The 62,388-nt window shown below is 33.2% G+C and overlaps 6 protein-coding genes across 6 annotated transcripts; all 6 read left to right on the top strand.

Annotated features, from left to right (window-relative positions):
* The first annotated feature begins 11,086 nt into the window (after positions 1–11,086).
* On the top strand, positions 11,087–14,660 carry LOC131594572 (large ribosomal subunit protein eL20z-like). Its single transcript, XM_058866742.1, has 4 exons — positions 11,087–11,380; positions 11,534–11,609; positions 14,115–14,229; positions 14,396–14,660. Exons 1-4 carry the CDS (start codon positions 11,179–11,181, stop codon positions 14,453–14,455), a joined length of 453 nt encoding a protein of 150 aa, XP_058722725.1. The 5' UTR covers positions 11,087–11,178; the 3' UTR covers positions 14,456–14,660.
* A 139-nt stretch (positions 14,661–14,799) lies between these two features.
* On the top strand, positions 14,800–17,549 carry LOC131594571 (cytochrome P450 716A67-like). The gene is made up of 5 exons (XM_058866741.1): positions 14,800–15,701; positions 15,779–15,993; positions 16,167–16,411; positions 16,499–16,883; positions 16,967–17,549. The coding sequence occupies exons 1-5, from the start codon at positions 15,431–15,433 to the stop codon at positions 17,396–17,398; spliced, it is 1,548 nt and encodes a 515-aa protein (XP_058722724.1). The 5' UTR covers positions 14,800–15,430; the 3' UTR covers positions 17,399–17,549.
* Positions 17,550–21,750: 4,201 nt separating this feature from the next.
* On the top strand, positions 21,751–24,728 carry LOC131598879 (microtubule-destabilizing protein 60-like). Its single transcript, XM_058871452.1, has 8 exons — positions 21,751–22,682; positions 22,784–22,829; positions 22,925–23,020; positions 23,098–23,217; positions 23,587–23,685; positions 23,769–23,828; positions 24,022–24,116; positions 24,449–24,728. The coding sequence occupies exons 1-8, from the start codon at positions 21,928–21,930 to the stop codon at positions 24,561–24,563; spliced, it is 1,386 nt and encodes a 461-aa protein (XP_058727435.1). The 5' UTR covers positions 21,751–21,927; the 3' UTR covers positions 24,564–24,728.
* Positions 24,729–31,498: 6,770 nt separating this feature from the next.
* Positions 31,499–36,259, top strand: LOC131594570 (probable galacturonosyltransferase 14). Its single transcript, XM_058866740.1, has 6 exons — positions 31,499–32,294; positions 33,243–33,298; positions 33,412–33,567; positions 33,837–34,427; positions 34,518–34,820; positions 35,016–36,259. The coding sequence occupies exons 1-6, from the start codon at positions 32,084–32,086 to the stop codon at positions 35,298–35,300; spliced, it is 1,602 nt and encodes a 533-aa protein (XP_058722723.1). The 5' UTR covers positions 31,499–32,083; the 3' UTR covers positions 35,301–36,259.
* Positions 36,260–39,503: 3,244 nt separating this feature from the next.
* Positions 39,504–41,467, top strand: LOC131596812 (uncharacterized). The gene is made up of 3 exons (XM_058869550.1): positions 39,504–39,653; positions 39,736–41,181; positions 41,267–41,467. Exons 1-3 carry the CDS (start codon positions 39,504–39,506, stop codon positions 41,465–41,467), a joined length of 1,797 nt encoding a protein of 598 aa, XP_058725533.1.
* Positions 41,468–51,696: 10,229 nt separating this feature from the next.
* Positions 51,697–52,452, top strand: LOC131596811 (secreted RxLR effector protein 161-like). The gene has a single exon (XM_058869549.1). The coding sequence runs from the start codon at positions 51,697–51,699 to the stop codon at positions 52,450–52,452; it is 756 nt and encodes a 251-aa protein (XP_058725532.1).
* Positions 52,453–62,388: the final 9,936 nt, after the last annotated feature.

The following is a 62,388-nucleotide window of genomic DNA, read 5'->3' as shown; positions in this document are numbered from 1 at the left end:
AGATCCAAGCGAAATTTTATTTTATAACTTTGACCATTGCATTGTTTGATCATTTTACAACCTTTCAAAGGGTATGATACTCATATAAATATCATACATATCAAATTTCATTTCCTCACCTCTTTCAATACAATTTACCACATTTATCTCACATATTTTCATACAAGTGTTTGATAATTGAATTTTCATTGAAACATTTTTGCACATTGTTCCATACAATTTCAGAAAAGTTTCTAATTCATTCATAAACACTTGAGCATTATTATATCTTTGTAAATTGTTTTGGTTGAAAGAGAAGAACAATCCTAGTGATTGATATATGTTCACCAACTTATTTACTTAAAATTATCTCCATATTTGGTTTGTTTTACCTTGCTGTCAAGGTTTGTTGGAAGCAAGAGAAATTATTTTTTAGAGGATTGTTCTCATATCAATTTGGTTGATCACGAGAAGATTGTTCTTGTTGATCTTGTTAGTCTTGTACAAGTCGTAACAATAGTGAAATCTTTTTTTTTGTTGAAAGCGGATTGGAGTACTCTTGGATTGTGAGGGAAACCAGAATATATCCTTGCGTTCTTTATTTTTCTGCACTTCCTACTTTGATAAACATCACCATAAACCAGAAAAATAATCACCTTCATTACACAAAAACCAAAAATATTTTAAAGTACATAATTTACCCCCCTCTTAGGCACAATCTGAACTTACAATTGGCATCAGAGCAAGTTAGAGGTAACCTGTTCCTAAAGATCTATAAAGACTTCCGCAAATGCAAATCCAGTCTTTAAAGATGATGGTAGTAATAACAAGCCTCCATTGTCCTGTGGTTAATATTTTGATTTATGGGAAATACGCATGAAGGCGCATTTAGAGTCTCGAGGAAAAGAAGTTTGGAAAGCAGTTGTAGAAGGTTATTTCTTTCCAAGAATTATTGTTAATGGTGTTGCCTCCATAAATTACGAAGCATCATGAGATGAAGATGATGAGAAAAAGGTCCTCTAAGACAAGAAGAATATAAATTTTCTTCAAGGTGCACTCAGCATGGATAATTTTTTTTCGTATTTCGACATGCACAATGGCGAAGGAAATATGAGATACTTTAGTAGAAACTCATGAAGGAACCGCTAAAGTTAAAAGATCTTGATTAAACACGTTGACTCAAGAATACGAGTTATTCAGAATGCAGCCCAGAGAATCAATCCTCGACTTGCAGAAAAGATTTGTGCACTTGACAAGTCATTTAACAGCACTTGGTAAGACTCTTACTAATGATGAACTTAATCTTAAAGTATCAACAATATTCACATACAATTATCGCATACAAGGGAACAAACATCGTCATATAACCTGTCCGAATAGGCTGACCTACTCTGATACCACAAATGTAACACCCTAAATCCCCTCACTTAATATTGTAAAATAAAGCATATAGGAAGCACATATTCACATTTAGGATGTTACTCATCATCAAAAACACATGTTTGGTGACACATATTCAATTAAATAAAATATTCACCTACACCTGTCATTGCATGCTCACCTTCACTCAGTGTTTCATTGCTGCGGAATTTCATCATTAAGCATGCATCACATTAATATAAGTCTCGTAAATTTACTTTACTTAAATTAAAACAGCTATGGCACAAGCCTCCATGATCAACAAAACTCAAAACATTAAGAGTATATTATCCAACTCTCCATTAACAAATAACAATGATAAAATAAACAATGCTTCAACTCTAAAGCATCTACTCATCTACCTGCTTATCTGTACTCCGAAGAGGAGCACAGACCATAACAACAATAACAAAGGGGTAAGAATTCACATCAATAAGATAAACATCATAAGCTATGAAGTCAAGACTCTCCATGTAACACCCTTCTAAACCCCCGCGAAAATTAATAATTAAATTAGAGTAACATGCAAACAAGGGCGTCACAATTAAAATAAATCAATTATCATCCGTCACTGTCATGCATTCACTAAGGAACATTTCATTATAACTCATAATTCATAATATATCATGTTGACACAGCGGAATAAATCATCAAAATTAACATCACATCATCGATGCCATAATCCTCAAAATTAATTAAAATAAAATAAAGTTATTCAATTAAACTCGAAACATTTTGTTCCCCAGTGTTACAATATCAGAGCATGACACCTGACGCTAAACTAAACGATGACTTATGAGCTAATCCTCACCAAGCCGAAAAGCCGCTATCCTCAATCTGAAAAATATAGTGTAAGGGTGAGTCTCATTCGCAATTAACAAATATTATTGCGTTATAAATAACAACACATCAATAGTTATATTATTCACTCAATTCATCGATATTCAGATAGTCCATCATCACACATAACACATATTACCAATCATAACAATTAGGGGTGTGCATGGACCAATAACCAAACCAAATTGAACCATATATATGGTTTGGTTTGGATCTTAAAACCATTTTATTAAAACCAGTTTATTTTTTTAAAACCGGTTTACATATGGTTTGGTTCGGTTCTAAACCGGTTTTTTATAAAAACCAGTTTTAACAAAAAAAAACGGTTTTAAACCGGTTCTCTCAAAACCAGTTTTTTTTCTTTTAAAAAACCAGTTTTAAAACCAGTTTTTTTAAAAAAAGCAATTTAAAACCAATTTTTAGAAAAACCACTTTTAAAATCAGTCTGTTTTTAAAACCAGTTTTATATCAAAAAAATAGTTTTATTTTTTTTAACCATCCTTTTTTAATTAGTTCTAAAATTAGTTTGTTTCTAAAAAAATTATTAAAAAATAAATAAATTGGTTTAAATTTGACTCTTATAATCTTCATTAACAATATCTTGATTAAAAACACTTCCTTTAGAAAGTGAAAAAGAAATAGTCTCTAAAATAAGTACTTTACTAATTCAAACAAATACAGTTTAGACGAATACAACTTCAATACATAACCAAAATAATGCAGGAAAAACAAAAGCACGGACTAATTTGCAAAAGTAAAAAAACTAGATACTAATAACACTCGAAACAGAATTATCGACCAACATCCAATACACCGTAATTAGGAGTCAACCTTACATAAGCCTTCTTGGTGTCGTCAAGCCTGCAACATATTCACAATTCAAATGTAAATTAGTATCACAGTCATTTAACACAAGGTATAACTTAGTATATTGATGAATCTCAACATAAGTGAAAAGGAATCAAACTATTAAAGTAATTCTATATATAACAAAATTAGATAGGTGAATGTTACCATTAAAGTAATTCTATATATAAAAAAATTAACCTGTGATTAACATCAATGATATTAAAATAGAAGAGAATCTTAGGGATATAGTTTTAGGTTCTAATACATCTGTTTGAGGACAAAAGCAAAACTCCTATAGTTAGGAAAAATAATGGCATATCCATCTTCACCACACTTGCTGCTACCACTAAATGGCTCAGTTCTACACATATACCACCTTCTTTGACTTTGAATAAACAGAGGGAATCAATCTCCATTCGTTATCATACACATTTTAAACTACTAAAAGAACCACTCACATGGCCCATTTTCATGAGTATATATAATATATTAACTTTGATGAGTATATATAAAATTGTAGAGTAGTTAGTGCATGATGATAACCACCACATTAAAAAAATGTACTTAATATAGTTGGTAATGGACAAATTAATACAGACAGTAGGATGCATATAAATCAAATAGGACTAACTAAATGTGAACTCAATATCAATTAATAGAGTAGATATTCAATATAAAAGCTTTACCAAATGTAGTCCAGAGGTTGAGTCAGGGACACATACAGAAACGAACTTTAGAATTATTCATACATGATCTATTCATACTGCATTTACAAATAACAAAAAACATGCTATTGATTGAGGCCAAAATATACATTTAGTAGTAGCAATAAATAATAGAAGATTAACACAGGCCTATGCAAAATAATTGTACTAATGAATAATGATACATACATTCAGACAAAACCCTATGCCTATTTTAGCAAAAAATAATTAGCTTATCATGTTATTTTCCTTGATCTACAAGATAGTTATTTTCCTTGATCTACAAGACAGTGAGCAATAATGCTAAATACATGATGGGACATAAGACTAAGAACAAAACTGGACCATAAAGAAAGACTTGTCTACTAAAGCTTCTCAATCTTAGACAACAAATTCTAGATTAGATACATATTTCAAGCCATTGTTTGAATCTTGTTCAGATTTAAAGGATTTGTTCGAAACATAGTAAGTTTCAGTCTGAGGGGGAGTAGAATATCTAGCAGATGTCTCATAAAATCACAACAATATTGTTGAATATTGAGCATCATGTTCATAGAGAATTTGTTCAAAGCATTTTCCTAAACATAATCTGTTCAAAACAAACCTGAAAATTCAATTTCAAAAAGGCAATAAACAACACTAAGACACCAAATATATTAAATTTCAGTATCACAAATATTTCAACAACTTAGCTAACTTAGAAAAAATTTCAGAAACTTGGTTACCTCTAACACCGACTGCGAAGAGCGTAATGAAAATATGATCAGTCTTCATTTATTTTACAATTATGACAGACCCTTTAGTTTTAATATCATTGAGATGTTGGAAAAAAACATGAATGCATTTTTCTGTTCTTTAGGTAACATTGGAAGTGGTTTCATTTAAAGCTATTTGATTCACATTAAAACATACTTTTCTGATACATTAATCCAACAACCATCATCACCAAGCATATATCACTCTTGTAACGCATAAAAACAAAAACAACATTAAGAATGTTACTTTCGAATAATTTCAAAAGGGGTTTCAAATAATCTTCAAAAGGCGTTTTGAATAATCTTCAAAAAATCCAGTGTAACTTTCGAAATACCTAAAGTAGAGAAGTAATAGAGAGAAGTTAGAGTTTTGCATACCTTCAAGAGTTTCCGACACGAAGGTTCAATCGTGAGACTGGGATCGAAGATTGGGTGGAATGAGAGAGAAACGGTAAAGAGAATCGGAGATGGAGAAGGTGAAGGAGAATTAGGGTTTAGCAATTGGAAGGTGGTGTTGCCAATTTGAGAATTGGGGTTTAGCAATTGAAGATTGTGACAGCAGCAAGCGAAAGAGAGAGTTGGGAGTCTCAAATTTGGAAACCGATAAGCTGATCCAAATTGATAAATGGTTTCCGTTTTTTTTTGGTTTTGAAGAAATGGGCCACCGGTTTTAAAATTTTATTTTGGGATGGACTTTTAAATATGGACTAATTTGGATATAGATTTGGTTTATGGTTATTGTTTTTTTTGCACACCCCTAATAACAATGAAGTACATTCAGTCATGTTATCAAATTCATGCATATGAATGCAACTAACTCTATGCATGTGGTACCAAACATCATCAATGGGAATAACCCACCGACCGATCCAACATCGTCAAGATACGGCCCTGCCAGCACAAATTCCACACAATAGGAATTATGCCCTTCACTGAATCCCCTCATCATTAGGATTCATCCCTCATCAAATGACTATGAAATGAATGCAACATACACAACATACTTATACCATCATTATCATCATCATCATCATCATCAAAAGTATGTATATGTATCAGCATCATTCTTCACAAATCAATCATCATCACCATCATTACAGAACATACATGTATTACACTAATCATCATCATCATCATCAATAATAAGAATATACATGTATTCACATCATTCAACACATCTCATATTGTCACATCTCATCATATATGTCAACAATATATCATCCATCAAACAAACAAAGTATTCACATCATACTCATATCATCACATGAAATATCTCATAAGCTCCATCACACAATCAAATAAATCATCATACGAATCATGTTTAAAACATAGCATGTATTGTCACATCTCATCACATATATGTACAATACATCATTCATCAAGCAATAAATTCATGATTCAAAATTAATTGAAAGCTACACCTCATTTAATCATTTAAACACATAGGTTATCTCATAAGATTCATCATACTCGAAACGACACTAAAAACGGACATACGGTTTGAAAGTTACGCATCATTGAACTTTTCAAAAAAATCACAAAAACAAAAAATTTAACACACAGCAGCCATACGCGTATGATACCTCCCGTACGCTTATCACCAATACTCATACGCATATCAGTCAACCCATACGCGTATCAACAGAACTGATTTCCCACTAAGATTTCCCATACGCGTATCAACACACTCATACGCGTATGGCCTCATCCCATACGCAAAACACCAGTGTTCTCCCAAAAATCTGCAAATTCTCACCAGTCCGTTTTCCACTCGTTTTCACTCATAACAAGCTGCGATTTGGGTCCCAACACAACACTTAAACATGTTTTAACTTATAGAATTCATTCAACTTCATTAATCTATTACCCTATATTAGTTTTACACATCCAAGACCCAATTTCTCATCAATCAATTAGAACTCATATGTTCAGATTTGGTTTTCTAGGAAGAACAATCACAACACAGCAATTGATACAATACCCACAACATAAATATCAATTAACATACAATTCTATATAGAATTCACAGAGGTATTCATCAATTATTCAACTTCTATTAAAATTATCCCAAAACCTAACTCTGACATATGATCAAATTGACCTTAACAATATCCCTAATCATGCCCTATCATTCATAACACGATAAGAGATGGTAATTGGAAGAGTCCCCCCTTACCTTAGCCAAGTTCTTGATTTGGTCATCTTCCTCTTTGGTTCCTCTTTCACGTTCTTCAGTTCTCTCCTTCAGCTTCTCTTTTCACGTTCTAACTCCTTTTTCCTTATTTTCCTTTATTTTATGAAAACATAAAATAAATTAGTAATGAGCTTAACCACTTAACACCCCCTCTTTACTAATATCAACACTTGGCCCAACTGCCTATAACCCGTAATTTTACTGATAAATCCCTTAAAAGGCTAAATTCTTAATTTAAAATTAAATTAAATTAATAAATAAGAAAATGCGGGTGTTACACTCCATCCAATGTGTTTTGATGAAGACAAAGTGAAAGTCAAATAATCATATAAAAAAGGTATGGAAAAAGCTTCAAGAACAATGTATCAATTCAAGTGTCCAAGTCTTATCATGAGCAAACGCTAGCACCAAATTATTCAAGATTAAAGTTAAAGACTAAACATGGATCTTGATTGATAGAGGTACAAGCATGCAATTATATTGATAATTTTAGTGCTCAAATTATTCTCCAAAAAATCACTTGCATGCATTGGTCATTTGTGTTCAAAATCACTTTCAAATATAATATTTTAATCATATTTGAACCATGTTAAATCACTTTTAAATATAATTTTTTATCATGTTTGAACCATGTTAAATCACTTTCAAATAATATATATTGACTTGAATAAATTAATAGATGTTGCATTAGGTTGGTTCAAATAATTAGACAAATTTTCAATTTTTTTCAAACATGCAGTTTTTGGTAAATTGTGACATTTTGACCTGCCGTAATAACATAAAAACCGTCACAATTTACAACGTTCTGAAACAGTATTTTTAAATTTGAAATTTGAAAAATGCTGCGAACTTGTTAAGTCAAGTGACCGCGTACAAAATTTTAAATTATGTTTTTTTTTTCATGAACCATTGCTATTCTAAATTATTACAAACTTTCATGAAAATGTCTCAAAATTTTACCATGTTTCATAAAGGTGTTATGCAATTATAAATATATAAAATTTCAAATTAAAAATCACATCTTCCATTGCAATTTAATATCATATCTTTCACTCAAATTTTCAAAGAAGTGTTTTTGTTCTTAATATTTCATAAAGAATTTTCTACATGTATGTTCATAACATTCCAGAAAATTCATATCATTCTCATAAACACTTGAGCACTATATTGTCATCATAAATTGCTTGTTTGGAAGAGAAGATCAATCCTAGTGATTGATATATGTTCATCAACTTTACTACTCAAATATTTTCCAAAAGTGTTTTGTAATTGCTTGTTATCCAGGATTGTTGGAAGCAAGAAAGTCACTTGGAGAGGATTGTTCTCTTAGTGGACTTAGTGTAAAATCCAAAAAGATTGTTCTTGGTGTTTGTGTGGGTCTTGTACAAGTCACAAACAATAGTAAAGTCTCTTTCATGTTGAAAGGGGACTGGAGTACTCTCGGATTGTGAGGGGAACCTGGATATATCCTTGTGTCATTTATTTTTCTGCACTTTACATCTTTCATAACATCACCATAAATCAGGAAAATATTACCATCATCACAAAAAACCGATAAAAGTTTAAATTATCTTATTCACCCCCTCTTAGGCACAATTTGAACTTACATAAGCTGCAAGGTAGAATCACAAATATCTACATGCATATTCCATCAAACACACCAACACATTCTCACACCTAACTCACCATCATACACATTATAATTAGATATAACTCACCATCATACACTTCATAATCACACATCAACCATTTAAACTTATGCAATAAGACTCACAACATCAACTAAGCTCATATGCACGTGGTACCATATAATTAACAATTGGTTCACTAAGGAACCGGGTTCACCCTACTCGAACCCCGAATCCACCCTGCTGAAATTTGGGACAAGTCACTAGTCCACCATGCTCGAATTACACTTTGCCTCTTTCATCAACGAAAACGACATCATGAATTCATATCAAAACACGTCAATGCAACAACAACATAATGTTTAAAGTCCCTTCTCGACAATAAACAAAATATGCATTGACTCAATGATAATAGCCCTTACTCGAACTATTACTCATCAACATAACAACAACATCAATATTGTACAATAACCTCAACATAACATCACCATCATAACAACATCATCCACATCAACATCCTCAACATAAGAACATCACATATTCCATAATTCAACATATAATTAATTTTACACATAGTTATATTCAACATCACTTAATTCATCAACATAACTCATGATCATACAACATCACATCAATATCACAATTTACAACATTCAATACAACATCAACATCAATTATTCATAATATAACATAATCAGTAGGATTAGTACTCAATATTATAGAACAACACAATTGATTTATGGTTATTTCCTCTTCATAATAACATGAAAACACATCACACGCATTTCTACGATTTCCTCTTCATTCATCATACATACATAATTAAATTCTCAAACCATCACCATGGTATAGTGCTCCGCGCTAACTTTCTAATACTTGAAATGGCACGCCATTTGGACCTATGAAACTAAAGTTACGACATAATTTATCAGAAAATAAAACATAATTCAATTTCAGAATTGACATAGGATGTCAATAGATTGACACCACACGCCCTTGCCTCTGTTTCCAAATTTTCAAGAATTAATCGATCGTATGGCTGAGTCAATTGATTGACATTGTTATTTTTTTTCTTCAAATTTTACACTGATGCAATTGATTAACACATGATGTCAATCGATTTACATAATTTAATTTTCTAAAAATTTCAGTTTCCATATATCACTCACATTCTGCATATTCTACCCCTCATCCCTCAAACCAATTCCAATTATAACCACTCGAACTCCCTAAAATCACAATCTAACGTGATTATAACATCATTTAATCTCAGAACATAAAAAAAGTATGTTTCTATTATGAATTGATCCATTATAATTAGACCTTAAAACACCGAAATTCACTCACATTCATCAATGAATCAATTAGTTCATGAACACAAAATACCATAGCAGGAAAACATTATTGCACACCAACTCATGACATATAAAAACATAATTGCATCATTATTTAATAGATTATCATCAATCCATAAGAATAAGGAAAACCCTACTGGAGGTTAAGGACTTCTCATTCCACCCCTCCTGCATATGCCCATTATTGAATCAATTCTCCTCTTACCTGGTTATCCTAACAGCGATTGAAAAGTTGTTGCTTGATGTTATTCTCTCCCAACCTCTTTGTCTTCTCTTTCTCAATCCCCTGTTCTAGCTTTTTTCTCTCTATTTTTCACGCACGGATAGAAAAACTCTCCCTGACCTCTCGACTTCCTTTTTAAAATAACAAAACCCTTAAATTGGATTTCTCCCTTCTACCCTCGCTTATTCATAAATTTCCAGTGTCCTTTCTCTTCAAATTCTATTTAGTCTTATTATTTTAATCATAATAATAAAATATAGTAATAATAATATACTTAGGGTAATTCTATTAATAATTATAATTATTACCCAATTTTAATCCGCTCTTACTCCTTCCTCCCCTCTACTTCTCACAATCCTACTTTTGACCCAACTTCTCTATTTTTCATATTAAATTAAATAAATTACTAAATAATATTATTTTATCTATTAAATAATTCTAAAAGAATTCCAATCAAAGTTTTAATAACCTCTACTCACTCTTTACACTCCATCTCGTGAACATACACCTTCACACCCAAATTAAATGAATCAAAACCACATCTAATTAAATAAAATACGAATAATTTACAAATAACTCGAATAAATAGAATATTCTAAATTGAAGTGTTACAACTCTCTCCACTTAAAAGAATTTCGCCCTAAAAAATTAGGGTAAGCGAATAGATTCATATACGATTCCCTCCTTTAGCTCTCAAGCTTCCAAATTAATAATAGCAATCAAGATAATACTATTAATGAAACACATAACTCGAATCAATCAATTCTTGCTAGCAGTCTCTCAACTAGACAAAACAAAAACCTTCCCTTCAGACTTAGCCTTCTTAAGTTTTTAACAATTAGTACTTATATGACCTTACTCTTCGCAGTTTTAGCAAGTCAAGACATTACCCTTACAATTAGCAATGAAATGTCTTATCTTTCCACATTTATAACACTCTTCTAAGCACTTGAACATTATAGACAAAATATTAATGTTATGAAAACCAACATAAAGTCAAACCTATCTAGCAAAAACTTAATCTCGAAGCAATGCAAACTTAATAATTTAAAATCAAAGAAAATATTTTTGCTTTCAAATTAGAAATGAGTGGGTCCACATAACAATAATAATAAATTTCCCCATCAATTTATTCATAATAACATCACATTCATAATTTCATACTCTCATAACTAAAAAAAACTTCTCCCTCTTAACATCCGCCCTAACCCCCAACTCCCACCAAACAGAAAATGACCGAACTAGACAAACCTAAATCCTCCGGCCACCCTCCTCCGCCGCAATCCCAACCCTTGCCACCTCCTCAGTACGGTACTTTCCAAGGTGTCTCTAACTTCCCTGCCGTCGGCTTCCCTCAACCCGTCCCTCCTCCCGGCTCCGATCCCTCCGCCCCTCCCTATTACCCTCACGCTCACGGCTACCAAGCTTATCCAGGTCTCCTTTTTCTTTCCTAGGGTTTTTATTTAGGGCTTATTTTATTACTTATTCATCGGTTTGATTTTGAACTTGGAAATGAAAATTTGATTATTGGATCATCTCTGTGATGGTTAGATTCTGATATTGTTTTTCTGTGTGATGTTGATTTAGGTTATGTAGTTGCTGAAGGAAGACCTGTGAGAGAAAGGCGACTAGGGTGTTGCGGTATTGGTTGTGGCTGGTGCCTGTAAGTTAATAATTAGTTAATTTCCTATCTAATTGCAGATTAGATCACCCTAACAACTTGTAGAATTAGATAACTATGGGCCTGATTGATAAACAGCTTATTTGCAGCTTATAGCACAAGTGCTTATCAAACAAAATAAGCGCTTATGAATAATCTTGCATAAGCTACTTTTTATAACAAAAGATAAAATAAATTTAAGTTATTCTTTTATTATAGCTATATCTTGTTTTGATAATCTCTCCCAAATAGTGTCACAAAAATTATGTCAATAGATAAGCTCAAATAAGCCAATCCAAACAGGCCCTATGTATGAAGTTGACTTTCTTTTTCATTACAGGACATTCAAAACTATTTTACATTATGCTTCTAGCTCATTTCAAGTTTTCAACCCATATCTCCTAGCCTGTTCTTTTGATTAGAAAATGTTGAATCCATGTAATTGGATGAAATGGAACTCTTATTTTCTATTTGGTTGTATGCCATTTGTGGTCTTTCATTTTGGTTGGCTATGACTATTCTGGAAGTTATGTATATCTGCACACATATTTCACCGTGGTTGTCAGCTTTCAATGCTTTGAACCATTATATATATGTTGATGGCTTCTAAATTTTGGCTTATTTCCTCATCATATGCTAACCTCAATTTTATGTGTGGGGAAAAGCTTAATGCATAGAAAAATTTGTCTATTGTGCATGAGGGAAATACTCTTTGATTTATAATGTTAACTTATTTTTTTCCTTGATCTTTTTGGGCGGGGGTATGCAAGAGAATATTGAAATGTTAAATGCATTCTTATTTTAAATTTTGATGGTGTCTCTTCCTAATGTTGTTTTAAGCTGAGAAATTGGTCATCATAGTCAGCGACAGTATTGTCAAGTAGCTGCGCTTTTGCATATAAAAGTTTGAACAAATTGCTATTGTTCTATGATATGCGATTTAATACAAAGTTTTGCCAAATAGCAGCACAACAACTTTGAGCTAGTTGCTATTTTCTATGATGCACGATTGACAACACTTATCATAGTATAAAAGAGAGAGATCCGTCTCAAACATCAACTTGTTTCTTACTTATCATAGTCTATGAAGAATATTTCAATTTGAGAGGGAGAGAAGAGGGAAATGGGATAAGATTTGCCATTTCCTGAGACCCATCTCAAACATCAACTCACAGTTTTGTGAAAAAGCCACCTTCCAGCAATCTGCTTTAAACTTTCAGCAGTTTGTGTCAACTGGTGTCTACATCTATTTTTATATTTTATCTTATTAAAATCCCCTTCCCACCTTTTCTGACTTTACCGTTCAAAAGAAAATGGTTAGACATATAGCCATGATTTTGAATATTTTATACGCGGGTATGATGAGTTGAAGAAATTGGCCATCATATTATTAAATTTATGATAGCAGATTTCTTTACTAGGCGTAAAATATCACAGTTTCGTCATCATGCTTCTCTTTAAAGATCTGTCCTGTGAAGAATATTACAATTTGAGAGGGAGGGATAAGGAAAATGGCTTAAGATTTGCCATTTCATCAGACCCATCTCAAACATCAACTGACTCTTGTGAAGAAGGTCACCTTCTGGCAATCTGCATTGAATTTTCAACTGTTTGCGCCGATTGGTGTCTACGCCTTTTTATATATAGATATTTTTTATCAAACCCTTTCCAGTCTCTTCTGACTATATTGTTCAAAGGAAAATTGTAAGACTTGTAACCATTATGTTTTGACCACTGTATCCTGAGTTGAGCTGTGGTTTTTTTTCTTCTTTAACGTTTAAAGTTTAACTCAACTTTTTTCTATTGACTCATCTTTGTATATTAAAGTTGACATACAGTGATGGAAGCTATATAGGACCAGGTTATCCTTTTATATCAAAAACATGAAGTTGACAAATATTATTGAATTATTCTGTTAAATGTGAAACATGTAAATGAATTTTTTGGACATGATTGACCATACCTAGTTTATATTTATTGTATTTCTCTTTTCATTGGTTAAGAAAGTTTGGTAGAAAATATTATTTCCTGCTTTGGTTGTGAATTTGTCTTTTTCATAGTACCAGGTAACTTGAACCAGGTGGGTCAATTCAATCTTTACCTAATTATAGAGGCATGATGGGTATATGGATCATACATGCTTCCCTTATGAAAAAATGTTCTATTTTAATTTGTGTGTTTATGTGTTTCAAATTGACACTTTCCATTTCTCTCATAATTTTTTAAATAAGATTTGTAACGAATATTATGTCACATGTCGTAACTTCAGTAAGAATAGTTCATGCTAAAGGAGTACTTCGGAGTTTTTAATCCATTTCACCTTCTAACATTTTTAGTATCACCTTGTTTACATGCGGCAATCATTTACCATTGTTTCTGTATGTCTTGTCCACTTTGCATTCAAACTCTTACATTTGTCATGTTTTATCATTCTTTTTCATTGTGTCGGCATTAGCCACTTACCTTGACATTGATTGCTGATTTCTAATATTTCTTCGTCTTGTGCAGGTTTATATTGGGTTTCTTCCTCGGTGCTATCCCGTGGTATGTTGGGGCGATAATTATGCTCTGTTCCAGGGTAGACTCTCGAGAGAAGCCTGGATACATTGCCTGTATAGTTGGTGTAAGTGGATTCTATCCTCACTATTTCACTTGAAGCCTGTTTCAGTTCTTTTCTTTTGTATAATCCTTAACATCGGTATATCATTGTTTTTGATCCACAATGTATAAGAATGATATTTTTTGTTTTGTCATGTAATAACACTAGCTATATGACACTGGTTTTGCAGGCTGTTGTGGCTACAGTTGCTATCGTCCTTGGAGCAACAGATTTAGCAGATGTATGGTAATCCTCATATCAAGAGTTGTAAATGTTTTTGCTAGACTCTGTAACTAAGCTGTACTAAAACTTGTGTCTCAGATACCAACCATATATACATGTTCATTGAAAGATGATATCTTACGTGTATCTTGTAATTTGTATTGTTTGATTTTGTACAAACTTGTCCTGATTCATACCAAACTGAAACATAAAGCAAAACTTCTTTGCTCTAATCATATATAATCTATATGTATATCTCCACTATAATCAAACTCTTCGTTTTATTTTAAATTTTAATTTTGTAGTACTTGATAGTGAGTGAGCAACATATGAGAAATGCTTTTATACATGCATTGTCAAATACTCACATTTGTTCATCGGTTCGAAGCCGGGACAAGTTCTCATATGAAGCATTGAGGCTCATGCCCTCACTCCCTTGTAGTTTTAAAGATGAGGCGATAGAGTAATAGCAGATCCCATAAAAAGCAATTATCCATAATGGTCTCAAGTGAACCAGAACTATTTTCATGATATAATTTTTGTGTTCAATCTTACATATCATATATTTCACATTTCACTACTTCCTTTAATATATATAAAATCATAGAAACATAAATTTTATAGTCACAAACATGAAAATCACTAAAGTTGAATTAAGAAGATAAATATCTAATCCTAGCTTAGAATTCATCTTAAAATAATGACACATCAGATTGCTTTTAAAAATTTGGATTTTATAACACTCAATTAGAACATATAAAAATAATATTAAATTGCATTAAAACATTACTATTACATAAAGATTCTCATTTCTCAGTCATTTTTATAATACAGTGACACACTGACATGGGATTTAATAAAAAAGAAAGCATCTTTCATATTCCTTTGTTCAAGGCAAAAGGATAACATAAACAACAAAAAGTTATCCTTAGAAGTCTTTTAATAAGTAAACACTCTCACTTTCCTTTCATTTCATTCTCTATCTTCTTTGCATCACATAGAAATGGAATGGATTTCATGCACAATTTTCATCTTTTTGACACTTGGTTTGGTATGTGCTTGGAGGGTGTTGAATTGGTTGTGGCTTAGGCCAAAGAAGCTAGAGAAGTTGTTAAGAGAACAAGGTCTTCGTGGGAATTCATATAGGATCTTGGTTGGGGATGTTAAGGATCTTTTTAAGATGGAAAAGGAATCTAAATCCAAATCCATGAATCTCTCCGATGATATTGTTCCACGTGTCAGTCCCTACATCCAACAGTGTGTTAAAATTCATGGTATGTTTGTTCTTAATCTAAGGTTTCTAGTCATGTTATTCTTGAAAGATTTTTTTATGCTAATATTTTGTATGTAGGGAAGAATTCTTTTATTTGGTTTGGAACAAAGCCAAGGGTGATTCTCACAGAACCTGAGCAAATAAAAGATGTATTGAACAAGATCTCGGAATTTCCAAAGAGAAATAATAAAATTTTCAAGTCACTAGCTAGTGGTCTTGCTAGCCATCAAGGAGAAAAGTGGAGCAAGCATAGAAGGCTAATCAACCCAGCTTTCCAATTAGAAAAATTAAAGGTTAGTTTCAATTAAACATATAAAAATTTATAGATTAGTTTTTGGTTTATTTATTTATTGAAAGAATAGTTTATTGCTTTGTTTGATATAACCTAAAAATTTAACTTTTTAAGCTACAATTTTTTATGCACTATAGTTTTCCATATTACATTGTTTTTATTATTACACTGCAGATTATGACACCATCTTTTTTGACGAGTTGCAATGATTTGATTGGTAAATGGAAGGAAATGTTGTCTTCGGATGAATTGTGTGAAATAGATATATGGCCTTCTCTTCAAAATTTGACTAGTGATGCTATTTCTCGAACAGCATTTGGAAGTAGTTATGAAGAAGGAAAAAGAATATTTGAACTTCAAAGAGAGCTAGCTGGACTTATAATGAAAGATTTAGTGAAATCTTTCATCCCTTTGTGGAGGTATAGAGAAATCTTTCCATATCATACACTTATTTACTTTGTCTTGTTATTTTTTTCTTAGCTTTATTTTAACATTTTTGTCATTAGGTCTGTACCTACTACTGTCCATAGAAAAATGGATGAAATTGATAGAGATATACAGTCTTCTCTTAAAGATATCATAATTAATAAGAGGGAGAAAGCACTTGGTGAATCTACTACAAATGATTTATTGAGTATTCTTCTTGAGTCAAATCACAAGGAAATAGGAGAAAATACAAACAACAAGAATGTAGGAATGACTCTTGATGATGTAGTGGGGGAATGCAAATTATTCTACTTTGCTGGACAAGAGACTACTTCAGTTTTGCTTGTTTGGACAATGATATTGTTGAGTAGGTACCCTGATTGGCAACACCGTGCAAGGGAGGAGGTGTTACAAATCTTTGGAAATAAAAAACCAGACTTTGATGGCTTAAATAATTTGAAGATTGTAAGTATTTATTATTATTATTATTATCTTTAATGCACTTTAAATATCTTAGTAATTTTTTATCTTTAATATTTTTGTGGCAGGTCACTATGATTTTGTACGAGGTTCTTAGGTTATATCCTCCTGTAATTGGGCTTGTTCGACAAATTGAGAAGGATGTTAAACTTGGAAACCTAATATTACCTGGAGGAGTGGAAGTTTTCTTACCAATTATTCTACTTCACCATGACTGCGAGCTTTGGGGTGATGATGCTAAGATGTTCAATCCTAAAAGATTTTCTGAAGGTGTTTTAAAAGCAACAAATGGGAGATATTCATTTTTTCCATTTGGAGGGGGTCCTAGAATTTGCATTGGACAAAATTTTTCCATGATGGAAGCAAAGATGGCAATCACAACAATTTTACAACATTTCTCATTTGAACTTTCACCAACCTATACTCATGCTCCATCAACTATGATTACTCTTCAACCACAATATGGTGCTCAAATTATTATACGCAAAGTGGATACATAAAAACTGAATCGTAGTACAGTGATGAACTGTGAATTCTACAATCTAGTAACGATGTTCAGAAATGTCATATTGTAATTTTAAATTACGAAATTTTAAATATGAATCTTAGGAGCCATCATGTTTTCTTCGCATAAATATAAATTGAAACTTTTCTAGATTATATTTCATAAATATATTATTACCTCTCAAAGAAAGTTGGGTGGGAAAGATGTCTAATCTTAGAGGGAGGTTATCAAGTACTTTCTCTAATAAGTTTACGAAATTCTTTTTGATAGTCCCACTCTAGATGGGTTTGGGCTTCCATCTACCTCTTTCAAAGATAACCTTGCATTTTCATCTCAATTTATTTTAACTAAGATATATTTGGTGGTGGATTTGTGTATTTGAAATAAAAGCTTGAACTCATATGGATTCAATTTATGCTTCTTTAAAAAGTTATGGCATCTTCTCACGACTGATGTGGGGATCATCATTGTTCTATTTTTTCTTGACATATTTCCCTTCCGTTGCAACGTCACCTCTTATATTGTTGTCCTTATTTTGAATTCAAACTTCTTTACCCACCTAGGAGACTTCCAACCTATCTCTTTGTTTGGGTCCTGGTAAAAATCAACAGCGAGGGACTTTGTGGCTACATTGTCTTTGATTTCGGGTAAACTTATCTCTTTGAACCAACCAACCTTCATCAAAGGACGATATTTAACTTATGAGGGTCGTTACGGTGAATGAACCAATTGATCTTATTTGTTTTCAAATCCTTAAATGCTACCATGATAATATGTTACTAAGTACCTCTTATGTCAGGATTAGATGTGACTAATTATAAGCTTATATATTCCTTTTGGAAACGAGGTTTTATATATTTTAGTTAGTCATGAATATTGATTTTATTCTTGCTCTTTGTTTCTATATGAACCAAGGTAAAGGTGAAATTGATCCATCAACCTAACTATCCATGAAACAAGATCACAATTGGTTGAAATCAGACGCAACCCCACAAGAAAGAAACCATGTAAGCCTAAAAGATAAAGATATTTGTCTTAAGGATGACGTGAGACCAAATACGTCATGAATATGTCATCAAACAAAATGTTTTAGGATCTGAGAGCATACACGAACCTGTTTTAAGAAACACCGGATTCAAGCATAAAATGAAGGTTAGACTATTGAGTTGCAGAATGATTCAAATCTTGACACATCTGACAAAGTGAACAACCTCGATTAACACTATGGAATGAAAGATTGCAAAAAACTATAACGATGTTCCTATAAAAGGGAGGATAAATGCAAAAACTAGGTACACACCTTTGAAAACCTAAAATATTATGCCTCTAGCCTTACTGAAATAATGAATTGTTTATTTGAATGTTTTTCAAGTACCACCCTATTTGATGCATCACCAAACAGGGAAAGTACAAGCTATATTGAAGATACATCAACATAGTCATTTTATCATGTTTCTAATCTAATGTTGGGACATTTTGGTCTGGAAAAATAAATGGTATCGTTTGTAGAAATCTCTATATACAACATTCTCTTTTCATTTGAAATAAGATGACATTTTTTTGACAATATGGAGTGATCCAAATGGAGAAAGAGTGTGATTCCCTGAAGTATCTAACGTTCATTGGACAATCAATTGATAGTAATACATGTCAACCATAGAAGAATATGATGGATTATCCTTCTTCGCCAAGAAGGAGACGTCGAGCATCAAAGCGAATAACTGCCTTCAGTGTGAAGTCATCAATAACTGTCATATCTGGCCTTTTGTGTGGTGGAGAATGGAGATGTTAATACCCTTTCAATTAGCATATGGAAAACTCGAGTTTTTAATTATGGTCGTCGATTACTTCACGAAATGGACTGAAGCATAATCATTGGCGAAAATCTTTGGCCACAACAAATTGCATACCTTCAAAAGAAATGTAGTTATTGAGTTTAGGGTTCCACATGATGTAGTGATTGACAACAAGACACAATGCAGGAACATAATTGATGGACTAAGTTTAGTCTGTAGCCTCGAGAAGTCATTGATAGTTTGTCTTTGAGTTTGTAAGTTGTTTGGTTAAATTCCTTTAGGGAATAAATTTAGCTTGTAGCCTCGAGAAGTCATTGATAATTAGTATTTGAGTTTGTAATTTGATTGATTAGTGGATTAAGTCCTTGTGAGAAGGCAAAACCACAATGACGAATATACTGGATTGACTTAGTTAACAGTGAACCATTAAAGAAATCATTTTGTATTTTTATCATTGTTGTTCTTGTTTTTGTTCTGCAAAAAGTTGTCATATTTGAAACCCAATTCAACTCCCATCCTTTCTTGTGTTTCTTGAACCTTCAATGTTCTGTTGAACATCAATTCAAAGAGAGGATAAATCTCTCCAGAGAGGCTAGTCTTGCTACTTCGAGATTGTGTCATCCACGAGATTTTGACTTCGCCCAAAATTACAATAAGGACTTAACACCACATATTCGTAGAATGGGACACTAAGTTCCACATAAATTTTAGAAGACAAACATCACTCATCGTCTATGGTTTTTTATATCCAAGCCTTTAATCTTCTAAAGTAAACAATAAATCTCTCAATTAGGTATGACAAAAAAATCTGTATCCGCGAGTAAAATCCGTCAAGGGCACGGGTTTGATAGTTTAATGAGTATCCAATGATAAAATAAATAGATATTTAGTTACTCATTTTCTTACGGACACAGATTCAAACTTGATGATACTGTACCCGTTGGACATCCATATTCGATAATAATTAACAAAATAACTTAAATATTAATTTATTTAATCTAAAATTATTATTATTATTATTATTATTATGTTAAATTTGAAATTATTATTATTATTATTATTATTATTTTGTTGTGTCTAGTATAATTATTTGATAAAGGATTAAATTAAGTAAATGTGATTTATTATTGTTATTATTATTATGTTTAAAATTTGAAACTATTTTTTTGTGTTTAAAAGATATAAAATAATTTAATTAATTAATTTTATATATATATATATATATATATATATTCGTGAATATCTCAAGATTCATCTATAATGTCTGACACATATTTACATAATTATGAGAGAATACGAATATCATATTTACTAAATAGGCAAATAGCGGAGAACTCACGTCCCTGTCTATACTTAAGTAACTAAAAGAGTTTTTATTTTTATTTTTTTATTAACACGTTATCCCAATTTGAAGCCTCCCAACAAAACTAAGACATTGTTGTTTCCAACCATATAGTCTCCCAAGTTCTTTTTCATGTGGGGCTTCTTTAAAGGCAATATATTGTAAAGTATCATTCTTAAGATGTTGATTTGCTTTAGTGGAGAAGATAATATGAGTTGTATCAGAATTAATCTTCGGGCAAATGGCCTCACAAAAAGTCTCAAGCAGAACATAATGCAGAATATATTGTTTGGATCATAGAGTGCCAAAAACAATGATTACGTGCAAAATGCAAGATTACAAAAAGTAATGTAAATATTATGAGTAATGTTATATAGGAAGAATGATTTAAGTAAGAAATGCAATAATGAATATTTGTTATTGTTTTAGAGGATAATTTTAAATTAATATTAAATTTAATTTCTTTTTTAATAGAGATTATGAGATAGTAATAATAATAAATGATTGAGATTTAATTTTTGTCTTTCTTACTTTCTTACTAATAAGCATTTTTCAAAAATTATTACGTGCAAGCTGCAAGATTAATCAACATTGAATAATAATAAAAACTTTCGAGATTACCCTCACTAAATAACATTGAAAATTTTGTAACTAAACAATAATTTAAAAAATATATATTTTAAATAATCGAGTGGAAAATAAAAAAACTCTAACAATAATAAAAATTAATATCAAAACTATTAATCTCATTTTTTTTTTTACATTTTTTATTTTTATCACATAGACTGAGAATATACTCTTATAGTATAAAAATAATAATTCATAAAAAAGAATACAAATTCTAGAACGAAAATACTCATTCCTCTTTATAAAAAGTTTTTCTAAATCCACTTAATTAAATTTCAATTTCTTTCTATTTTTCCCATAAAGTAAATGATTGAATTAAAATTCCTTAAAATATAAATATTCAACCTACCATCAACATTATTTGTATTTTTATTATTACTATTTTTTTATTTTTTATAAATAAACCAAAAATAGAGCCTAATATAAACCTAGCTAACCTATATAATATATAACGGTCCAAATCAAAAAAAGGAAACAATTTAATTATTATTTACTATTATTTATTTTGACTATTATAAAAAAATAAAATAAAAAAAAAACTAAAATTTAATCCAAAAGTAGCCGTTACGATAATATAGCGCTTCTTTCTCTCTCATCATAAACAAAAAAAAAGTTCGCATTTTTTTTTTCATTCAATTTCGTTTAATTTGTTTTACTCTCACACGCACACTCAATTTTCAATTTTTCTCAAATTTCTGAATACCCTTTGAAATTCCGATCAAATCGGTGTATTTTTCGGAGTCAAAATCGAAGCTTGCAATGAGTCCAGAGAAACCCTCGCACAGTGAGAATCTGAACCCCAACATGTGTAATCGTGACAATTGTGTTAACGTTGTTTTGCATCAGAATAGAATTGGTCGGAGAAAGTTTGTCGTGGCGAAGAAGAAGAAGAAGAGTCAGTGTTTTGAGAAGATTAGGGTTTTGTGCAAGTGTAAGGAGAATAGTGATGGAGGGAAGTGTGTTTGTGAAGCTTATGAGAATCTAAGGGCTTCTCAAGAAGGGTTTTTCGAGAAAGAGAAGATTTTTGATGAGGGTGAAGTGAAAGAGGAAGAAAAAGTTGAGAATGTTCTAGAAGAGGTTATTGAGGCAAATTTGATTATTCATGATGTTGGTAATGAGGAAAGGAAATTGGATGATGGAGAGGATGATGAAGATGGAAAGGGTTGTTGTCATACGGCTATGGTGAAGCGGAGGAGGGAGAGAGTATTGGAAGAGGCGAGGAACAGTGTTCCGGAGAACGGGAAGGTTATGCATTTGGTGAAGGCATTTGAGAGGCTTTTGAGTATAAATAGTTGTAAGGAGAAAGAGGAGAATGAGGATGAGGATGAGAAGAAGAAGAGAGTGATGAAATGGGCATTACCGGGATTGCAATTTCAACGAGAGGTTAATGAATGTGAAACGGAACAGGTTGATGGTTGTAGTGATGAAATGTTTAACTGTGTTTTGACTTCTGAGCAGCTTGGATTGGATCAGAGAAGTTCGGTTTCGTCTTCTTGGGATTGCGGCAATGGAAGGTTTTTGTTTTTTTTACTTCTTTTACTTTGAACCTTTTGATTCATTTGGCTTGAAATTGTTGACTTGTGTCAATTGTTGCTTGTGCTTTTTCATGGTGCAGTGTGTGTGGCAGGAATTCTTCTGGTGGTAGAAGAAGTAGAAGAAGTGTAAGCTTGTTATTGCTATTGTATTTTAAGCAATACTAAATATTAACAAGATTAGTTTTTGAATTTTATTGAATTTGGTGTGTATTTTATGTTAGAGCTTGGAATCATCTAGTGTTGTTGGAGGAAGGAGGTGGAAGAAGAAGCAGAAGCTAAAAATAACTAGTCAGAAGCCTTTTAAGCTAAGAACTGAGGTAAAAATTTCGTTAAAAATTTCTTCGAATTTTCGCTTGATTACGTAAGTGATGTATTGAAAATAATCCTATTGCAGCAAAGGGGAAAGATGAAAGAGGAACAGCTTATGAAGAAGGTAAAAGATATTTTGACAGAAGAAGAGAAATTGAGGATACCGATTGCTCAAGGTCTTCCATGGACCATAGATGAGCCTGAGGTAATACCATTTTCATATGTAATTCCTTACTTTGTAGTGTATATGCTTAGTAACAACTTGTTGCGTGTGTATATGCTCATTCTCTTCGATTAGTAAGAGCATTCTAAGTGTATTTGCTTGTAGTTGCGATAATTGGACTCGTCAGGATAGTAGTATTTTTAGTTACAAGTTGTAGGCAAAATTGTGTTACGCTTGAAATTAGAGAAAGGAAACGATGCCTTCTTTATGGTTGGAGTCGTTGGAAAAATCGGTCTAACTTCGTTACCAATGATCTATGATAATTCTCTCGGTAGCCTCTGCATGTCTATATTAGTCTAAGCAAAATACGAGGATGAAATGTAATTGCTTAATAGCATTCTTTTGTTATAGTGCTTGATAAAACCTCCGGTAAAAGAAAGCACAAAGCCTATTGATGTAAAGCTTCATAGTGACATGAGGGCAATCGATCGCGCCGAGTTTGATCAACAGGTGCATCTTTCAATCTATTCCTTCCTTCCCCTTTCGTTTTACACATCGTGAAATGTGAAATTGATGGTTGTTTGATTGTGTAGGTGGCTGAGAAATTGAGTCTCATAGAACAACAGAAAATGGAAATGGAAAGACAGCAAAAGGTGCAATATCTACAATCTTTCACGTCTCGTATATACATTGTACAATGTTTTAGGCCAGCAAATCACAATTAATCATATACGTGACTTTATGACCCGATGATTATGATTGATTGTACGTGTATAAAATGAAACCGTGTAAAATTTATGTTGATCGTGTTTATGAACTAAATCTATATATTATATTCCTTTACAGCTGGCTGAAGAGGAAGAGATTCGTAGATTGAGGAAGGAACTCATTCCTAAAGCCCAACCAATGCCTTACTTCGACCGACCTTTTATTCCAAGAAGGTATCATATATTTTTAACAAACTTTTTAGCATTTCCTTTTAGAATTCAGATTCCACGCCGTTGGTTACTCAGCATGACACAGTTGTTGATCTTGATCTTGGTCATTCGATTTGAAAACATTGTATTGGTCGAACAATATCTCAATGAACAATCATATCTTTTTAACAAACTTTTTGGCATTTTATTTTAGAATTCAGATTCTATACCGTTACTCGGCATGACACAGTCAAATTGATCTCAAATCGATGACTGAGATAAATCAAGTGCGTTGAACTCGAATCCGTTATTTTTGGTTTTTGTCTCATTATTATATTTTGATTTGATTTATAAAGGTCAATGAAGCATCCAACAATACCAAGAGAACCAAAATTTCACATACCACACCATAAGAAGATCAAGTGTTTGTCATTGAATGAAATGAAATCATACTCTTCATACTTCAACTGAGATGTCATGAATCTTTTGCTGATGAGAAGATCAAGTGTCTGTCATGGCATGAACAATATTCATTTGTATAGCAATATTAATTTGCAAATTTTGGTTTTGCTTTTGATCAATTTTAGTGCAATAATTCTTTGTACTTGGAGACAAAAAGTGTCTTGTTGAAATGAAATGAACTCTTATTTTTTTTGGAATTTGAATTCATTCTTAATTCAGTCTCATCTATTTTATATAGTAATAAGTTAATAACAACAAGTCTTCATTCACAATGTGATAATCTGATAGATAGAGTAAGAATTATGATTAATTAGAGGTAGAATTTATATTATTGTTATTTAATTTGTAATGCTTTTTAGAATGTTTTTAGGATCTTAAAATATTATTGAGATAAACTTTAATTAGTTATTAAGCCTTTAGTTACTATCCACTACTACTATATATTACTCATTAAGAGATGGCAAAATTATCAAATGAATGAAAATGTTATCTTTATTTTACTTCTCTTAGATAGTTTTTTGTATTGTTTTTCCCCTTTTCTATTATAAACCCTAGTTCATAGCTTTGATAGGAAAATCTTCATATCAATTGGTGCTCTCATCCATGCACTCAAATCCTCCTATGGATTATCCTTATCATCCACCTTCATATCATCCATAGAGCATTCCTCTTACCTATTCCACAAACCCCTTTTTTACATCTCCAATTACTTCCTCATTTCCATGGGAAAATTTCTCATTTTATTCCATAAATCCACATGTTACAATCCCATATTTGTATTTTAATCATGGGTATACACCACCTCCACTTAACCCATATTCATCATCTCATTATTCATACTACTATAATAATCATCATCAACCAAACACCTCCTCTTCAATTAGTCATAAATATCACAATCACTACAATACTAGAAAAGATTTTGAGAAACATTTTCGAGTGGTTCATCCCTATTTCAAGAAATCATAAAAAAAAAATCCCAAAACCGCCAGATTCCGAAGTGAGAACTAATAAATGAATCGAAGGTGCACACAAAGAGACAGGATAGTAGATATGAGTTAGTTTGGATCCCAGTTGTGGACCGAACATCTGAATCGACAGACCAAAAGCAAATTCAATTTGAGAGTCTGAGAGATAGTATGCCATGATACTCATTGTATGATCCTTCCTCGATAAGCAAGGCAGTTGTTTGGTTCAGTCAGAGTGAATGGACATATAAAAATAAGCCAATTATTGTGGTTTTGGATACTCAAGGTAGAGTTCCAAGTAATATCATGTATGTTGTTGGCCAGTATCCCCATTTTTTAAGAGCTCGTTGAAAGTTTCTTAAAACTGTTGTTAATAAGTTGTTCAAGTTTATGCATGAGACACATCCTAGAGTTCAGGATATGGCCTGCAACACTTTTTTGAAAATAGTTCAGAAGTGCAAGAGAAAGTTTGTGATCATCCAGGTTGGCGAAAATGAGCCCTTTGTATCGGAACTTCTATTAGGCATTTCAATCACTATTACAGATCTTGAACCCCATCAGATACACTTTTTCTATGAATCTATTGCTCATATGATTCAATCATGTGTGCATTTCGGCATACAGAAAGGAATATTCTTGAAACTGGTCTGCTAGTTGATTTTGAATCATTTTTTACTCACACATTTAGCCACGAATGTTGCCATGGAATTAGACCTCATACAATCACACTTCCACCAGTGTCTCAACATAAATTTCCTGTTATGATTGTTTAGTTTAAGCAATGGGATCCAGGAGTAATTTTAGAACCTTGAAGACAAGATTCAAGTGAACTCTGCGACAATGATAGAGTAAGGATTATGATTAATTAGAGGTAAAATTTATATTATTGTTATTTAATTTGTAATGCTTTTTAGAATGTTCTTAGGACCTTAAAATATTATTGAGGTGGGCTTTAATTAGTTATTGGGCCTTTAGTTACTATCTACCACTACTACTACTATATATATACTCATTAAGAGATGGCAAAATTATCAAATGAATGAAAATTTTATATTTATTTTATGTCTCTTAGATGGTTTTTTGTATTGTTCTTCCCCTTTTCTATTACAAACTCTAGTTCATAGCTTTGATAGGAAAATCTTCCTATCATAATCTATGCATTCTTCTTATTCTTAAAAGAAGGATAACTTTCATACATGTATTATCTAACATATGCAAAAATTTCAAGTTCCAATCAAAATAATATCAAATTACAACAAGAAGAACCATGTCATATCTCACGAAATTGGATCGACTACATTGATTAAATTCTGCCATATTGTTTTATTCAAAATCATGTTTCTCTTCAATTTGTTAATCTCAAAATTCTTTTAATAGTTTTTCTTATATTTTTTAGGTCTCCGTCTACATGCTCAAATCACTTGTGCCTATTTTTTACAATATTTTCTACTATAGGTGTTACTCCAACATTGTCTCGAATATTTTTATTTCTAATATTATATTGTCTAGTCTTACTATACATCCAATGCAACATCCTCATCTATGCTACATTTATTTTATTCTCGTGTTGAGAATTAACCCCTCACTATTTTGTCTTATAAAACATCAAAGGTATTACTACTGCCCGATAATTTTTTTCCTTCAGCTTGACAGGTACTTTTGTGCCACAAAAAACCCATGAAGCCCTTCTCCATTTCAGCCATCCAACTTGAATTCGATGATTTACATTCCCTTCTATTTCTTCATCCATTTGTATACATACCCAAAATATTTAAACTGTGTGACTTGTAGGATGATATGGTCTCTAACTTTCACATATGTTTTAAAATACTTATTCTTTTGTTGAAATTACATTTTATATACTCTGTCTTAATTCTACTTAGGCGAAAGCCATCTATTTCTAAGGCTCGTCTCCATGTTTCCTCCTGCAAGGGTAGGGATAATGAAACACTCTAGTAGTTATATTACATGTTTGATGCTGAGGGCTAGCTCACAACGGCGAGTATCACTGTATGATGGTTTTTGAGGTTGTTTAAGAGATAACCTCACGTGAGATCAAAGACCTTGCTAGTGGTCGTGCTGCTAGGTTGCAGGCAAGTAGTTAAAGTGATATTGTTAAGGTTACTCTGAGCGAAATGCTTTCTGAGATGTGTTTGAATGCGTGTAAGTATGTGTTGCTTGATAGTCCATCCTTTTCTCCTTCTAGGGGAGAGGTATTTATAGAGGCCTTTTGGGCTTGCGCAAGAGATCCAGTTAGTGGTTTACCCTAGTTTATAGGAGGACTTGGCCTCCTTGGATTGTGGGAAGAGTGGTTCTTCCTTTGACTGACCCTTAGTCAGTTAGTCATTGTGGGTCCATGCCATCACCCACGTTCATTGTGCGAGTGGATAGTGGGAACTTACCTCGGGCAACCTCACGACTCCTTTCGGGCGGCTTCCCGGCTCTATTCGGGCAGCAGGTGGCTTCGCCCGTTTCCCCCTTGTTTGTCTTCCTTGCTTTTATCTAAGTTACCCCTTACTAGGGCCCGATAAAAATATAACACTACAAATATGTTTGGTCTTAGCATGATACACCTATTTGTTTGCCAAATAGATAACACTCTGACTATCACAATGCAACTAAAATCCATCTTGCTCAACACCAACTCTATCACTAACCCTGTAAGCCATAATGCTTCCTTGGCAGCTTCAATTACTATAATATATTTTGCCTTAGTCGTAGACATAGCTACTATGGATTGAACTCATGATAGACGTGTGTCAAAAAATTTGACTGAAAATCTCATTATCACCAATCCCCTTCTGTTGTGAATACCCCTTTGCAACTAGGCATGCCTTGAACTTTCCCCCTTCTTTTTTTGTTACTGCTTGCTTTTTCTTGTATATCCACTTGTAACTAATAACTATCTTTCCCCGTGGCAGCTGAACAAGATCCCATGTCTCATTATTTTTCAAGGACTTTATCTCCTCCACCATAGCACTCATCTACTTATCTTTCTGTAGGCTAGACATAACCTCTCAAAAAGTAGAAGGGTCTCCTGAATTGGTAAGAAGAGCATATGCTGCTAAGTCTTCAAACCCATATCTCACTGGAGGTGTAATACGACGAGTCCCATATCACACACAAATGTATAATATGGTACTCCATCAAAATATTGCATTCCACCTAAATATGAGCCTGGTTCATCCTGCTGTTGGGCTACAATCTACCTTAGACTCACTGGTGGTTTCTCAATGTCCACCTGAATCTTGTCCTGATTGGAATTTTCTACCTCAGTATTTGGAACAGCTGTCACATCTGGCTGTTTCAACATTGACTGCTCATCAAATACAATATTTTAACTAACAACTACCTTCCTCTTAACTGGATCCCACAACTTGCACCCTTTCACACCTATATTGTAGCCAATAAAGATGCACTATTTTGACTTGGGCTGAAGTTTAGACTGATCGTCACTAGAAATATGCACATATTCTAGACACTAAAAAATCCTCAAATTACTCAGATTAATTGGATTACCTATCCACACCTCCTCTGCAACTTTGCCATCCAATGAAGCCCGTGGTGATCTGTTGACTAGATAACATGCCATATTGAGTGTTGCTGCCCATAAACCTTTTGAAAGACCATCATTTAACTGAAGACACCTTGCATTCTCCTTCAGAGTCTTATTCATCCTCTCTGCAACACCATCATATTGTGATGTATTTCTCATAGAAAAGTGCTTATGGATTCCATTCTCCTCACATAAATGCATGAACTTCTTATCAATGTATTCATTCCATTATCAGACCACAAATACATTATTTTTCTTCCAGTCTGGTTCTCAACCTCTGCCTTCCACAGTTTGAACTTTACAAAGACCTCAAATTTATATTTCATAAAATAAACCCAGACCTTATGAGAAAAATCATCAGTGAATGTCACAAAGTACCTGAAACCTCCAATAGATGACTCTGTTGTGGGCCCTAGACAGCATAATGGACATAGTCTAAGATTCTCTTGGTCTTGTGTTGCTCAGTCTTGAAACAAACTCCACATTGTTTCCCAAGAACACAATACTTGCACAGTCCAAAGCGAGCATCCTTCAACAAATTCCTCTTATGTAGTTCCAACACCCCACGTTCACTGAGATGACTCAAGTGCATGTGGCACAGTTTGGTTGAATCATTATTAGTTTCAACATATGCTACATCCCCCCATAATTGTGTCCCCTAACAACTTATAAATGTTTAGTAGTCCTCCTTGTCATCATCAATGTCATTTCACCTTTGCTAACCCTCACGATGTCTTTATCTCCATTCACTTAAAGAGTACTCAAAGAAATCAAATTCTTCCTCAATTTTGGAACATAATGCACGTCACTAAATATGCACATACCACCATAATCCAAATCAATTTTAATTCGCCCTTTTCCAAAGTATTGTCATCACCTAAATAGACAAAACCAAATCACTTGATTTAAAATAGCCGAATCACTCTTGGTGCGGCGTAATATGGTAGGAGTACCAAAAATCAAGGACCCATGCATCAATGCACTTGGTAAATGAAACGCAAAGCAAATCTTCTTCACTGCAGGAACCATCAGACTAAACTACATTATTTGAACTATTGTTGCTTGACTTGTTTGGACATTCCATCTTCCAATTGCCAATTTTCTTGCAACCATAACATTTTGTTTTTTTTTGTTGTCCTTGGGTCTTTTTTCTTTATAGAATCCACTGTCTTACCCTTGCCTCTGCCACAATCTCGACCTTCATTCACAAACAAACCTTCACTTGAACTTCCTCCACCTTCCTCTACACTTTGGCGACGTTGTATGTGTTGCAAAATAGTAGAAGAAATAGAATCCAATGTGATTGTTTCCTTCCCATATGTGAGAGTGGTCACCAAGTGATCACAAAAGCTTGGTAAAGAGCACGTCAAAATAATGGATTTATACTCATCGTTTACCTTCACACCAAGTCGTGTCAAATTAGCAAAGATGTTGTTGAAAGCGTTAACATGAGCCTGCAAATCGCCTCCTTCTCACATCTTCAGACTATAGAGACGTTGCTTCGCGAACAATTTGTTCATGAGCGGCTTGGACATGTATTGATTTTCCAATTTATCCCAAACATCCTTCGAAGTTGTCAGCTCCATGATATGATTCATCACGTCATCAGAAACACAAAGTCTTGTTCCAATCATTTAACCTCAAACTTGCGATGTCCTTCATCTTGTTCCAATCAGTGATTGCGATGTCTTCCGTTTTCTCATCAAAAAGCCCCTTCTGTAAACCTTACTGAGCCAACAAATTCTTAACCCTCATTTGCCATAAATCAAAATTGTCCGTTCTGTCGAACCGAGTCACTTCGAATTTTGCATCTCCAAAATTAAGCGTTATCTGATACCAAACAACCTTGTAGGGGAGATTGTTGGAATTCAAGTGTGAGTCACCTACATCACTAGCCTTGATCTACACTAGGATCCACTTCCGCTCTCTTACCGAGCCAACCAAAACTCTGATACCACTTGTTAGGGGAGTCCGGGGAGCGAGGTTCGGAAGTGTTAATGGGCCAAACGTTGGGGATCCAAGAGACATGAACACCACATATCCACTTAAAACCTTAAGACTATGGGGTATGTGTCACATCTCTTATAAATCTAATATTTTCTCTATTTCTAATCGATGTGGAAATTTATCAACAGTTGAAACCTAATAACAAAAATTAAATTTGTTGATTATTAATAAAAAAAATTATAGTGTGAATATTAGTAACGTGAAAGACAAATTTGATAATTATTAATCATATAATTGTAATGGTTACATACTTGACACAACAACAACAAGACTTTAATATTTTAAATCTCAAACATTATACATCATTTTCCCACGTCCTAATCTCAATTTCACTCCTCTCTAAGTATACTAATACAAAGTTAAACAAGATTAATTAACTAACTAAAATTAACCACCATTCTCATAATGCTATCCACACATAATCCTTAAAGAATTGTCCATAAACATAGGACACCCCCTTAAATTAAGGTCAAACATTCACCCCACGTTTCTCTCACCTCTCTCTCTCTCTCTCTCTAACCCAACACAATTTTGACTCACAATAGTTTTTCATAATTTTTTTTCTTTCTTTTTTTCATTTTTCATATTTTCCGGAAATAGAAAAATAGTTTACCTCTCCCTCTCTCTCTCTATCACTTTCTCTCTCTTCTTTGATCCATGGAGGTGGAAGAAGAACTCCATCCAAACCCAGAAGAAAGTTGATTCCTTTCACCTAGATTCGACAACCCATTTGGCTAAAAACTTCAATGCGGTCTTCGAAAAGACCAAATAAAAATTCAGATTCAAAGGGTCATCATCACCATCAAAAAAATCATAGTGGGTGTGGATCTGATGGTGGGTTCCGTGAAGCAATGTCAAAAGGAAGAAATTAACGTTGTTGTTGTTTTTGTTTTTGATAATGATGTTTCATGTCTAGTAACAAGTAAAGTGTTGTCGTTTATTGTTGTTGTTGTTGTCGGTGGCAACGACTTAGTGGTGCTTTTGCATCATAAACGACGATGCAGCTTCATTTCTCGCCTAGCATGAGAAGCATCACGATATCAAGCAACAATGGGTTTATTGACTTGATGAAAATCAAAGTCGCAGCTTGTCACATTTCTTATCGAACCCTTTTTCATACCATACTCATCCTTGCTTTTTTGTTGCCATTTGTCTTCATTCTCACTGCTCTTGTTACCCTTGAAGGTGTCAACAAGTGTTCTTCATTGGGTATGTATAATCTTCAATCATCCTCTTTTCTTCTTGTTTTTCTTGTTATGATATTGGTATGTGTTTGTTTGTTTTAAGATAGATCTTGATTTCAATATTGGATCAAAAGTTGTGAATCATGAATTGTTTCTATTTTGATTATGGATGTTTTCTAGAGGGAACTTGCATTCATTTGATTTGATAATTTGAGCAATTTATTTGCATTGTTTGGCTTCATTTGAATGAACTTTTGATCCATGTTATGAGTAACTTACTATATATGGCATCTCAATTCGATACAAGACTAAATTCGATCTATACGAATCTTAATCTGGATATGAATCTTACTTTGAATCCTGGTTCATGATTATGAATTTCGATTCACTTTTAATAATGTTTCTTATGATTTATAATAAGATTTGATCCATAATTCAAAAAAATAAGTCTTTTGATTCACAACTTGTTTGCTTTGGATACTCATGGTGATTGGATACTTATGGTGATGACGATGATGTTGATGATGAATATGTTTTCCTGGCATTTTTTACTAAATTTTGACACGTGCTTTGCGATTTAGGACTAGAATACCAGCTAGATTCTATTCAGGGCTGTCTTTGAAGGTGTGCAAGGCGGGCTACCGCCTAGGGCCCAAAATTTGTCATGGTTAAATTGTAGCTAAATAGGGTCTCATAAAATATTTATCATTGTTAAATCGTGGTTAAATAGGGCCTCTAGTTGTTTTTTTACGGTTGAATCGTGACTAACATACACAGAAACTCCAAAAAGTTAAGACGACTTTGATTCTGATGTTGTCTGTTGTCAACATGAGTTTTGATTTATTGATTTCTATTATTCCGAAATGCCGCCTCGTGTGTTTCTATTTGTTTCCGAAAGTTAATTTTTATGGTTAACATCATGTCTTTTGTTTATTTCTGATCCTTTATCGGTTTGTTGGTTTTTTGTCTCCAGATTGTTTAGGTAGACGGTTAGGACCAAGATTTCTTGGCAGGACTGACAATTCAGCGGTAAACTTACTTTTACTTATAATAGCTTTCAGAATAGATAATCATATCTCAGAAATTTTTGGTTGAACAATTTAATCTGAATGCTTCTTGTTATGATGATAATGGTGCAACAGAGATTAGTTAAAGATTTTTACAACATACTGAACGAAGTGAAGACCGGGGAAGTTCCGTCTAGTTTAAAGCTTCCAGATTCATTTGATCAAATGGTTTCTAATATGAAGGATAATCAATATGATGCAAAAACATTCGCTTTAATGTTAAAGGGAATGGTAAGTTTCATTTTATGTTTACGTGTTAACTATCGCATTTTTGCAATCAACTTTATTGTTCAACCCTCTTTCACGTGACGTGAACGTATTCAAACGTAAATCATTTTAACTGAAATCAATTTTACAAAATCAATTTTTTGCCACCGAAGAAACAAACACGCACTTACTCACATTTATCGTAACCGAATTTTAAGTTCTTGTATTATAGTGCTAGCAAATGATGATTATACTGATTGATGTTTGTTACAATGCTATGCTTCGTTGGACAGATGGAGAAATTTGATAAAGAAATCAGAGAATCTAAATTTGCCGAGCTGATGAATAAACACTTTGCAGCTAGTTCGATCCCTAAAGGGATTAATTGTCTCTCTTTGCGTTTAACCGATGAATATTCGTCGAATGCGCATGCTCGCAAACAATTGCCTCCACCGGAGTTACTACCTATGCTCTCCGACAACTCTTACCACCATTTTATTTTGTCAACCGATAACATCTTGGCTGCTTCAGTAGTTGTTGCCTCTACCGTTCAGTCATCTCAGAAACCTGAAAAGATAGTCTTCCACGTCATCACCGACAAAAAAACTTACGCCGGTATGCACTCGTGGTTTGCACTAAATCCTCCCTCGCCTGCTATAGTTGAAGTCAAAGGCATTCACCAGTTCGACTGGTTAACGAGAGAAAATGTTCCGGTACTTGAAGCCGTAGAAAGTCAAAACGGAGTTAGGGATTACTATCACGGGAATCATCTATTGGGAGCCAATCTCAGTGGTACCAATCCACGTAAATTCGCGTCAAAATTGCAGGCGAGAAGTCCAAAGTACATATCTTTACTCAACCATATCCGCATATACATACCCGAGGTATGTTAATATTTTCTCCTTGAGTAATAAAATAAAGTAATTTTCCGAATCTTATCTGTGCTGATTTTGATTGTCTTGTGTGTTGAGCAGCTTTTTCCAAACCTCGACAAGGTGGTTTTTTTGGACGACGATGTTGTGGTTCAGCGTGATTTGTCTCCACTTTGGGAAATTGATATGAATGGAAAAGTTAACGGAGCCGTGGAAACTTGCAGAGGTGAAGATGATTGGGTAATGTCGAAACATTTAAAGAACTACTTCAATTTTTCCCATCCCCTCATTGCCGGGCATCTGGATCCTGATGAGTGTGCTTGGGCTTACGGAATGAATGTCTTCGATCTTCGTACGTGGAGAATGTCAAATATTAGAGAGACATATCATTCCTGGCTGAAAGAGGTATGAAATCCTCATATCTTCAAATCCAATAATAATTTAAAAAATTGGAAGTGATTGAACATAAGTACATGTGTCATGTCGGTTTTAGACACCAGACACACGTTCAATCTGAAGTGTCAGTTCTACATATGTAGTGGGAGAACATACGCTAACTTTAGTTTATTGAAAATTGACAGTTTTTGTTATATATTGCAGAATCTGAGGTCGAACATGACGATGTGGAAGCTCGGAACCCTACCTCCAGCCTTGATTGCATTTCGAGGTCACGTGTATCCAATCGACCCCTCTTGGCACATGCTTGGTTTAGGTTATCAGAACAACACCAGCGTTGACGAAGTGAAAATGGCCGCTGTTATTCATTACAACGGCCAATCAAAACCTTGGTTAGAAATCGGGTTTGAACATCTTAGACCATTTTGGAACAAGTATGTCAATTATTCAAATGATTTTATTAGGAACTGTAATATTATGGACTCATAGTCTACCAACGAGAAGAAGCAGAAGCACGACGGTACAAATGTTACATCAATGGATACTACTACGAAACGGACGAGTAAAAATATACAGGTTTCATCTAAAATTTTTGCAGCTTGAGATTTTCTTCGAGAAGAATTTCAACAAGGCGGCAAGTAGAAGAATTGGTTGAGAGGACAAAATGATCAGAACATACGGTGGGTGGATTCAATGTCATCCCCAACCGTTGTTTTCACAGACACGGTATCTGTTCTGACATGGACCTTACACGACGTTCAGAGTCTTTGTTACATAGAAACGCGTCCTCTAATTTTGGTTGATGAGAGAATATACTAGTATGGATCTTGCATTGTGGCCGGTGCATCAAAGATTCGTCAATGGACATTGGAGAATAATGAAGATAAAAGGGTCACAGGCTCATCAATATATAGTTTGGTGTTGAGAACACAAGTGGTAGGACAGTTCATTTTTTTTCTTTATAGTTTGTTAAATTTTTGTTAGAACAAATATTTACCTTCACCTTTTTTGATTTTGATATCAAGATGATGGTGAATCCTAGGTTTAGTTCATGAGATTGCTTTGTTATACAGGGTTCATTTCATTAGGAAACTGTCTTTAGGTTATAATATATTATAGTTATTTGTTGTGTACAATGATTACAAGACATTGGAAATGTGCAGATAATTCTTTATTTCCAAATCTTCTTCCAAACAATTCCTTATATATAAATCTTCATTTCCAAGTCTTCTTCCAAACAATTCCTTATGTTAATTTTCTCTTGATGGAGAGAGATGTATATTTTGAAGCATGATTTTACTGTGATAAGTTTGAGGTCATGTGATGTAACCTATTTTGTACTTCCTCAGAGACGGCTCCGAGTTTATGTAACCCTGAATGAGGGATGATAAAATTGTTTTGAAGAAAAGAGACCAATTTTGAAAAATTTGAAGTACATATTTGATTATGATTTTTGAGAGTATCTTATATTACTTCTACCCACTCTTTTGTTTGGGTATGTAAATATGATGATAGCACTATCTAAGATAGTCCAAAGCATTAATCTTTTGTGAATAAAAAATGAAAGGGATCCAAAAATAGTATCATTTGTGGACCACTCCATTGCCTCATTCAATCAAACATTTCATTACCACACTTTTACATGTTAAAATTTTCACTCTCTTTGTAACTAAAAGTTAAGCAAGCATGCATTTGGAATAGTATTGTACTTTAAAGTAATATATGTTGGAATGCAGCATGCAGCCTTGGTGGTAGATTGAGACATGTTAGTGTCCTTATATATGGTTCCATAGATGAGATTATCATAACTTGTATTATTGAGTGGACCATCTATGACTATGAATAGGGTTTTTGGATGAGTTTGATTCTTTTTTGGACTTTAGGGTTTGTACAATTATTCTCATGTACTAGTACCAACCTATTTGTAATGATTAGACAGATTTGTGCATATTAGTTGGGAATATTTAAAAAAGAATAATGTGGTAATATAATTTTGGGTATTTTAGGGTTGATTTTGTAAATTACTATTTCCTCCCCATATTAGAAATCATTTTGTAAAAAAATTGTTCTAAATTATATTAACTCTTTAATTTCAATAGGAAGATGGAGTTGAGTATGGAGGAGAAGGTTTTTTTTTTTTTTTTTTTTTGCGGTAAACCAACATTTTAAATGATTTGATGATTGAGATTGGTAGTGTCTTTCTGTTAAAGAAAGTGGACTCTTGATGTTAGTGTTATGATATCGGGGTTGTCTATTAGTTAGGTTAATCTGGGGTTGTCTATTAGTTAGGTTAATCTACATGACTTTTTTTGACCAAAACTACTGTTATGAGAAAACCTTCAACACGGAAGTTGATCCTTCTATCCTTTAGTGTGAAATAGTTGGACACTCTCAAAGGTTATTAATTTTTTGTGGCAAGTACTTTGAAATAGGATAACTATTAGGTAAAATCTTTATAGGGAATTTTTTTACACCCCTTAACTTTTTTAGGGGCCTCTGGCGAAATTCCAGTTTTACTCCTTGAATTCAGAGATGCGTCTCTGAACACACCACATTTCATTTTTTAGGGGCGTTTTCGGAGATGTATTTTCGGATTCACCCATTGGTGGATTTCAGAAGTACATATCCGAAATAATGATTTCAAGAAAACAAAACCTAAAAACCATAAAATCAGAGAAGTTTAACATAAATTTAACATAGATAGTCGAAATTACATAAATATTGAAACATAAATTTAACATTACATGTTGTTATAAACGGATAAATGAGGACGTTGCAACAATTTGATAACATCTTCTCCTGATCTCTGAATCTCCGTATCCACTTCAATCAGATCCTTTGTAGAGTATCGGTGAAAAGTACTCCACATAACCTTTAAATCGTCATTCGTCTTCAGTGCAAACTAGGTGAATTGTTCATTTCCTTCAGTGTCAAATGATGGTGAATGATACTCGAGCTTGACTACCTTTCGATTTTCTAGATATTGCAGGAGAGAATTGAGTATGGTAATCACCTCGGTAAGAGGCGCGTCCTCGGAGAACCTAAATAGAAGTGGCGGCTTCGCACCTCTCTCGCATCTCATCGTTACAAATGCTTGCCTTCTACTAATGTCATTGTCGGACCTTTCAATCACAACACCAAACCCGAGTTTGCTAGCTTCCATTCGGACGCATTCAAGCATATGTTGACGAGCATTGAAAATTTAATCATTTGTAAATTGTTGCTGAACATCTATCTCGAGAGTTATCGTTTTAACATCGTCCTTTACCTCATCCGGCTTTGCATCATCATTCACCTTGTCTGAAATAGATTTGAGAAACATGTCAGAGTGCACCATATCTAAAATGGGCAAGAACATAAAATCTGTTAAGAATTTTGTTTCTCTAACAAACAATTTCGAAAATGCACTTTCGAAATAATTTAGGTGGGTTTCGGAAGTACATTTACGAAGAGACACAATTTTTTCATCCACAAATCAGCTCCAATGCAAGGAAATGAGAAATGAAATGAAAAAGTTCACCTTAAATTGCAGCTTTTTATGCTCTCTTTGACATGATAAAACACTTGAAACTTGGTTTGAAGACGAAAAATAGATTGAGAATGAATGAAGTTTTTTGGAGGGTTTTGGTTATGGGGTGAAATGAGGAGAATGAAATAGTTCATACAATAGAGTATGAAATGAGGAGAATGAAATGAGGAAAATAAATTTAACGTTCAAGTGTAAACAGAGTATTTTCGGAGATGCATTTCTGAAACACCTTGAAATTTGATTTAGGGTGCGTTCGAAGATGCATCCGAAGCATATTTTGGGGTTAGGAGTGTCTTCAGAGATGTATCTCCGTAAGATATTTTGAGATTTTCAGAGGTTTTTTCACCCCATAAGATATACAAAAAATTTTCCTCTTTATAGACACGTGATTATACGAGATCTTCAAAAAAATCTTTCCAATTGACAATACAATTTAGTGAGCAAAATTGCCACTCAATAGTTTTGAGGTTATGAGTTCAAATTCCATTAAATTAAATTTTTTATTTTGTATATTATTATTCATTAATTCTTTAAAAATTTTATAATTAATTCACTTTAAAATTTATATAAAAAAGAATTCAAAATATTTTCATTAGACAATATTAATTTATATTATTTTTAACAATAATAAGTTATTAATATTATTTGATATATTTTTTAAACATAAATAATTTAATTGTAAATTAAAAAAATAACGTGAAGTTTAATTTGGTCAATGTGACAATGACACATCATCACTACCAGTGTCATATCATTAAAATTTGATCTCAATTTAAAAAGAGGATTAAAATCCAAAAAAAAAAAAAACTAAAAACTCGGATTTTAAAATGAGGGACCAAAATTAAAAAAAAAAAAGGAGGGTTAAAGTTGCAATTAAATCAAAATTAATTTTTTAAAGGGTTAAATGGCTTCCACCCCCCTGCAATATTAGCGAGATTTGATTTTCCCCTATTAAATTTTTTTTTTGTTCTGGCCCCTTAACAAAAAAAGATTCCAAAATGAAAAACCTTATGGAGCCAGATTCTCTCAATTTAGCATACGTGGACAGAATGTTCATGTTGATGTGGCATGGAGTGACACGCTGGCACTTTGCATTTTATAATTAGGGCCAATTGCAAATCCCCCCTTAGAAAGTTAGGGTTTTCCATTCTGAAAAAATTGCAATGGGGAAGAAGAAGCGTGCTTCTAAGAAGGTGCTGCCACCGTCAAAGCCGTCGGAGAAGTTGTCAAAGACAAAGCTAGGGTGGAAAACGAAGAAGGAGAAGGATGCAGAGAAGCAAACAGAAGATGGAACATCCGTTCACATTACTCAGGTATGTTTAGTTAGGTTATGGTACCTCCCCTGATGATTAGGTTTAAAGACTTGGTTTTTAATGTGTTTTCATATGATTTCAGTCAAATGATATGTTCAATGCTGTATTCCAATATGGTGGTGAGTTTGTGCTTCTGAACAACGGTGATACGATTTACAGAGGGGGTGTGTCGTCGTTAGTTTCTGAACTCCGTTTAGAAGAGTTTACAATGGATAGTGTACATAGGTTGGTGATGGGTTGGGGGTACCGCGAAGGGACTTATAGAATCTGGACTCTAATTCGTGAAATATGTGAAGATTATTTTCAACTTAAAAAGGATGACGATTGTTATGACTTTGCTGCATATAGTTATGTTAATCGAATAGATGGAGAACTTTTCATAGAGCATGATGTTGATTATTCTGTAGCATCAGTCAGGTCGCCTAGGTGTGTCAATGAGGTTGTTGAGATGGAAGGAAGTGATGAAGATGATGTTGAAGGTTTAGGTGACAGTGAAGATGAGAGGGCCACTACAATTCTTGATGGTTTTGAAGGGATTGATATAGGTTTACCTATGAAGGAGACTACAAAAGGTTTTGAGTTTATTAGTGAGCCTAAAGAGAAAAAGTGTGAGGAGGATGAGTATATTAGTGATGAGTTGGAAAGTTCAGATCCAGATTTGTCAGATAGTGAGAAGGGTAAAGTCAAAAAGTTTGAAAAGTTTAGAAAGGACCATTTAAATAAGGATTTTAAATTTCAGTGGGGCATGCAATTCAACTCCCTAGATGAATTTAGATATGCCATACGTGAATGGTCAGTATTAAATGGGAGAGAAATAACTTTTACCAAAAATGAAAGTGATAGGGTAAGGGTAGTGTGCAGGGCCAAATGTGGGTTTTTAATGCTTTGCTCCAAAGTGGGCCATAAGAGGACTTTTGCTATAAAAACCATAGTAGACAAACACACATGTGCTAGGGTTTTAGACAACAGATCTGCAAATTCAAGGTGGGTTGCTAAGGCGGTTTTGAAGAAGATGCAAAGCTCACAGGATGTTAGAATCACTGATATTATACAAGATCTGAGGCAAAATTACTCTGTAGGTATAACTGTGTGTAGGGCTTGGAAAGCAAAACTCATAGCCAAGAAGATGTTGGAGGGAGATGCAGACAGACAGTATGCAATATTGAGGAGGTATGCTGCAGAATTGCATAGAGCCAACATCGGGAACACATTGTCAATAACTGTTGAAAGGCCAAATCCAACCATCCCACCAAGATTTGGTTCTTTTTATTTCTGCTTTGAAGGATGTAAAAAAGGATTTCTAAATGGTTGCAGGCCTTTTGTTGGTGTGGATGGCTGCCACTTGAAAACCAAGTATGGGGGTCAGTTACTAATTGCTGTAGGGAGGGACCCTAATGATCAGTATTTTCCACTTGCTTTTGGGGTGGTTGAGACTGAAACAAAAGAAAGCTGGAAATGGTTTTTGGAACTGTTGATGAATGATGTGGGCCATAGTAGCAGATATGTCTTTATATCAGACCAACAAAATGTATGTGTTAATGATTTAAGTTACAACTACTTGTTGCATTGTTTGATGAATGGTTTATGTGTGGCTAATGGTTGTAAAATTTCAGGGTCTTGTTGCAGTGTTTGAAGAGATGTTTGAAAGGATTGAGCACAGAGTTTGCTTAAGGCATTTATATGCTAATTTCAAAAAAAAATTTGGAGGAGGTGCCCTAATTAGAGATCTCATGATGGAAGCTGCAAAATCCACATACTACCAAGGTTGGCTTCAGAAGATGAATGAGTTAAAGTTGGTAGATCCTAATGCCTAGAGCTGGTTAATGGGTGTTCCTCCAAAGGCCTGGTGTAAGCATGCCTTCTCCTTTTATCCTAAGTGTGATGTTCTGATGAACAATATTTCTGAATCTTTTAATGCTACCATTTTAAGTGTTAGAGACAAACCTATTTTGACAATGTGCGAGTGGATTAAGAAGTATTTGATGAATAGGTGTTCTGCCTCATCCCTAAAGCTGAAAAAATGGCCTCATAAAGTAATGCCAATTCCTAGGAAAAGGCTTGATAAAGAGGTCATGCTTAGTGGACATTGGCTGCCCACCTGGGCAATGGATGAGACTTTTGAGGTGAATCATTCCTATAATGGTCAGAAGTTTATAGTTGACATTTTTAAGAGATCTTGTAGTTGTAATTTCTGGGAGCTGGTTGGTATCCCATGTAGACATGTTATTGCTGCTCTAGGTTTTAGACAACAAAATCCAGAAGATTTTGTAGACCATTGTTACCACAGGGACAAGTATGCCATATGCTATAGTTTTGCTATAAGCCCAATTAATGGTGAAGAAATGTGGCCTGAAGTACACTCTGAGCCAATAATGCCCCCTATGTACAAGAGAGGTCCTGGCAGGCCAAAAAAATTAAGGATCAGAGAATGTGGTGAAGATGGTGCAAGGAGGAGGAGATTGCCAGGTGTATCCTATAGGTGTACTAAATGTGACAAATTTGGTCACAATGCTCAAACTTGCAAAAGCACAACTCAAGATCCCAATGCACTAAAGAGAAAGGTATGTCTACTATACTTAACATGTATGTTGAAATAACAAATCCAAATATGTATATTGAGTTAACAATTTCTGTTTTTGACTGATGAAGAGGAAAGTGAAAGTGGAAGTTCAAACTGGTACATCTGAGGTTCAGACTCAAGGGCTATCTGAAGTTCAGACTGAAGGGAAAGCTGAAGGACAGGCTGAAGGGCAAGCTGAAGGGCAGGTTGAAGGGCAGGCTGAAGGGCAGATACATGCTGAACCACAAACTGAACATGTACAAGAACCTGCAGATAATGGCTCAACACAAGTCAACACTGATTTTTTTGGAGCCATCACTGATGAACTGCTATCAAGCCTTCCAGAGATTAACTCTACCCAATGTTCTTCTGTGAATGGCAATGCACAAAGGAAAGGTAAGGCAAAGATGTCACCTAAGAAGCATATCAAAAGGAGGACAAGTGAAAGACATAAATTGTTTTGGTTTAAGAAACCAATCATAGGGCCAGGTGCTAATCCAGATCAGCCAATGACTATAACTGATGAAGACAAAAATGATGATGACTCAAAGCGTGGAAAGAAGAAATTAAAGAAGAAGTGTTAAGTTTTTAGATGCTGATATGTCCTAGTTATGTAATTAGCTAGTGAACATTTGTTTTTTACTTATGTTTTGTGTTGGTACAATGGTTATGTTTTATGTTGGTACAATGATTAAGTTTTTTGGTTGTACTGAATTATGAATTTGGTTGATGTTGGAACAATGGTTATTTTGATATGTAAGACCTGTTAAACTAAATCTTGTTAACAAATTTCTGTTATTTTGGAACAATGGAACAATGGTTATGTCTCCTATGTTATACTGAAATATGGCAGACACATTTTAAACCAAACTTTTCACTAAAATATAAGACCTTTTATCATTGATTGAGCAAACACATCAGTACACATCATTACAAATCATTACACATAATTTTGAACAACACACATTACATTACATATAAGTGTACAATACACCCATTACAATCCAAGACATCACCAACATCACTTTCAGTTGGGAAATTCTTCTCTTTAAATGAGCCTGCTTCACCTTGGATTTTTCCAGCATTGCTTCTACTAACTCATTCTTCATTTTTGCCAACTCACAATGTTTGCATACTTGTTTTGAAGGTGTGATTTCATCATCCCAAGCAAAAAGGTCACAACTATTGTCCATCTGCAACGACAATACAATACGATCACGACTTAAATAACAAAATAATTCTTCTCTCCAGATTACGACTTAAACCCAGCAAATACAATAGATACGATTTATACATTATGACTTACCCCTGCATTTCTGCACTTCTAGAATTTTCGGTTGCGATTTTTTACGGTGTTAGCTACCCACATCTTCATAGGACGACTACATCCACATGTAGGAACATTCGAATGGTAGGAGTTGCAGCTAACGACACTTTTGCTAGAAGACATTTGGTACGAAGAAGACGATGCAATGGAGGAAGAAGTTTGAAGAAGGTGATGCAACAAATGAAGAAGCGTGAAGAAGATGGTGATATGGAGGTACAAATCTGGAAGAATCGTGATTTAGGGATATGGTGATATGGAGGTACCTTATGAAGAAGACGGTGATTTGGGGATTTCCTGCAATTGGCCCTAATTATAAAATGCAAAGTGCCGGCGTGTCACCCCATGCCACATCAACATGAACATTCTGTCCACGTATGCTAAATTGAGAGAATCTGGCTCCATAAGGTTTTTCATTTTGGAATCTTTTTTTGTTAAGGGGCCAGGACAAATTTTTTTTTAATAGGGTGGAAAATCAAATCTCGCTACTATTACAGGGGGGTGGAAGCCATTTAACCCTTTTTAAAATAAAAATATTCAATACTTTACTATTTCAACGGGCACATGTACTCTTCAATTAATGAATTTACAATTATCAAATGCTTTGACATCAAATGTCGACCTCATTCCGCACCTAAAATCATTTAAATTAATTGGTGTTTTTTTTTTAATTTTAATTCAATTAAGTGCAACACATATAGAGTTTTAAGAGGAAATTCTAGAATATCAATTTTTGGTGGTATATATTTAAGAAAAATTTAAGAACATTTGCGGAGCTTTCTCAGCTAAGATTGAAGTTTGCATCTTTTATTTACTAAATTGTTTTTATTAAAAAAAAATCATTTTTAAAAGGTAAAACAAACTTACTTTTAATTGAAAGTATCTCCAACTATGACAAAGGGCACCGAAATGACTTATTTATAATGAACTCTTATATATCTTACATTCCAATAAGATGATTTCACTTATTCTTAATAATTTTATATATTTGGAGGCTCTTTATAGATTCGCCACAATCCAATTATGATAATAAAAAAATCTAAAATCTTATTTAACTATTATTTAAAACGATAAATATTTTATAAAATTTTACTTATTTACAGTTTAATGGTTATAAAATCTTCTTATCATACAACAATAACTTTCATCGTTGCATGAATATTTCTCCTATTTTAGACAAACCTACTTGAATCCTTTTGTTCTAGGTCAATTGAACTAGAGGAAGATCTTTCTTCAAAGATTTTATTTTATATAAGAAATCAAACCAACACATTCCTGTTCCACTAAGATTATCCTTGTGCATTTTCCCTATTTGCATACCTAACATATTATTTATCACTACTAAATTGAGTAACATATATAATAATAATATACTAGTTTTAGGCAATTTTTTTATGAAATGTGTAAATATCTTCCAATATGTGTCGATTTGTCGAGCTAAATTCAATAAATGATTCTTGAAATGGTGAGTGGACTAGTAACTTGCATGAATTGATATTAAAAAAAGGTAAGATCAAGTGGTCGCTCAAAACTTTCCTAAAAAAATAGTTTTGTTCTATCAAGTCTAGACATTCCATCTAGCAATCATAAATATCATGTCCATTCTTCACCATGATTCATGAGTACCTTGAATCTGCTTTGTGATGTTCTTGGAGATCTAATTCTTACAATTCAAAAAACAAAAAATGTAATGAGAGATAAAGGAATTAACCAGAACAAAATTTGAGCCAACATCCACATGAAATTGAAATCCTGAATTGTATCTAGACCCTTCTAATCCATCATCTATTTCCATTGTTGCACAACTGAAATAATATCCTTGTGTTGTGTGTAGTAAACCCTTTGGATAGTAAAGTGGGGAGTATTAGTCCTTCCCCAACCAACAGAATCGGGTATATCAGTGTTAGTAAGAGTCGAGTCGGGTACATCCGTGTTAGTAGGAGTAGGAATGACAAAAATTTGATGAACTTGTCTATAAGAGTATTCCTAAGAAAGTCGTGATTTCATTCTCTCGAAGGAGTAACAACATTGTTACATATAGATTGATTTATTTTTATGAGCAAAATGTTAAACAAGATGTCATTTCAAATTAAGTCATTCATTTCAAATTTACATGTGTCTAAATACATTTTATATGATATTAAATAAATTTATTCATGCGGAAGCACGGGTATCTTACTAGTTACGCATTATTAATGTAAAAAAAGTTATATTGCCAGAAAACTATAATCATTTATATACGAGACTTTAAAATGAACATAACTAAAACTTTAACTTTAGTACTCACAATTTTGTAGGAGTTTTAGTGATTATTTTTATTTTGTATACATATAAAAAATATTTTTAATCATCTAACAGTTATAGTTTATTGACAATATAAAAATAAAAACTAAATATACAAATTAAATTTTAAAATAAGAGGTGAGACATGTTGAAAAACTATTTTTTAGATTGGGATCAAGGATCTTTAAGTTCGAATAAATTGTCATGGAATTGGAGTGGGTTTTTCATGATTAGTAAGATATACGATGGAGAAACATATCAAGTAGTAAATATGAAATACAAATAGTTTAATAGAACCATCAATGCAAAATATCTAAAGAAGCGCTACCTTACCATGTGACCGAGTATTGAAAGTCCATACGAAAATTCAATTGATATTTTAAAAGGGTAGCTACAAAGATTGACTACCTAGCCGATCCACAAGAGAAAGATTACAAAATAAGTTATAAGGACCTCCATAGTCTTAAATGAGGCATTCACATCACAGTGTCAACTGTAGATTATATTGTCCATGTCCCCCTCTATTTCTAGAAAAACTATGAGTGGTTGATCCTGGAATCCCAAGTGCTAGTGTAGTGTCCACAACACCATTCATTGCTGACGAAGATGGTCGATCCACTGCCAAAATATCAACATCGATAGGATTTAGCATCGATTCACCATCAAGAATATGTGATGTCGATGAAGACAAAGCATGTCGACTTTCTTGCCTAGTAAGATGGTCAAACCGCATCACAGATTGAAGGATAGGGCTCAACTTGGACTTGAAAAAAAGGAGAAAGATAGTCTATTAGCTCAAACAAATCAAACCTTTTCTCTTAAATAATAAATATAAATAGATAGAGAAAGAGAAAAAAACTACATTTGTAAACATATTGCTCCTCTTCCTCGAAGTAGAAGCCTTTGAGGCTCTTTTGGGAGCCAAAGACTGTGTGCCAATTCGTTGAATCCCACTAAGACATTCACCCTTAGAGATAGGAAGAGCTAAGGTGAGGACACAACTTGGATCATGCGTTACTGGAAAGAGGTCAAGTTCCTTCATAGTAGGGGCATTTTGTTTTCAGACATTAAGTCGAAAGGTTGAAAGGCATTCCATCGTGATGGAGATAACCTAATATGGATGGGGAATATGTAATAACTTGCCAGTCTAGTCCATAAATATTTATAGGAGCCCAATAACAATGTAGCATAAGCGATAAGGGAGGTTAGGGAGACAAAAACACAATTGGATGAAATGGATAAAAGAGGCATTCAACAATTTGTAGATAGAGATAAAACTTGTAACGGTTAGTCCACTGTTTTAAAACACGATGATATTCATGTTTGTCTTACCACAGGTTACGTCACATCATCTCATGTTTCGAGGTTAATCAATAGTACAATGTATTAGGATATTTGTTTACATTTAAATTTTTTTAAAATGTCAGTCAAAATCAACAAACAAATAATTTTTAAGTTAAACAATTATAATCACATTCAAACGTGAATCACATGAATTCTTCTCAATTGTTCTAGAAGATAACTTCCATCGTTGGATGAATATTTCTCCTATTTTAGACAAACCTACTTGAATCCTTTCGTTCTAGGTCAATTGAACTAGAGGAAGATCTTTCTTCAAAGATTTTATTTTATAAAAGAAATCAAACCAACGCATTCCACTAAGAACATCTTTGTGCATTTTCCCTATTTGCATACCTAACATATTATTTATCACTACTAAATTGAGTAACATATATAATAATAATATACTAGTTTTAGGCAATTTTTTAATGAAATGTGTAAATATCTTCTAATATGTGTTGATTGGTCGAGCAAAATTCAATAATAAAAGTTTCTTGAAGCGGTGAGTGAACTAGTAACTTGCATGAATTGATATAACAAAAGGTATGATCAAGTGGTCGCTGAAAACTTTCCTAAAAAATAGGTTTGTTCTTTCAAGTCTAGACATTCCATTCCATCTAACAATCATAAATATCATGCCCATTCTTCACCATGAGTCATGAGTGTTGGATGATTAGAATAAGTCAAATGCAGTGTAATTGGTTTTGAAGTGTTTTTGGAGAATAGCTTATTTGAGAAGCTATTTTGGAAAAGCTGCCAGAATACTGCAGGAAAAACCAGAAAAATATTTCTATTTTTAGGCTGTTTTTGTTTAGCTTTTGTTTGTTACTTTGTTTAGTGTTAGTAGGCACTATATATACATTTTGTAACATGTTGAATGAATTAATGCCATATGATTTTTTACCCTCTCAATTAATCTCTATTCTCTCTAAACTTGATGTTCCCCAATCCTCCAATTTCACCAAAATTATCCATCACCTTCATTGATTCACATACAAGGTTTTGTGCTTGTTCCAACATTTGGCATCAAGAGCTTTGGTTACGATCCTATTCCGCTGCAATGTCCGTTTCAAACGACAAGATCCCCACCAATCTTCCCATTCTTGATTCAAAGAACTACAACAAATGGTGCAAACAAATGAAAGTTTTGTTTGGTTACCAAGACGTGCTTGATGTGATTACTACTGGTGTTACCCCTCTTGTTGAAGAGGCTACAGCTGCCCAACAAGCCACTCACAAAGAAGAGAAGAAGAAAGACTTCAAGGCTCTCTTCTTGATACATTCTTGCATCGATGAAGACAACTTCGAAAAGGTTGGTGATTGTGACTCGGCGAAGAAAGCTTGGGATATACTCGAGAAGGCGTATGCGGGAGTTGACAAAGCGAAGGTGGTGAGGTTACAAACTCACAAGAGGCAATTTGAATTACTTCAAATGGAAGAGAAGGAAACGGTCAACGATTACATAACGCATGTGACGCGTTTGGTGAATCAAATGAAGGCTTGCGGTGAGTCGATTTCGGAGGAAAACATTGTGTCGAAGGTGTTGCGTTCTTTAACGGCAAGATTCGACAACATTGTTGTTGTGATTGAAGAATCGAAGGATCTCAAGACCATGATGAAGGATGAACTACAAAGTTCATTGGAGGCCCATGAACAAAGGATGGATGAAAGAGGAAATGATAAGGCAAAAGAGGAAGTGGCTTTGCAAGCTCGTTTCAATGAGAAGAATAAGAGATCGAAAGGGAAATGGTCTTCCAGAGATAAGAAGAATTTCCAGAATTTTGCTGAAAAAATCCACAAAATTCAAGAGCACAGAGAGGAGAAGGAACCTCCAAGGATGGTAGTCAAGGCAACTACAAGCCGCTCGACAAAAGTACCAAGAGATGTTACAATTGTCAAAAGCTTGGACATTTCTCAAGAGATTGTCGTTTCAAGCGCAAAAAGAGTGATGCAGATGAAGCTAAGGTTGCTAGGCAAGAAGTGGATGATGATAATTAATAGCACACTTCTTGTGGTGATTACGGAGGAGAATAATTGCATGGACAACAGTAGAAAGTTGCTGGATAGCAACTACTGCAGTACGGAAACAATGCAGAGAACGCATTCGGAGAAAAACGCATTGGTAACGGTTCGAGATGGAGTTCAAGGCAATGATGAGTGGTACTAGGATTCTGGTTGTTCGACTCATATGACGGGTAGAAAGGGTTGGTTCGTGAAGATCAATCAAGCCACGCGAAGTAGAGTGAGATTCGCGGATAACACGACTTTAGTGGCCGATGGTGTCGATGATGTTTTGATCATGAGAAGGGATGGTGGTCATTCCTTGATCAAAGATGTATTGTATATTCCTGGAATCAAATGTAATCTTTTAAGTATTGGCCAATTGCTTGAAAGGAATTACACGGTTCGCATGGAAAACAAGGTTTTGCGCGTTTTGGACCAAAACGGTGTTTTGATCCTTAAGGCTCCTATGGCTGCCAATAGAACTTTCAAGATTGAGTTGAAAGTTCTGGAGCATAGGTGCTTAGCTACTGCTGCAAGTCGTGAGGAATGGTTATGGCACTACCGTCTCGGTCATCTCAACTTTCATGATCTCGACGCGTTACAAAGACATGGTATGGTGTCCGGGATGCCAAGGATTAATATTCCAACTGAAATATGTGAAGAGTGTGTTCACAGGAAGCAACACAAGAGTAATTTCAGCAAGGATGCGGGTCATAGGACCAAGCATCACCTTGAGGTGGTGTATTCTGATGTATGCGGATCGATGCAAATCAACTCCTATGGTGGCAATCGACACTTTGTCACGTTTATTGATGATTTTAGTAGGAAGTTATGGATTTACCTCATTAAGAGGAAGGATGAGGTGTTTGAAGTGTTCAAACGGTTTAAGTCAATGGTTGAGCGCCAATGCGGTAAAAGGCTCAAAACTCTCAAAACGGACGGTGGTGGTGAATTCACATCCGGTGAGTTTATGAGCTATTGCAATGATGAGGGGATAATCCGTGAGGTGGTGCCTCCCTACACTCCACAACAAAATGGCATTGCGGAGAGAAAAAATCGGACAATCATGAACATGGTACGAACCATGTTAAAAGGCAAAAATTTACCGAAAGAGCTTTGGGGTGAAGCGGTATCTACAGCTGCCTATTTGTTGAATAGGTGTCCGACAAAGAAGCTGGAAAAGATAACTCCAGAAGAGGTATGGTCCGGATTCAAACCGAGTTTGAGTCACTTGCGCGTTTTCGGTTTGGTTGTGTTTCGACACATTCCGGGACAGCTTAGAAAGAAGCTTGATCATAAGGGTGAGAAGTTGTTACTTGTTGGATATCATCCTACCGGAGGCTACAAATTGTTTGATATGAGTAGCAAGAGGATTGTGGTAAGTCGGGACGTGATTGTGGACAAAATCCGGACGTTTGACAGCAAAATTTCTGCTGTTTCTGTATAGGAAATCGATTTACCAAATGAGGTAATCGATTTCCAGTCCGTGACAGAGCCGCCTGGTGCTGCTGGAAGTCAAAATTCAGGCCCAGAAATTGATTTCCTGGGAGGAAATTTGAATTTCCAGCCTATTAATGATCCTGGATAGCAACCATTCGCATTGGAGGATGGTGAAACGAATAGACGACCAACGAGGAAGAGAGGTATGCCTCAAAGACTCCGAGATTGTGAGGTATTCCGTGACAGCGAGATCAATCATGATGGTGATCTCATCCATTTCGCTTTAATGGCCGAATCCGAACCGGTGAATATGGAGGAGGAATTAAGCGATCCAAAATGGATGAATGCAATGAAGGAAGAGCTTGAATCGATTGAGAAAAACAATACTTGGATGTTGGTTGACTTACCGAAAGGAAAAAAGACAATTGGTGTGAAGTGGGTCTTCAAGGTGAAAGCGAATCCGAAAGGTGAAATAATCAAGCATAAAGCTCGATTAGTTGCAAAGGGATTTTTGCAAAAGGAAGGGATAGACTTTGATGAGGTGTTCGTACCGGTAGCAAGGCATGAAACCATCCGGTTAGTTGTTGCGATAGCTAACAACAACAACTGGCCGTTATATCAAATGGACGTCAAATCGGCATTTTTGAATGGTCCACTTGATGAGGAGGTCTATGTTGGACAGCCACCTGGTTTTTTGATTCAAAATCAAGAGGCAAGAGTCTACAAGTTAAGGAAGGCACTCTATGGTTTGAAACAAGCTCCAAGAGCTTGGAACAAACACATAGATGGTTTTCTTATAAACATTGGTTTCAAGAAGTGCGTATCCGAACATGGTGTTTATGTGAAGTCGGATGCAAGCGAAGGAGTAATCATACTTTGTCTCTATGTGGACGATTTATTGATTACGGGCAGCTGTGAAAGTTACATTTCAAAGTTCAAAGAAGAGCTTATGAGGGAGTTTGAAATGAGTGATCTTGGCACAATGAAATACTTCTTAGGCATAGAGTTCCAAAAGACAAAGTTGGGGCTGCTCATGCATCAAAAGAGGTATGCAATGGAGATCTTGAAGAGGTGTGATATGGAGCATTGCAATGCTGCCACAACACCAGCCGAGGCACGTTCAGCTGTCCAAGAGTGAAGATGAGCAAGATGTGAATCCTACTCAATACCGGAGATTGATAGGATCATTGCGTTACTTGTGCAATACGCGGCCAGATTTAGCGTTTAGTGTCAGTATTGCAAGTAGGTTCATGGAGAGGCCGGAGGTATCACACTTGGCAGCGGTTAAGAGGATCCTTAGATGTGTGAAAGGTACTCTTGGCTGTGGGATTTTATTTCCTGCAAGTGACATGGGAAAAAGTTGTGAATTACTCGGATACACCGACTCCAGTTGGTGCGGAGATAAGGACGATCGGAAATCAACAGCCGGTTATGTTTTTATGTTCGGAGGAGCACCAATCTCTTGGTGTTCTAAAAAGGAGCCGGTGGTTGCTCTCTCTTCTTGTAAGGTGGAGTATATCGCAGCTTTGTTATGTGCATGCCAAGCTGTGTGGCTAGTGAACCTGCTGCGTGAGCTGGACAGCAACACGAGAGGAGCTGTTCTACTGTTGGTGGACAATGTTTCAGCCATCAACCTTGCTAAGAATCCCATAGCACATGGGAGGAGCAAGCATATTGAGATGAGATTCCATTACTTGAGAGATTTAGTAAGTTCTGGACAGTTATGTTTGAGCTACTGCAGAAGTGAAGAACAGGTCGCGGACTTGTTGACGAAAACGGTTACGAATGATGTTTTCAAGCGACTCGTGGTGAGGTTGGGCATGAAGAACATTGAGCATTTGACTTAAGGTGGTGTGTTGGATGATTAGAATAAGCCAAATGCAGTGTAATTGGTTTTGAAGTGTTTTTGGAGAATAGCTTATTTGAGAAGCTATTTTGGAAAAGCTGTCAGAATACTGCAGGAAAAACTAGAAAAATATTTCTGTTTTTAGGTTGTTTTTGTTTAGCTTTTGTTTGTTACTTTGTTTAGTGTTAGTAGGCACTATATATACATTTTGTAACATGTTGAATGAATTAATGCCATATGATTTTTTACCCTCTCAATTAATCTCTATTCTCTCTAAACTTGATCTTCCCCAATCCTCCAATTTCACCAAAATTATCCATCACCTCCATTGATTCACATACAAGGTTTTGTGCTTGTTCCAACAATGAGTACCTTGAATATGCTTTGTGATGTTCTTGGAAATCTAATTCTTCCAATTCAAAAAAAATTAATGAGAGATAAAGGAATTAACCATAGCAAAATTTGAGCTCACATCCACATGAAATCCTGAATTATATCTAGACCCTTCTAATCCATCATCTCTTTCCATTGTTGCCCAACTGAAATAATATCCTTGTGTTTGTGTGTGGTAAACCCTTTGGATAGTAAAGGGGGGAGTATTAGTCCTTTCCCAACCAACAGAATCGGGTATATCCGTGTTAGTAAGAGTCGGGTACATTCGTGTTAGTAGGAGTAGGAATGACAAAAATTTGATGAACTTGTTTATAAGAGTATTCCTAAAAAAGTCTTGATCTCATTCTCTCGAAGGAGTAACAACATTTTTACATATAGATTGATTTATTTTTATCAGCAAAATGTTAAACAAGATGTCACACAAGTTGTTGATATATCTTGACGTCGTTATCTTCTGATGCATTATTTTTAGAAATATTTCCTTTGTTCCATATTCTGCGCAATCTTATGGAAATAAATCATATTTGGATCGTATATTCTTTTGTTCCAGATTCTTCGTGATTTTATTGAGTAAGGATTGGATTTTCTGTGCGTTTGCTTTGGAAATTCTAATGGACCTTTTATCCCGATTAACTACTTTATAAAGAGATAGTTTCTCCTAGTAGAAAATATATAAAACACACACATTCTGAGTTGTTATATTGTGAGGCTTGTTGAGTAAGAAACAAAGTGTGTTTTGTTTGTGTAAAACTTTATGTTATTAACCATCATTCAGTGAGAGATATAATTTGGGTTTTTATTTGTGAAATTTATCATGTTTTTATTGTTCAGACTTACAAACACTTGTGAGAGTATGTTAGTGGATGTGAGGAGGTCTTAGATTTTGGGGGAGTCTGTGTTGAAATTCATGGGTAGTAATAGAAAAATGACTTTGAACTGTGAATTGTTCATATAAGATCGTTGTATATTATTAACTACTTTTATTAGTGTATTTTCTTTCCACTGGACTAGTACCATTTAGATGTATATGGCAAGTGCACCAGACTGGGTAAACAATTACTTGTGTATTTTATTTATTTCTATATTTAATTGTTCATCTATTAATTCAGACCATCTTGTCCCACACATTGTATCAATATTGTATGTGACATCTTGTCTCTCATCAAACTAAATTTCAATTGACATTAGAGAGGACACTCTACTCCATTTTGTTGTATTCTAGTGTGACTAACCTTTTCCGGTTTAGATCATCAATATCAAGGAACGAGGGTTTGTTAAACGTCCACCAAGTCTTGATTGGACTAATTACTTGAATGCTCACATGATTGTTTTTTCTCAAGTTCATGGATGGTAAGACCTGGAAAGCTGTTTTCAATATATGGACACGTCCCACGTTTAAAAATAACGATAGTTCTAAATCTATGAAACCTGAAAAGGATTGAGAACCCGCTGAAGATAAATGTGCTCTTGGAAATTCTTGTGCTCTTAATTCTATTTAAAATGGAGTTAACCAGAACATTTTCAAAATCATTAACACCTGCATCAATGCTAAAGAGACATGAAAGACTCTTGAGGTGGCTCATGAGAAAACTTCCAAATAGAACCTGAAGATGCTTAAGGATGAAAGTTTTATTGATTTTAATGTTCGTCTCCGTGACATTGTCAATAATTTTTTTTCTCTCGGAGAAAATATGTTAGAAAAGAAGCTTGTGAGAAAGGTTCTGAAATCTCTACCGAAGAGATTTGAGATGAAGGTTATTATCATTGAAGATGTTTTCACAATAAAATTGAATGAGTTATTTGGCTCTTTGTTCAATTTTGAGATGGATATTAAGGACAAGCTTTAGAAGAAAAGCAAAGAAGTGGTGTTTAAAGCCAATGTCATTGATCAAGTATCCAATGTCACTGATAAAAAGATTGCAGAATCTATTGTTGTGCTTGCAAAGAATTTTAGCAGGATTATGAAAAGACTAGATAGAAGGTATGAGAATAATGTTTCTACCAATGTTAATAACAATCAACAATAAACTCCAAGAAATTATAACTTGCGGAAGAGGAGAAGAAACATATTCCTCACTTTTTTTTTCCATACTTAGTTTCAATATTAAGATATTGTCAACTTCTTCAACCATCATGTTTTTCTTATTTTCTTTTTCATTGGTTGCATTGCTATTAAATATGTGGTCTTGGAGTACAATTATTTTGGAGTTACATAGTAACTTTGTTTCTGTTAAGATGTGTATCGTTGTACCTAATATATAGTCTTTGACTAAAACTTTTGTTGGATAATAGATTGATTATGTTGGGCAATTGTCTTCATTAGAGTCAATTGTCTTCATTAGTTTTTAAATACAATTTTAGACTTATATTGGGCTTTGTGGTTTATTAGGCCTATCAATATCTTTAATCTAATCGATTGAATTAATTAAATCATAATTTGATTTATAGGACATACAATTTACCATACGTTTTTCAAAATAGGTCAAGATAATGCATGACACAATAAACGAGTTTGATAGGGACTAAACATAACGATTTTTTTACTTTGTTTGATGTAAAAATTAATCATGAGATTGGACAAAAACATGAATTTTTGTACATTACTAAATCATAGGACAACTTAATATAATAATATTATTTTATATATCTATGAATAATATTTTAGTAAAAGTTATATTATTTTAGTATGGTGCATCGACATATTAAACAAGGTAGAGTAAAAAAATATATCTTTTTTTATTTTTTTCTTCTCATTATTTAATATTTATATTATTAAAAAATATTATAATAAAAATCATATTATTTTATCTTGTCTATAAACATATGAAATAGAATAAAGTAAAAAAAATATTTTCATCTTTTTCCCCTCTTTTTTATTATTTAATATTTTGATATATAAATATTATTTAACCTATTTTGATATAAATACATATTAAACAAAATAGAGAAAAAATTATTTAGTATATCGACCACCAAATAAAATATAATATAAAAAATTGTTGTATACCATTGTTATATCCCAGACTTGTTATTTTTCAAATCAAAGGCTTCCAATCCATTTGTTCAATGGAAGTCTTAAAAAAAGATAGTTAGCATAAATAAGATGAGATATTTGAAGTCCAATTACAATTCAGAAGATCATAAATCTTCTTTTCTTCCTTTCTCAAAATCAATTTTAATAAACAATCTTTTTTACTATCTTTCATCTTAGATATCGATCGAATACTACATCATCTTATGCCACAATGATATTATAATGAATGGTCAAAAAGATTCGTTAACCAGTACCTAAAAAGTAATACAGCAACATAAAAGGTGCAATGAAATTTTAGTGCAAAGATGAATGGATCCAATTCAATTATTTTATTTTATAAATATATTGGATCTTATTTTATATTTAAATTTCAAAATAAATATTTAAATATTTAATTTTCAAAATAAATATTTAAATATTTAATTTTTTTTTACAAAATTTCACACAAATTTTTTATTTCATTCTATTGAATAATTTTATTTTAAAATTACATGGAAACTCTTTCCATCTTCCTATACTAAAATCTTTATATTATAGTCAAACTTCACAAGGAAAAAAAATTGTAAGAGTTTTTATCATGGTTAGTTCAGTTGGTATAATTCGGTTTATATTTGATAATAACTTAGTTTATAATTTATTAGTGAGGGATAATTATGTGAAGATTTTATTAATAGGTTTTTACAAGTGTTGAAGTTTCTTCGTGCTCGTTCATCTTCAATATCAAACTTTATATATATTTATTATACTTTTTTTTGAGAAATGCGTGTCCCCTGTGTCCCCCAAGGCACTGATAAAAAATTAAAAAGATAAATTGATTATTCTTTAAAAAAATTAAAAATAAATTAAAAAAATAAGTTTTTTTATAAAAATGTGTCTATTCAATCTATTAAAAATAAAAATAATTATTGTTTTAAAAAAATATTATATATATTCAACGCATTAAATATAAATATTTTATTTATTTAGAATTCTTAACAATGCTCCGGAGTATTAGTTACCATGGCCCAATTTTTTAATATTACACATTTTGATAAATATTTTATCATAAAAAATATAATATGCTAAGATTTTCGTCACTAAATATTGTTTAAAATAAATTGATATAAAATGATTTATATGCAAAGTTTTGGAGCAATGTGGCGATTTTAATTCCTTTTTAATTTCTTTTTAGCAAGAAAGAAAAAGCCCTAAAGTTTGTTAATATCTAAATAAAAAATAACTATAAAAGTAAATAACTAAAAATATAGAAAAGACTCGTATGACTTTTCAAGAAAACAAATCCCATATATGGATTGTGCCCAACATAAAGTTAAAGTTAGTGATGACACAAATTTCATTTAGAAAATGATTCCCTTAATATAGTGTTTTAAAAATCGGACCGGTCATTAAATTGGTGAGGGTATTGGATCACTCATTTATTGGTTGAATTACTAGGTCAATAGTTGAACTGCATGATTAAATTGGATTAAACCGGATAATTCGGTTGAATAAACCAGTCTCCATTATAATACTATATATTTATTAAATCGGTCGAACTGGCTGACTCAGTCTCTAAAAAATATCACAACACCTACAAAATTTTAAATTTTCAAAATATCATAATTTTACATGTTTATTCTTTACATTCAAATTCTAAATATAATTATCACTCATACAAAATATAAACTTAAATAAATTTTAAACCAGGTTTAATTGCAAATAGGAAAAAGTTATTCTAAATAAGATTTGAATAAAGGCTAATATATTTTAAATAAAATATATGAAAACGACATCGTTTTGTGCGAAAAAAACATGCATTTGAATCGCCAATTTTCTTAAACTGTCGGTTCACCGATTTTTTCTGATTTGGACCGATTTTGACCGGTTTTCACTAGTTCAACAGCATACCCAGTTTAACAATCAGACCAGACAATTGACCCCACTGATTCTCAGTTTAATCAATCTGACCGATCAATTCGGTTCGATTTTTAAAACACTGATTTAAAGTGCAATGACGATCTTATTAATTAAAGACATTGATATTAAAGCATAAATTCACATTCCTCATTTCATTTTATATTTCTCATATTTTCTAAATACTTATTTAAGTTATTATGTTGAGAAATAATTTAGTTGTGTGTGATTTTTTTTAATGGAAAATATAATATATAGAAAAGAAGTAAAAAAAAAAACAATTCAAAGCATAAGAAATACTTAAAAAGGAGAAAAACAAGATACAAGATAAAAAAAAAAAAGAAAAAGGAAAACACTAAAACGAATAGATCAAACAAAAACACAACTAAAACTATTAAAGAACCACCTCGATATTCTGAGACTAGAGTGTGAACCAACTAGATTCACTATCATTCTAGCAAAAGAAAAACTAAAGATCCACTATCACCTTATGAAAAAAGATAGATTCTTGATCTACTATAGGTGCAGGTTAAGGATAATATTCTAAATTCAATCCGTGAAAGTACAAGAATTCTCCCATACCCTACCCAAAAAATCATTTTCAAGTCAAACAAATGCTCGATTATGTTGGGAAAACATTAACAAAGGCACATCAACAAAAAAAACTAAAATATTTTTTTTAAAGTACAACTTTTATATTTATTGTAGATCGACATTTGAATAACTGTCGCGCGCGGATAAAAAACGAGTAAATTTAAAGACCGTAGATAGCGACAATTGCTCGAATATCGTTCTCAAGGATTCTTGTATGAGTTTACCAATCAAAATCGATCTAGGCGGTTGTGGTTTAGGATTGATTTGTAAAAAATGATTATAAAATAAGCTATTACAAAATAAATGATATAGCAAACGGATCCACTAACTCGGTTCTTACTCATCATCGACTGCTAATATTATAACCCACTAAGCGGATTTTCTATCCTATTTGATTACAATATCAGTCAACAAGCGTGATTGACACTATGAGAAACATGTTCCTATTGTCGGATTAAGCATACGGTTATAGATAGCACAAATTAACAATTAAGCAGAGTCAACAACGATTAAAATTGGGAACACATATCAATCAAATTAAATCAAAAATGTTGTGTGATGATTGAAATAAACAAACAACAATCTTATAACATAATTGAAAGGAATCGAAATCAAATTGTAAGTATTATAACAATCTCAAAGTTTTGAACCTGAGTGCAGTAAATCCGTCTAGAAGGTATTAGTTCTCCATGAGTTCTACGAAGCGTATATCGTTCTCGTCAAAATTGTTTAAGTTTATAGTATCGCAGCTGCCTAGGTATAAGTGAAACAAGGAATTCGGATCATAACCCAATTGGATCGAAAAACATAGAAAACTCGGCCCAGAATCGACCCAAAACTAAAGATTTCTAAAGTCATAAATTTCAACGAATTATTGGGAATTATGCACTCCGAATCAGCCTTTGACTCTAACATAAAAGTTGTAGCTCTTTCTCTCAGCTTTCCGACGGATATTAGAACGCGTCGATCTGATTCTTGTAGCTCCAATTATGATTTTTTTTATCGAAAGCTACTAATGCTAAAAATAAAATACGAAAATCAAATAAAAGTAAAAATAAACTAAAATATTCAAACAGAATAAAAGTAAAAAATAAGCAAAATAAATCATGTAAATGCCTAAGTACAAACACAGAAGATTGTGCATCAAAATGCACTGATCAAAATCCCTCACACCCGAACTTTTGCACTCCGAGCAAAATGATAACTTCAAAAGAAAAACAAAATTCAAAACAAAACCCAAACAAAGCATGCATTCTCAAAGGTTCTCATGATACAAAGTGTAAACAAACTTATGATTCTAAGCTTCAAGAATATAACATTAGTGAGTAACTCTTTTGTGACATTCAAAGAAAATATGAAAAACAGATTACCAAGAGTACATCAAAAGCAGCAAGATTCTCACGGGATAAAGTTCACTCAACTCTCAAGTGTTTCGATTAACTGTGTACGCTCAAAGCACAACATAAAAGTTAGTACTACCATAAACTTGAAAAGACTCTAACATCCACAATTTAAATACTTGCACACAAATATCAAAAGGACTTTTATTCGGTTGTAACTTGGCAAAGGTAAAGATGAGATAAATCCTAAAGGGGCACTAGACTAAAAATCAAAGAGTCAAAATAAAATTGAAAGAGTTGTGGGAATTAAACTACATAAAATCTCAACCGCTTTCAAACAACATCATAACTTATTTCTCTTCTCTTTTTATTTTTTTCAGAAGGACTATGTATTGACATCCTTCTCTATTTTTTTTCTTTTCTTTTCATTTTCTATTTTTTTTTCTTTTCTTTCTTTGCTTTTTTCATTATTTTTTGCCAACATCATAATAACAACACAAAAAATAATATTCAACAACCCCACACAACTCCATATAAGACTCTCTCAACCCTTTGAATAGGGTGATTACATTGTTTTTCACTTTTTGACTTATAATGAGTTAATAACAAAAAAAAAAAGATAAATGGGTTCAAAGGAGTTTTCAAACAAATGGATGATATTAAGGTTGCCTTTTTGGCTAAGTGGCTAAAAAAAACAAAGTTGTTTTTATCATTTCAATATGTACAAGTAAACAAAAAACATCAACAAGAGTCAAATCAAGTTCTAGAGACTAACAAACACGAATGAAATCACACAAGAAAGAAAGAGATGGATTTTTGATGTTATCCATTATTATGCTCAAATCTCACAAGATTTAGTGATCTACTTACCACTGATGTACAATTTGGAGTTTAGTCCTACATATCATACTCTACATATTTACACCTAGTATTGCCAATGAATATTCAATTTATGTGAATGAATAAGGTCAATTCAATTATCAAAGACATCAATTGAAACATTTCCCATGGCTTATCCATTTCTCCTCCTCAAATTAATGAATACATTTTGAATATTAACTTGTCATATGATAATTTATTACCGATGAACTCATTTAGACATGACTAGTAAACAATGATATATCTTTTAAAGATACCTACAATTATATCAGGATGGATCACATTGAGCCTTCTTGGACGATATTCAATAGTCATCCCTACATACCTATTGCTAAGTCATTAATGACTTTGAAGCTAATTCATAATTTTATTGAAATAGAAGACATCTTTATTCGAATAGGAATGCATATGATATCGAAGTGCTCTATCTGCAATCAAGATGTAGAAATTGTGGACCACTTATTTCTTAGGTGCAAGTACACATCACTTTTCTAGCATTAGATGAGACGTTTGTTTGGCATGAACATTGATAGAATTAGATATAAAAACTTTTTCAAACTTGTCGGTAGAAGTTGGAGCTCTCAAATTTAAAATATGATCATGAATCTTATCATAATAATTCTTCGGAAAACTTGGTACACAAGAAATGATATATGGTTTTAAAATGGTGAAATTGACTTTGATATAGACATTATTCATGTTAAATAATTGGTGTATATGACATATGCTTATTTTAAGGGGCACATTTACTCTTCAATTCTCGAATTTAAAATCAATAAATGCTTTGACATCAAATGTCGATATACTCTTACAACTAAAATCATATAAGTTAATTGATATTTTTTTTAGTCATAGTTAGATTAAGTGCAACACTGATGGAGATTCAAGGAAAAATTTTGGAACATCAACTTGTGATGGCATATTTATAGATAATTTAGGAATATTCTTGGGAGCTTTCTCAGTTAAGATTGGATTTTGCACCTCCTTTCAATATGAATTGTATGGAAATATGCTTGCTATTGAATATGCTAACATGAGAAATTGGAGAAATCTTTGACTTAAAATGACTCAATGTGCGTCATTCGTATATTTTCTAATGAATATTATTCTTTAATATCTTTTAATTAACTGTAAGAATACTTTACACACTATATGTTCTTTTAAATTCAAGATATATCATTTTTTTCATTTAGTGAAATACATGTATAAATAGATTAGCCAATGAAGGATTCATTTTTTGATTATGACAAATGGTAAAATTCACTTCTTATTTATGTTTTTCAAAGTGTTTTTAAAAAAGAGGTTGAGAATATCCAACTATCATTTTTCCTAATTATTTAATAGGTTATATTTTATGTCATTCATCCTTTTTATTTTCCCTTTTTTATTCAATTATTTGTTTTTATTAAAAAAAAATCCTCTTATACTTTAATTAATTTCAAGAGACATGGTTCAAAATGTAAAATAGTCAAATATCTCATTAAAATTAATTAAATCTATCTTATCCTAAAATAATTAATAAAATAATTTATATATTAAAATATTTTTATTATCTTTCACTAATTTAAACTTAAACTCATAAACCTTTTTAGTCAAATAAAACTTTCAATTACAAATTTTCATTGAGGACAGCTATCTCTTTTTTTATAGGTTAATTACAATTTTGGTCAAAATTAATTTTCTTATTTCAATTTCGCTCTCATGTTTTTGGATTAAAATTAATGATGTATGTATTATTAAATGATGTGTCATTTGTGAAACATGGCGAAATCATCCTATTACAATCAATCTATTATCTATCTAT

This window comes from Vicia villosa, linkage group LG4 (assembly GCF_029867415.1).
Source record: "Vicia villosa cultivar HV-30 ecotype Madison, WI linkage group LG4, Vvil1.0, whole genome shotgun sequence".
In the NCBI taxonomy this organism is placed as follows: Eukaryota; Viridiplantae; Streptophyta; class Magnoliopsida; order Fabales; family Fabaceae; genus Vicia; species Vicia villosa.
This window is presented reverse-complemented; position numbering and strand designations above follow the sequence as displayed.

Excerpts from the sequence above, each read along its gene's own strand:
- LOC131594572 (XM_058866742.1), top strand. The coding sequence starts at position 11,179 with ATGACCGAACTAGACAAACCTAAATCCTCCGGCCACCCTCCTCCGCCG. Across the intron at positions 11,381-11,533 it reads CGGCTACCAAGCTTATCCAG|GTTATGTAGTTGCTGAAGGA; the intron begins GTCTCCTTTTTC and ends ATGTTGATTTAG. Across the intron at positions 14,230-14,395 it reads ACATTGCCTGTATAGTTGGT|GCTGTTGTGGCTACAGTTGC; the intron begins GTAAGTGGATTC and ends CTGGTTTTGCAG.
- LOC131594571 (XM_058866741.1), top strand. The coding sequence starts at position 15,431 with ATGGAATGGATTTCATGCACAATTTTCATCTTTTTGACACTTGGTTTG. Across the intron at positions 15,994-16,166 it reads TCCAATTAGAAAAATTAAAG|ATTATGACACCATCTTTTTT; the intron begins GTTAGTTTCAAT and ends ATTACACTGCAG. Across the intron at positions 16,884-16,966 it reads GCTTAAATAATTTGAAGATT|GTCACTATGATTTTGTACGA; the intron begins GTAAGTATTTAT and ends TTTTTGTGGCAG.
- LOC131598879 (XM_058871452.1), top strand. The coding sequence starts at position 21,928 with ATGAGTCCAGAGAAACCCTCGCACAGTGAGAATCTGAACCCCAACATG. Across the intron at positions 23,686-23,768 it reads GCGCCGAGTTTGATCAACAG|GTGGCTGAGAAATTGAGTCT; the intron begins GTGCATCTTTCA and ends TTGATTGTGTAG. Across the intron at positions 23,829-24,021 it reads AAATGGAAAGACAGCAAAAG|CTGGCTGAAGAGGAAGAGAT; the intron begins GTGCAATATCTA and ends ATTCCTTTACAG.
- LOC131594570 (XM_058866740.1), top strand. The coding sequence starts at position 32,084 with ATGCAGCTTCATTTCTCGCCTAGCATGAGAAGCATCACGATATCAAGC. Across the intron at positions 32,295-33,242 it reads CAACAAGTGTTCTTCATTGG|ATTGTTTAGGTAGACGGTTA; the intron begins GTATGTATAATC and ends TTTTGTCTCCAG. Across the intron at positions 34,821-35,015 it reads ATCATTCCTGGCTGAAAGAG|AATCTGAGGTCGAACATGAC; the intron begins GTATGAAATCCT and ends TATATATTGCAG.
- LOC131596812 (XM_058869550.1), top strand. The coding sequence starts at position 39,504 with ATGGGGAAGAAGAAGCGTGCTTCTAAGAAGGTGCTGCCACCGTCAAAG. Across the intron at positions 39,654-39,735 it reads CATCCGTTCACATTACTCAG|TCAAATGATATGTTCAATGC; the intron begins GTATGTTTAGTT and ends ATATGATTTCAG. Across the intron at positions 41,182-41,266 it reads TTATATCAGACCAACAAAAT|GGTCTTGTTGCAGTGTTTGA; the intron begins GTATGTGTTAAT and ends GTAAAATTTCAG.
- LOC131596811 (XM_058869549.1), top strand. The coding sequence starts at position 51,697 with ATGCTGCCACAACACCAGCCGAGGCACGTTCAGCTGTCCAAGAGTGAA.